Genomic DNA, 69429 nt, shown 5'->3' with positions numbered 1-69429 from the left:
GGGATCTCAGCTGCAGCGTTCGACTACACTATATCTAACTTTGTGGACAATCTCTACGGCTATCCTGAGGGTAAGGGTCTCTGTGTACCTATTAATGTACCGCTTCTCAGAAAGTATTGTGTTACAATATGAGTCAACATGAGTCTTCTTGGGTAAGTCTCATCAGAGCTTTCCACACCTGTATTGCGCAACAGTTCCCCGTTATTCTTTCTATTAGGTGCTGAGGATCATGACTAGATAGCAATTTTCAAGTCTTGCCACAAATTTAAGTCAAAACTGTAACTTGGCCACTCAGGAACATTCACTGTCTTCTTGGTAAGCAACTCCAGTGTAGATTTGGCCTTGTTTTGTAGGCTATTGTTCTGCTCAAAGGTGAATTCCTCTCCCAGTCTCTGATGTAAAGCAGACTGAACTAGGTTTTTCTCTGGAATCTTGTCTGTTCTTAGCTTCATCCCGTTTATCTTCATCCTGAAAAACTCCCCAGTCTTTCCCGATGTCAAGCATACCCATAACATGATGCTGCGCCACCATGCTTGAAAATAAGGAGGCAGTTAGTCAGTGTTGTATTGTTGGATTTGCACCAAAGTTCAAGGACGTGTAGACTTTCTAGAGGCACTGTATATAACCACTAGAGAGGAACAGTGTTTCCTAAAGCCAAGTTATGTGGTTTACTGTTTGGTAAAATCTTCTATTCAAACTTCAATTTACTAACATTTGCCCTTTTCTCCGACTCCTCCCTTACTTGTCCCTCTCTTCCCTCTTTTTTCCCTCTTTTCCCTCTCTTCCCTCTATTTTCCCTCTCTTGTCCCTCTCTTCCCTCTCTTTTCCCTTAACATTCTCTCTCTCAATTTATCTTCCTCTCTCTCGCTTCCTTTTGCTTATTATCTGCCTACGTCTCTTTCTGTCTCTCTTCAACTCTCACTCTGTCCATGTCTAATATCTCTCTCTCGTCTCACACCTCCCCCCCCCCGCCCTTCCTCCTATCTTCCCTCTCCTCCCATCTAGGTAAGGACATCCTAAGGGAGACCATTAAGTTCATGTACACCGACTGGGCCGACCGTGACAACGGAGACATGAGGAGAAAAACCCTCCTCGCCTTATTCACGGACCACCAGTGGGTGGCGCCGGCGGTGGCCACGGCCAAACTGCACGCCGAGTTCCAGTCTCCCGTTTACTTCTACACCTTCTACCACCACTGTCAGACGGAGACGCGGCCGGAGTGGGCGGACGCAGCCCACGGGGATGAGATCCCCTACGTGTTCGGGGTGCCCATGATCGGAGCCACCGACCTCTTCCCCTGCAACTTCTCTAAGAATGATGTCATGCTCAGTGCTGTAGTCATGACATATTGGACTAACTTCGCTAAGACGGGGTAGGTGGCTGATGGGTAGGTGGTAGCTGAGTAGGTGGTAGGTGGGTAGGTGGTAGGTGGGTAAATGGTAGTTGTGTAGGTGATAGGTGGTTGATGGGTAGGTGGTTGATGAGTAGGTGGGTAGGTGGTTGAGTGGTAGGTGGGTAAGTGGAAGGTGGGAAAGTGGGTAGGTGGTTGGTGGGAAAGTGGGTAGGTGGTTGGTGGGAAAGTGGGTAGGTGGTTGGTGGGAAAGTGGGTAGGTGGTTGGTAGGTCGGTGGTTGGTGGGAAAGTGAGTAGGTGGTTGGTGGGTAGGTGGTTGGTGGGAAAGTGGGTAGGTGGTTGGTGGGTAGGTGGTAGGTGGGTAAATGGTAGTTGTGTAGGTGATAGGTGGTTGATGGGTAGGTGGTTGATGAGTAGGTGGGTAGGTGGTTGAGTGGTAGGTGGGTAAGTGGAAGGTGGGAAAGTGGGTAGGAGGTTGGTGGGTAGGTGGTTGGTGGGAAAGTGGGTAGGTGGTTGGTGGGAAAGTGGGTAGGTGGTTGATGGGAAAGTGGGTAGGTGGTTGGTGGGTCGGTGGTTGGTTGGTGGGAAAGTGGGTAGGTGGTTGGTGGGTAGGTGGTTGGTGGGAAAGTGGGTATGTGGTTGGTGGAAAAGTGGGTAGGTGGTTGGTGGGAAAGTGGATAGGTGGGTAGGTGGTTGGTGGGACGGTGGTTGGTGGGACAGTGGGTAGGTGGTTGGTGGGTAGGTGGTTAGTGTGGACGGTGGGTAGGTGGTTGGTGGGAAAGTGGGTAGGTGGTTGGTGGGAAAGTGGGTAGGTGGTTGGTGGGAAAGTGGGTAGGTGGTTGGTGGGTCGGTGGTTGGTGGGAAAGTGGGTAGGTGGTTGGTGGGTAGGTGGTTGGTGGGAAAGTGGGTAGGTGGTTGGTGGGACGGTGGGTAGGTGGTTGGTGGGAAAGTGGTTGGTGGGAAAGTTGGTAGGTGGTTGGTGGGAAAGTGGGTAGGTGGTTGGTGGGAAAGTGGGTAGGTGGTTGGTGGGTAGGTGGTTGGTGGGAAAGTGGGTAGGTGGGTAGGTGGTTGGTGGGACGGTGGGTAGGTGGTTAGTGGGACGGTGGGTAGGTGGTTGGTGGAAAAGTGGGTAGGTGGTTGGTGGAAAAGTGGGTAGGTGGTTGGTGGGAAAGTGGGTAGGTGGTTGGTGGGTCGGTGGCTGGTGGGAAAGTGGGTAGGTGGTTGGTGGGTAGGTGGTTGGTGGGAAAGTGGGTAGGTGGTTGGTGGGACGGTTGGTGGGAAAGTGGGTAGGTGGGTGGTGGGAAAGTGGGTAGGTGGTTGGTGGGAAAGTGGGTAGGTGGTTGGTGGGTAGGTGGTTGGTGGGAAAGTGGGTAGGTGGTTGGTGGGAAAGTGGGTAGGTGGTTGGTGGGACGGTGGTTGGTGGGACGGTGGGTAGGTGGTTGGTGGGTAGGTGGTTAGTGGGACGGTGGGTAGGTGGTTGGTGGGAAAGTGGGTAGGTGGTTGGTGGGAAAGTGGGTAGGTGGGAAAGTGGGTAGTTGGTTGGTGGGATGGTGGGTAGGTGGTTGGTGGGAAGGTGGGTAGGTGGGTTGGTGGGACAGTGGTATGTGGGTAGGTGGTTGGTGGGACAGTGGTATGTGGGTAGGTGGTTGGTGGGAAGGTGGGATGGTGGATAGGTGGTAGAGGGATAGGTTATTGGTTGGTGAGAAGGTGGGTAGGTGGTTGGTTTGTAAGTGGTTTGTGATAGGTGGTTTGTGTGATGGTGGTTGGTGGGAAAGTGGGTAGGTGGTTGGTGGGTAGGTGGTTGGTGGGTAGGTGGTTGGTGGGAAGGTGGGTAGGTGGTTGGTGGGAAAGTGGTTGGTGGGAAAGTTGGTAGGTGGTTGGTGGGAAAGTATGTAGGTGGTTGGTGGGAAAGTGGGTAGGTGGTTGGTGGGTAGGTGGTTGGTGGGTAGGTGGTTGGTGGGAAAGTGGGTAGGTGGTTGGTGGGAAAGTGGGTAGGTGGGTAGGTGGTTGGTGGGACGGTGGTTGGTGGGACGGTGGGTAGGTGGTTGGTGGTTAGTGGGACGGTGGGTAGGTGGTTGGTGGGAAAGTGGGTAGGTGGTTGGTGGGAAAGTGGGTAGGTAGTTGGTGGGAAAGTGGGTAGTTGGTTGGTGGGACGGTGGGTAGGTGGTTGGTGGGATGGTGGGTAGGTGGTTGGTGGGACGGTGGGTAGGTGGGTTGGTGGGACAGTGGTATGTGGGTAGGTGGTTGGTGGGACAGTGGTATGTGGGTAGGTGGTTGGTGGGACAGTGGTATGTGGGTAGGTGGTTGGTGGGAAGGTGGGATGGTGGATAGGTGGTAGAGGGATAGGTTATTGGTTGGTGAGAAGGTGGGTAGGTGGTTGGTTTGTAAGTGGTTTGTGATAGGTGGTTTGTGTGATGGTGGTTGGTGGTTGGTGGGAATGTGGGACAGTGGTTGGTGGGACAGTGGTTGGTGGGACAGTGGTTGGTGGTAGGTGGTAGAGGGATAGGTTGTTGGTTGTTGAGAAGGTGGGTAGGTGGTTGGTTGGTAAGTGGTTTGTGTGACGTGGGAAGGTGGGTATGTGGGACAGTGGTTGGTGGGACAGTGGTAGGTGGGTAGGTGGTTGGTGGGACAGTGGTAGGTGGTGGGACGGTGGTTGGTGGGGCAGTGGTTGGTGGGTAGGTGGTTGGTGGGTAGGTAGGTAGGTGGTTGGTTGGTAAGTGGTTTGTGGGATGGTGGTTGATGGGAAGCTGGGTAGATGGGAAGGTGGTTGGTGAAACGGTGGTTGGTGGGCAGGTGGTTGGTAGGACTGCGGTAGGTGGGACAGTTAGGTGGTTGGTTGGTAAGTGGTTTGTGGGACGGTGGTTGGTGAAACGGTGGTAGGTGGTGGGTAGATGGTTGGTAGGACAGCGGTAGTGGGTTGGTAGGACAGCAGTAGGTGGGACAGTGGTAGGTGGTTGGTGGTTGGTGGGTAGGTAGTTAGGTGGTTGGTGAGACAGTGGTATGTGGGAGGGTGGGTTGGTGGGACGGTGGATAGGTGGTAGAGCGATAGGCTGTTGGTTGGTGAGAATGTGGGTAGGTGGTTGGTTGGTAAGTGGTTTGTGGGACGGTGGTTTGTGGGTTGGTGGTAAGGTGGGTAGGTGGTTGGTTGGTAAGTGGTGTGTGGGACGGTGGTTGATGGAAAGCTGGGTAGATGGAAGGTGGTTGGTGGGAAGGTGGTTGGTGAAACGGTGGTATGTGGTTGGTGGTTGGTGGGTAGATGGTTGGTAGGACAGCAGTAGGTGGGACAGTGGTAGGTGGGTAGGTGGTGGGTAGGTAGGTAGGTAGGTAGGTAGGTAGGTAGGTAGGTAGGTAGGTAGGTAGGTAGGTGGTTGGTGGGAAGGTGGGTTGGTGGGACGGTGGATAGGTGGATAGGTGGTAGAGGGATTGGTTGTTGGTTGGTGAGAAGGTGGGTAGGTGGTTGGTTGGTAAGTGGTTTGTGGGACGGTGGTTTGTGGGGCGGTGGTTGGTGGGAAGGTGGGTAAGTGGGACAGTGGTAGGTGGTTGGTGGGACAGTGGTAGGTGGTTGGTTGGTACGTGGTTTGTGGGTTGGTGGGTAGGTGGTTGGAATGCAGGTAGGTGGTTGGTTGGTAAGTCGTTTGTGGGACGGTGGTTGATGGGAAGCTGGGTAGATGGAAGGTGGTTGGTGGAACGGTGGTAGGTGGGTAGGTGGTTGGTAGGACAGCGGTTGGTGGTTGGTGAGTAGGTGGTTGGTAAGTGGTTGGTTGGTTTGGTGGTATGTGGTTGCTGGGTCCGTGGTTGCTGGATAGGTGGTTGCTGGATAGGTGGTTTTTGGATAGGTGGTTGGTGGGAAGGTGGTTGGTGGATGGGTGGGTAGAGTAGGCGGAAGGTGGTTGGTTGGTTGGTTGGTAGTCGGTGGAATGGTGGTTGGTGGGTAGGTGGTAGGTGGAAGGTGGTTGGTTGGTAGGTAGGTAGTTGGTGATAGGTGGTTGGTAGATGATTGTTTGGTGGTAGGTAGGTAGGTAGGTAGGTAGGTAGGTAGGTAGGTAGGTAGGTAGGTAGGTAGGTAGGTAGGTAGGTAGGTAGGTAGGTGATTGGTGGTAGGTTGGTTGGTGGGTAGGTAGGTAGGTGATAGGGGGTAGGTGGTAGAAGATTGAGGATGGTGTTTTGTTTGTTCTCCCTCCTCTTGAGGACTATTTAATTTAGGGCTCTATTCAGCCCTTAGTGCTGAAGATCCGCTTTATAGCGCGAATGACAATTAATGGCACTGTTCCTGCGGTCGCTGTAGCTGCGTTCAGGGTAAACACTGTTTGTCGGTTCAATCGGAAATTACCTTACCATTTTTATGCAGATCTTCCGTGATACAGTACTTTGGCTATCCAGACCCCCATGTCTATGATTTGCAGCCCTAACAAGAGTATCATACTGTATGTAAAAAGCTAAATTAAATGTCTTCTGATTTTGAATGTATAAATAGTTTTAATGTTGGTTTGTATCAAATTCTTCAGGTTGTTTAACAGTGAAGTATACACTGAGTGTACCAAACATTAAGAACACCCCCCTGAGTGTACCAAACATTAAGAGCACCCCCCTGAGTGCACCAAACATTAAGAGCACCCCCCTGAGTGTACCAAACATTAAGAGCACCCCCCTGAGTGTACCAAACATTAAGAGAACCCCCTGAGTGTACCAAACATTAAGAGCACCCCCCTGAGTGTACCAAACATTAAGAGCACCCCCCTGAGTGTACCAAACATTAAGAGAACCCCCTGAGTGTACCAAACATTAAGAGCACCCCCCTGAGTATACAAAACATTAAGAACTTTGGAATATCTAAAGTTGATTGAAATCACCTGAGTGAGATTCATCCTATTTCTCCTCCAGGGACCCCAATCTGCCAGTGCCTCAGGACACCAAGTTCATCCACACCAAGCCCAACCGCTTTGAGGAGGTCATCTGGACCAAGTTCAACTCCAAGGACAAGCAGTACCTCCACATCGGCCTGAAGCCCCGCGTCAGGGACAACTACCGAGCCAACAAGGTGGCCTTCTGGCTGGAGCTGGTCCCTCATTTACACTCCCTCCATGAAGTCCTGAACCCCACCACCACCAGGCTACCTCCAGGCAGCACCCGCCCACCCGGGGGCCCCTGGAAGCCCAAACCCCGCACCACGGGCCACCCCTACCCCACCTTCCCCGACCCCGTGGAGCCCTACGGATCAGAGCGGCCCAGACTGGACCTCTTCCCCGGTGACACGCGGGATTATTCCACAGAGCTGTCGGTGACCGTGGCAGTGGGGGCGTCGCTGCTCTTCCTCAACATCCTGGCGTTTGCTGCGCTCTACTACAAGCGGGACAAGCGTCAGGAGATGCGGCGCCACCGGCTGTCTCCGCAGCGCCACGGAGGGCCTGCCAACGACCTGGCGCACAGCCAGGAGGAAGAGATCATGTCCCTGCAGATGAAGCACTCGGAGCACGACTCGCACCACGACATGGAGCCCCTCCGGCCCCACGACATCCTGCGGCCCTCCTGTCCGCCCGACTACACCCTGGCCCTGCGGAGGGCCCCGGACGACGTGCCCCTCATGACCCCCAACACCATCACCATGATCCCCAGCACCATCACCGGCATGCAGCCCCTCCACCCCTTCAACACCTACCCCAGCACCGGCCACAACAACACCCTGCCCCACCCCCACTCCACCACACGTGTATAGTAGAGCAACAGCTCCCCCTGGGGGACCGGAGGACCAACTACACACTCTGGTTTATCACTATTGGATCGCTATGGATATCTCTCTCTCTCTTACTCTCTGTTTTTCCAACCGTCAGCCTGCTGCCCTGATGCTGTGTCTTTCCTACAGCACAACCTTGCTGGGGTTAAGTGGAAGTGCAGCTGAACTGCAGGGGAAGCAGGTGTTATTGAGGGTGTTGAGATATTTTGAGAGGGTCTCATATTCTCTGATCCTGACAGCCCCCAAACCTGCCCACAGGATGATCCTCTGCCTCTTACTGTGCATTTCATTTTGTTGTTTTTTTCATCCCATGTTTTCTCGGTTTCTGTGCTGTAATAGTGTTGGGGCCAGAGGAGGCTGGTGGGTGGAGCTATAGGAGGACAGGGTCATTGTAATGGCTGGAATGGAATGAATGGAACAGAGTCAAATATGTGGTTTCCATATGCTTGATGTGTTTGACACCGTTACATTTATTCTACTCCGGTCTTTACAATAAGCCCGTCCTCCTATAGCTCCTCCCAGCAACCTCCACTGGTTGGGGATCGTTTTTTGGAGTGTGAGGTAAAGCGTTTGGTTCCTTTTCCTTCTGATATATTGGAAAGCCTCTATCTCTCTACTCATCTCATCTGCTTACTTGAGTCTCTTCTCTTTTCCACATCCCTCTCTTTCCCTCCTCTGTAGTTCTAAAACAACCTTTTTTATACAAGGCGAACAGTACATACAGTAAGTATATATCATGAAAATATTGGTATTCTGATATCGTCTTTCTACCAGCATTCTTGGTGCCAAGTACTGTGTTGTTTTCCCATAGGAGGGGAACTGAGAGAGAATCAAGAGTGTTGAGCTGTATCAAGATAGCCTACTTACTGTGTGTTCATGAAAAGTGCCAAACTGGCCTATCTTGTGCTTTTTTCGTTATCTTTTTTCAACGTTTGTTTGTTTGATTGATTGTTGCTTTCGGTTCTTATTTTTTGTGGAAAGATTTTTAAATATATAGATATATAGATATATAGACATATATATATAGATATATAGACACACACATATATATATATATATATATATATATGTGTGTACAAAGAAGAAAATATCGAAATGGTTTTCTCAGTGGGGATCTATGCATGAATTATTTTTAAAAACAATGATGGGGAAAGGACACTTGGATAGTCAATATTCACACATCTCCTGTTTTAAACTATTTCTATCTCCCATATGCTTTTTCTTCAGATTTTCTTTTCTGCAAGAAAAAAAACCTGGTGGCACGTCATAAAACCCATGCAGCTTCTTTCATTCATGAACATTATCCTTTACAACAACGAAAAACCTGACTGGACCAAACATGAATAAAAACAATTCTTATACACATTGATTATACAACACATTGCTTATGTTGATCACCTCCCACCCGTATTGCTTATTGTCTCCTATTGCACAACAGACTGCATGCTACCCCAAACAAATCAACTACCCTAGTAAATCAATTCAACCTTTATGTACACAACACATTTCATAAAAGTGTGTGCAATCCATTACATTAAGAACACTAAACAGAAAAAAAACAAGACTACATTTCGATCACATAAAGACCCCTTTCTCTGTCTCGCATCCTCCTCCTGCTCTGCTATCATCCAGCAAGGGCCCCTGGGGCCCCTCTTACGTAATGTGAGTTATTGGTGCCACTGCAGCAGCTCTGTATTTTTCTCGTAATAACCAGGCCATCCACTGAGCCTTGGGCCCCTGTCTCTCCGTGACTCATTATGGCAGGCGTAGAAGCCATAGACTGCCACTGAAATGGCATCCAGTTCCCTATGTAGTGCACTACCGTGGGCCAGTCAGGCCAAAAGTAGTGCACCATGTAGGGAATAGGATGCCATTTTGGACACAAACCTAGAGGTATTGGTGTCCATTATGCTCTGGCCAAAAAGGGAATAAATAGGGTGTAGGGAATAGGGTGCCCTAGCGGTATTGAGGCTGCAGGTAGACCTATCATTTATCAAGGTGAACCTGCCAGGGTTCTCAGAGGTCCTGGGTGGGAAGATACATATGGCCAAGTCTCGGGTCCTCGTAGAACGTCACTTTTTCCTAATGATGTTACAACGAAGGAGAAAAAAGGGACAGTCCCTCCATCTCCCTCTTTCTTTTACACACTCTCCCCTTCTCTCCGACCCGTCTCCGCCTTCGATTTCTGGCCCGTACAAACGCTGTTTGATGAACGCCTGTGTGCGCGCGCGAGTACATGTCAGCTCAGCTTCCCAGGGCCAGGGGTAACTAGAGGGCAGAGAGAATGATGGAGGAAGATGGAATGTGTGTGAGGAAAGAGAGGGGCAGGCATCTCGTATCAGAGGCGCCTCCCCGTGGTGCGAGACCCCCGTAACAACTGCTTACACACACACTCCTCCATTCTTCCTCTCACTCTACTTTCCCCATCCCTTTCTCCTTTCCTCCACCAGTAAACACCCATCTGATTCAGGACTGCTGCACATGCAATTTCAACTAACTCTCTTTGTGGAAAGTTGAGAGCAGAAATCGCCGGCGTTTCAACTTGTAACTTCACTGTGTGCCGGCGTTGAACCCTGCATCTCCTAACCCATCCCCCCTGACACATGTCCCTGCTGACTCTGTTGCCCTCACGTCCGATTCGCACCACTGCTGTACATTGAACTCTAAGCACACGGAGGAAAGACTGGTGGTCTATCAGACAGGCCAGGGTCTGGGATAACAGAGCTGGGAAGAGGACTGGGAGTAAGAGGTCCTTAGACCAAGAGACAACAAAGTGATCAGCTGTTTTTACTCTTTTTTTTTAACAGGGAGGTGCACATAAAAGTTAAGGGAAAGCCTGTTGACAACACCTCCGTCCGTAATGCTATGACATGGCCAGCAGAGGGGGCTGATGGGTGAATAGGATTAATCCAACTGAACTGAACTGTAGCGCTGTGTGTGAACCCACAGTGCGCTGTAGTATCCTCGGTTAGAAACCACTAGCGACAGTGTTGTCTCTGCTTGTGTTTAGCTTTAGACGTTTCTTTGGTACCTATTTCATTACTGCTTGAAGGTGGGGGGGATGTGTGAGAGAACACAGGTTGGTGTTGTCAGATACTCTGTGTTGGCCAACTGAGTGAGACAGTGTGTGGTGGGGAAACACGGGAGATGATCCACTGTACAATATACTGTAACAAGGACCAGACTGGGGTTGTGTGTGTGGAATCAGAGGGAGTCAGTAGATTTATATGCTGGAACTTTTCTCTCCATTACAGAGATGGACTTACTATAAAATGTGCTATTGGACTAGAATATGAAACCTGGGAGAGAGCCCCAAAGCCTCCAAGTCATCATCACAGCCTTAAACAAAGGGGAAAGGGTGTGAGATGTGACCGGGACAGTGGACAGACGAGGGCACCGACATCTTATTTCAGGTGTGGGAATGATCAGATACATCTGTCCTATCAAGTCTTTGTGCCATTAGATCCTGAACTTTTTTATCCTGTGAATAAGAGGGCAACGGGAGGGTCGCAGAGGAAACTAGTACTACTACAAATACAACACAACAAAACGTCAACCAATCGAAGAGTGACAGATGCTGTTTTCTTTTTTTCCTGTTCTTTTCCTTGTCTATTTTATACGCTTACACACTAGAGGGCGCCATGGTGACACAATCGCCATAACAACCTACCGTTCCTCTGAACATTCTGAATGTGGACGAATTCAGCGTTTTGCGACAGAGAGAGACGTCAAAAAAAGAGGAGCAAAACTGTACATTTTTAAGTGTAAGAACAAACAGTCAAAAATCTTTGTAAATATTACGTTTCTTGTTTTTTCGAGTGAATGAATGAAATGACTTTGTGACGACAACAGAGACAACAGGTGCAAGTTGAAAAGGGGTCTCCAGCTAGTATATTTAACCGTACGCCATTTAAATGTATTCGCCACGGAACTTTTCCGAGAGATTCAGGAAAGTGGGATTCTCGTTCTGTTAGCTCTTTCCGTGCATGTAACTAACAAAGTTGTTCAGAAGTGGATAGACAATGGACATTCAGAACAAAGTCATCAAGTGTTGTCTACGTAGCATCTTGACTACTCAACCTGTGTAAGCACTAAGCGAACACCGTAGCAGGGAGACTGACCCATTCTCATTCTCTGCTGTTGGTTATAGGGTCTCTCCCACGTTCAAATGGGCCCTGCATAACTGCAGGCTTGTATTAGCTGTGTACCACACCAGCCATACTGGATGACGATACAGCACACCTTAAAGGTGGAATCGGTAACTTCCACACCCATGTGGCAACGACAAACATGGCCAAGAAGCAAAAAATAAAATAAAATAGAATTCACCTTTAAAAACATCCTTGTGGCTTTTGGAATGTGTATATTCCCAACCCTGTTGACTCTCCTATCGTTGTGTAGCCCCGGAACCACAGGGAGACCGAGAAACGATGGCTTTTTGTAACCTAAGTTGCCTCTGACCTAGCCTATTCCCAGATCGGTTTGTGCCGTCTTGCCAGCTCCTACGGTCATTGTCGCGACTAGGAGTTGACAAGACGGAACAAACAGATCTGGGACCAGGCTACGTCTTAGCCTTATCGGAAATCACGTACTGCGGGTGGGACACATGTCCCCCTGAATACACTGTGTTACGTACAATATGTGTCCTGTTGATGTAGGTTGTGCTATCTGTATACAGTGACCTCATCATAAGCTATCGGTACCGCTAAACTTGCCTTCCAAGTGGAAAGGTGAGGTGGGAATTGAGCTGCTTAGTGGGCAGATGGTTGAACTGCATGACAAGGCATGTACATAGGTATAGACCAGGAAGTGTGAGTGTGTACATGTGAGAGTATGTGTTAGGATAGCTCATTTGGTGTGTAAGCATAGGTGTGTACTCCATTTTGTTGTAGCATTAGTTAGGACTAATGCAAAGGGAGTTGATATCTATAGTGTTAGTTTAGTAGAACTTTAAAACGATTGACACGACCCCCCAAAAAATCCATATTGGATTTTAATGTATTATCTCCTGCACATAAAGAAAGTCATACTTTTTGGTGCAAACCCAATTTTGTTAAGTGTTCAATGATTAACACCATCTGTTGTTATAAAGCAGCTAACACTGTTTTATAGATTTGCCAGAGTGATGCTCTGTTAAACACCTGGTCTGAACTAAAGAGGTAGACCGTAACAATGTTTCATGAAGGTGGTTTTCCTGCCTTGCTCGTGACTACATGTCATGGTTGACCTTCAAAACAGAGAAAGGTTTGTCTATGTTATGGTCTAGGCACCTGAGAGTCCAGTTGTACTGAAGCACATGACAAATAACCCTGGGAAACATTCTGAGCTGGGTGTCAGTTTGGCCTGCATAGTCAAATTTGCACCTGTTGTCTTGTTTTTATTTTCTTTGTTGAATTCAGAAACCCAAGACTTGAGATGAAGAAAACATGTTAATAATGGATTTTAAAAACATATTATAATTAAAAAATGAAAGTAAAACTATATAAATAAGGTGATGATATTTGTTTACTTTAGAAGTTATGATACACTGTATGCTGGGATTCTGATGTGGGGAACATTAAAGACATTCATAGCCAGACTGTCGACTATGCCTCTTCATTGGCCAACTGCACCCCGTTCAACTCCATTTAGAACACAGATTTTTCCATTACAAACAATGTGATTATTGGAATACATCAGTGGAATACCAATACCTTGCCAATATGTTGCATCAAGAAACTGTTTTTAATACTGCTTTGAGGTAATAAGACTAGTAAATATTCAGCTAATATTCATAAGTACGGTTTTCTTACAGAGAAGCAAACTTGAGTAAGTTTCTTTTAATTTCTAACTTTTGTTGTGTTTATGTACATTACAATGAGAGGGAACATTGCCCCTATTGAAAAATGATGCTTTTCGACACTTGACTGAATTACATCAGTATCAGTCATTGGGTATTAAAAACAATACGTGGTTTGATCCAATGTAACAAAAAAACATTCAAATGAAATGTTAACCCTACTCACCACATGAGAGCCAAAACAAAATAAAAACAAATGTGTCAAGAAAACATTTATTTTAAAAATATGACCATTTGCATTCAACAAAACGTATAAGGCATGAATAAAATGCAGTAACTTTTAAACTTTGTTTATTTACAGAATTTGAATTATTAAACATTGAAAGCATTAAAAAATGTATTTAGCATCAGACCCTAGTACCCTAAGTAGACTGATTCATGCTCAGTTCAAGGAATAAGTATTCTGTAAATTGCTTTTAGCAATGCAAATAACACCCACAATGCTGTTTGGCCAGTAGCTAAGGTCAAGTGCAAGTACCATTCCACGGAGTGCCTATTCTGCTTATAGTCTTGGGGCAGATTTCAAGGGCCCATATCTTGACTGTGAGGTCGCAGAGGAAACTAGTAGTTGTCAAAGTTGAATCCTGACAGCAGTTCCTTCAGGATAGAGTACTGGAAAAATTACAGAGAGCTGAATTGAAAGGCATTCTGTCCTGTCAGCATTTCATCAACAATTTCTGGACCCAGAGAGTTGGAGACAGGTTTCTACTGCAGGTCTGAGACAAGGTTGGTGAACTCTGCAGCTTTCTTCCGGCACTGATCTTGTCCATTGAGTCTGCCAAGTACATTATGTACAGTATGTGCATTTTTGATACTCACTCCCATTAATAAAGTAAAATCTTTATTATGATTATAGTATTACCATATTAATTGGATTGTACAACCCAGAATGAAGGGTTTGAAATGATGAAGTGTCCGTTTTTTTTCTGTGTTGATTTCCATTGGTTTAATAGGAGTATAGGATATGTTGATATAGAAGCTAAAATCTAAATGCTTACATTAAAATGTAAGGATTATTATCACACACGTGAGGATGGAGGATGAGTGTTACGGATACAAGTATCCTGTGGGTGTATCCTGTGTGTGTGTTTCTTTTCTCTCCTTCTCCCCTCACAGGTGAAAATCATCACTCCCCAATCAATCAACAATCAATCATCAATCAGAAGACACCCCTCCTCCTGTTTCCTACCCAATCACAGTTCCTTTCCCTTGGTTTAAAAACCCTGTTAGTTGTTTGCTCTAAAGCTCAATCTCTCTGTTAATGCCATGTCTGTAGGTCTCTGTGGTTCACTCTCTCGTTGTGGATTAACCTCGCTTTTGTTAGAGCACCTCCATAGCACTTTGTCATCACCTGTGAGTATTGTTTTGGTTATGGTGTTTGTATTTGATTGCTGGTGGGAAAAGGGGAAACCAAGACAAGTCGCCCATGGGCATACACTACCCGTAGGTAAACTTTGTTAAATACACTTGTTAGAACTGGGCGGACCACCCACTGTATTTTTGGTTAGTTAGCTGTTAAAGTAGGCTAGTCTAGCTTAGGTTTTTTTTTAATACTTATTGTTTCTTTCCTTGGGTCCAGCTCAGCCCCTTTTCCTGCTCCCCCCATTACCGTGTGTTTTCAAATAAACCTTGAGTTTGACGGTAGATTTCAGTTGTCCTGGTTATTTCGTTCTCACTTTTACTTTGTCACAATTATAATTTGCATGAGTTATTTTACGGGTCTCATTACCATCCCCCTAGACTGTCGGGCCAAAAGGGATTTGCAACATAAGGATGCAATTTTAATGTTTGTGCTTTTATTATAACTTTCTTTTCTATTCATGTGCTGACTGTACAAATCCTCACTATCAGTCACTGGAATTTGACAGTACGCCCAGGCCTCGTGAGGTATTTGTCTGTCACATGTTATGAACCAGTATTGGTCGGTCACATGAATGAAACAAAATGGTAAGGATTCATGAATTATGCTAAATCATGCAAATATAACTTGTCTGTGTATAGCTGTATATAAGACAACTGCTGGGACTGCCCCATCAGAGCTCCTGACAGATGTTAACTATGGTGCATTAAGTTTGTTGGAACCTCTACAGCACTCGTACAATAAACAATGCTTCATTTAAGATTGACTTTGAGTGTCCCTGTGTAAGAATTCCACGACAGCCTTTCAAATAATATCCAGTCAATTGAATTTACCACAGGTGGACTCCGATAAAGTTGTAGAAACATCTCAAGGATGATCAACGGAAACGGATGCACCTGAGCTCAAGTCTCGAGTCTCATAGCAAAGGGTCTGAATATTTATGTAAATAAGGTATTTCTGTTTTTAATTTAATAAAATGTAAACCTGTTTTTGCTTTGTCATTATGCGGTATTGTGTAGATTGATGAGGGAAAACAATTTGATCAATTTTAGAATGAGGCTGTAATGTAACAATGTGGAGAAACTCAAGGGGCCTGAACTTTCCGAATGCACTGTAACTGTCATCCAGCTGTGCCAGCCCTGACGGCTTCAGCCCTTCCGTGTCGATTTACAACGAAGTTGCAGTTCTGTTTCTTTTTGAAGACGTCTTTGACACCTGCCACTACTGACTACAAACTGCCCTCCAAACATTGTGTTCAGTAGAGTGGACTTTCCCGTGCTCTGAACACCTAGAACGGTTACCACCAGGATCTTGCTCTTCAGTTGCACCAAGACATTGAGCTGATGCAGCACATCGCTCACCCATCTCAGAGGTATGTTCGATGCGTCTCCATCCACCAGCTCCAGAGGAAACCCATCCAGAAGCAACTCATTATACACAGTGCCTTCAGAAAGTACCTCTTGACTCTTTCCGTATTTTGTGTTAAAGCTTGATTTCTATATGGATAAAACAAAAGATCACCCATCTACACAATAACCCATAATGACAAAGTGAAAACATGTTTAGACATTTTTCAAATGTAATGAAATACAGAAATATCAAAATGACATAAGTATTCAATACATGTTAGGATCACCTTTGGCAGCGGTGAGTCTTTCTGGATTAGTCTCTAAGAGCTTTGCAAACCTGGAATGTACAATATTTTCACATTCTTTCAAAAATGATTCATGCTCTGTCAAGTTTGGTTGATCATTGCTAGAAAGCAAGTCAAAAAAACTAACTAGGCCACTCAGGAACATTGCATTTCATATTAGTAAGCAACAACAGTGTATATTTGGCCTTGTGTTTTAGGTTATTGTCATGCTGAAAGATGAATTTGTCTGTTGGAAAGTAGACAACCAGGTTTTCCTCTGGGATTCTGCCAGTGCTTAGCTCTATTAAATTCATTTTTATCATAAAATAACTCCCTAGTCCTTGCCAATGACAAGCATAGCCATAACATGATGCAGCTACCACCATGCTTGAAAATATGAAGTGGTGCTCAATGATGTCTTGTTGGATTTGCCCCAAACATAACGCTTTGTATTCCGGACATAAAGTTAATTTCTTTGCCACACTTTTTTTGCAGTTTTACTTTAGTGCCTTATTGCAAACATGATGCATGTTTTGGAATAATTATATTCTGTACAGGCTTCTGTCTTTTCACTCTGTCCTTTGGGTTAGTATTGTGGAGTAACTACAATGTTGATCCAGCCTCAGTTATCTCCTATCACAGCCATTAAACTCTAACTGTTTTAAGGTCACCATTGGCCTCATGGTGAAATCCCAGAGCGGTTTCCTTCCTCTCCAGCAACTGAGTTAGGAAGGACACCTTTATCTTTATAGTGACTGGGTGTATTGATACACCATCCAAAGTGTAATTAATAACTTCACCATGCTCAAAGGGATATTCAATGTCTGCTTTTTTATTTTTTACCCATCTACCAATAGGTGCCCTTCTTTGAGAGGCATTGGAAAACCTCCCTGGTCTTTGTGGTTGAATCTGTGTTTTAAATTCACTGCTTGACTGAGGGTCCTTACAGATAATTGTATGTGTGGGGTACAGAGATGAGGTAGTTTTTCAAAAGTACTTATTGTGTCTTGTTAAGCAAATATTTACCAGTGAACTTATTTAAGCTTGATGGTCAGGAGCCGCCAGAGTCGCCCTTCAGTCAGGAGCCGCCAGAGTCTCCCGCCCGCCCGTCAGGCACCGCCGGAGTCTCCCGTAGGTTTTGCGGCCGGAGTCCGCACCTTTGGGGGGGGATACTGTCACGCACTGACCTTAGTTCCTTTTTTATGTCTCTATTTTAGTTTGGTCAGGGTGTGAGTTGGGATGGGCATTCTGTTTGTTCTGTGTGTTATAGTTCTATGTGTTTGGCCTGGTATGGTTCCCAATCAGAGGCAGCTGTCAATCATTGTCTCTGATTGAGAACCATACTTAGGTAGCCTGTTCCCACCTGGTGTTTGTGGGTAGTTGTTTTGTGTGTCTTCACCTTCCAGAACTGTTTCGTTCACTCTCTCTTTGTTGTTTTTTGGTTATTGCAGTGTTCAGTTAATTTTAATAAATAAACATGGACACTTACCACGCTGCGTTTTGGTCTGATCCTTCCTACTCCTCATCATCCGAGGAGGACAACGATCTTTACAGTTGCTCCAACCCCAGGTCCAGCAGAAAGCTCTCCAGGTGGGGGAAAAGAGAACTGTTTGAAATATCTTTAAATATGGACAGGTGAATTTAGTAAAACCTTTGTTACTAAAACTGTGAAGCACTGCCCATATTTCATAGATGACATATTAGAAGGTTGGTAAATGCCCTCCTGCTAGACTGAAACGTTAAACAACAATCACAGCTGACTTGCTTTAGGTCCTGTTCTTCAGCACTGTTGAAACACAGGTGGTGTACTTGACACCTGGACTCAGACTGGAGAATGTCACGGTGTTGGACTCTTGTCACCTTATGGGCTTCCTCTCCATCATGTGACATGCTGCAATGACACCAGCGACAACAATTTATCCCAATTTAGAGAATTGATTGACTGCTGGATTGGTCAATCTTAACCTTGTTGGATGGTGCAGACACTGAAAAGGACAAAAATAAAGTTTGAGCGCTCAATTCAACTAATAACGAAAACACAAGTCAAAAACATAATTCTCATTTTAAGAATACAGTTGAGTGTTCTTTGTTTGACAAACCTTAATGTGTACACAACTACTGCCAGCAGACAACGCCTTCATCTGATTACATGTGAAAACTAAAACGACTTTACTGTATAAATACTGCAGCGCAATATTTATTTAAGAACTGATTGGCAAACGTGTGTGTCTTGATATCGAATGGATTCAAAGGTAAAGTTCCCAATAACCTTTTAAAAGCACTTATTTGTACACGTAGACATGCTGACCTCCACACTCCGATTCCCATCTTCAGTGACCATTGAGATACTGAAACTGTACTTCGTCCCCGGGAAACAGACCTTCCACATCAGCGCTGTTGGACCCTTGGATGGAACGGATCTCTCTCTGGGTGTTGCAGGAGTAGGTCAACTCGTACCTCCGTGCTGGGTCAGAAGGGCGCCAGCTCAGAGAAAGAGTCACTGCCAACATAATGAACTGTTATCTCTCCGTGGGAGGAGAGCTCTGTGGAAGAAAACCAGATCTTTACAAATGGTTATGACTGCTATGTTTAAACAATGGTCTAGGAAGATCAAGACTCTTATTAGGCATGGCAAAGTTCATGTTATAGCCTAAGGCATGTTATACTGCAAGATCCCCACTGTTTTTATGTTGCGAGTTAAAATACTAGGTTTTTAGACAATCTAAATTATTGACAGTTACAATGCAATGACATATAAAAACAAAAATAGATACATTCAGGGTTTTCAACTGCCTGTAAGACAATTTGATGTTATGACTTTTTTAAATTACATACCTTTAATCTGTTGCCAATAAATCAAGACATGTACACTATATATACACAAAAGTATGTGGAGACCCCTACAAATTATTGGATTTGGCAATTTCTTTTTTTCTTTTTTTTTTTTTTTTCACCCCTTTTTCTCCCCAATTTCGTGGTATAGAATTTTTTAGTAGCTACTATCTTGTCTCATCGCTACAACTCCCGTATTGGCTCAGGAGAGACGAAGGTTGAAAGTCATGCATCCTCCGATACACAACCAAGCCGCACTGCTTCTTAACACAGCGCACATCCAACCCGGAAGCCAGCCGCACCAATGTGTCAGAGGAAACACTGTGCACCTGGCAACCTTGGTTAGCGTGCACTGCGCCCGGCCCGCCACAGGAGTTGCTGGTGCGCGATGAGACAAGGACATCCCTACCGGCCAACCCCTCCCTAACCCGAACGACGCTAGGCCAATTGTGCGTGGCCCCACGGACCTCCCGGTCGTGGCCAGTTGCGACAGAGCCTGGGCGCGAACCCAGAGACTCTGGTGGCACAGCTGGCACTGCAGTACAGCGCCCAGCTGGTGCACGATATCTAAAGAAGTTTTTAGGTTTTTCTCACCTGAGGTAGAGTATCTCATGATAAGCTGTAGACCACACTATTTACCTAGAGAGTTTGTCTGTATTTTAGTAGCTGTCTACATACCACCACAGACCAATGCTGGCACTAAAACCGCACTCAGTGAGCTGTATACCGCCCATAAGCAAACAGCAAAACGCTCATCCAGAGGCGGCACTCCTAGTGGCCTGGGACTTTAATACAGGGAAACTTAAATCAGTTTTACCTAATTTCTATCAGTATGTTAAATGTGCAACCAGAGGGGGGGGATCTAGACCACCTTTACTCCACACACAGAGAAGTGTACAAAGTTCTCCCTCACCCTCCATTTGGCAAATCTGACCATAATTCTATCCTCCTGATTCCTGCTTACAAGCAAAAATTAAGGCAGGAAGCACCAGTGACTCGGTCTATAAAAAGTGGTCAGATGAAGCAGATGCTAAGCTACAGGACTGTGTTGCTAGCACAGACTGAAATATGTTCCGGGTTTCTTCCAATGGCATTGAGGAGTACACCACATCAGTCACTGGCTACATCAATAAGTGCATCGATGATGTCATCCCCACAGTGACCGTACGTACATACCCCAACCAGAAGCCTTGGATTACAGGCAACATCCATACTGAGCTAAAGGGTAGAGCTTTCAAGGAGCGGGACTCTAACCCGGACTCTGAGAAAAAATCCCACTATCCCCACCAACGAACCACCAAACAGGCAAAGCGTCAATATAGGACTAAAATTGAATCCTACTACACCAGCTCTGACGCTCATTGGATGTGGTAGGACTTGCAAACTATTACGGGCTACAAAGGGAAGCACAGCCGCAAGTTGTCCAGTGACATGAGCCTACCAGACGAGCTAAATTACTTCTATGCGCGCTTTGAGGCAAGCAATAATGAAGCATGCATGAGAGCACCAGCTGTTCTGGACGACTGTGTGATCACGCTGTCCGTTGCCGATGTGAGTGAGACCTTTAAACAGATCAATGTTCACATTGCCACAGGGCCAGACAGATTACCAGGATGTGTACTGACAAACTGGCAAGTGTCTTCACTGACATTTTCAATGTGTCCCTGACCGAATCTGTAATACCATATGTTTCAAGCAGACCACCATAGTCCCTGTGCCCAAGAACACCAAGGTAACCTGCCTAAATGACTACCAACCCGTAGCACTCACATCTGTAGCCATGAAGTGCTTTGAAAGGCTGGTCATGGCTCACATCAACACCATTATCCCAGAGACCATAGATCCACTCCAATTTGCATACCGGCCCAACAGATCCACAGATGACGCAATCTCTATTGCACACCACACTGCCCTTTCACGCCTGGCCAAAAGGAACACCTACGTGAGAATGCTATTCATTGTCTACAGCTCAGCGTTCAACACCATAGTGCCCTCATCACTAAACTATGGACCCTAGGACTAAACATCTTCCTCTGCAACTGGATCCTGGACTTACTGATGGGCCGCCCCCAGGTGGTAAGGGTAGGTAACAACACATCTGCCATGCTGATCCTCAACACTGGGGCCCCTCAGGGGTGCTTGCTCAGTCCCCTCCTGTACTCACTGTTCACCCATGACTACATGGCCAAGCACAACTCCAGCATCATCATTAAGTTTGCAGTGGTAGGCCTGATCACCGACAACGATGAGACAGCATTTAGGGAGGAGGTTAGAGACCTGGCAGTGTGCTTCCAGGATAACAACCTCTCCCTCAAAGTGATCAAGACAAAGGAGATGATTGTGGACTACAGGAAAAGGAGGGCTGTGCACGCCCCCATTCTCATCGACGGGGATGTAGTGGAGCAGGTTGAGAGCTTCAAGTTGCTTGGTGTCCACATCACCAACTAACTATCATGGTCCAAACACACCAAGACAGTTGTAAAGAGGGCACAACAACGTCAATCCCCCTCAGGAGACTGAAAAGATTTGGTATGGGTCATCAGATCCTCAAAAAGTTCTACAGCTGCACCATCGAGAGCATCCTGACTGGTTGCATCACCGCCTGGTATGGCAACTGCTCAGCCTCCGACTGCAAGGCACTACAGAGGGTAGTGCGTATGGCCCAGTACATCACTGGGCCAAGCTTCCTGCCATCCAGGAGATCTATACCAGGCGGTGTCGAAGGAAAGCCCCAAAAAATTGACAAAGACTCCAGACACCCTAGTCATAGACTGTTCTCTCTGCTACCGCACGGCAAAGCAGTACCAGAGCGCCAAGTCTAGGTCCAAAAGGCTTTTTCCCAGAAGCCATAAGACTACTGAACAGCTAATCAAATGGCTACCAGGACTACTTGCGTAGGACCCCTCCCTCCCCTATTTTTATGCTGCTGCTACTCTCTGTTTATTATCTATGCATAGTCACTTTACCTGTACCTACATATACATGTTACCTCAACTAACCTGTGCCCTCGCACATTGACTCTGTACCTGTACCCCGCTATATAGCCTTGTTACTGTTATTTTATTTTTGCTCTTTAATTATTTGTTATTTTTTTATTTTATTTTTTTTATTTCTTTTTTTTTACTTCAGTTTCTTTTAATAATACTTTCTTAAAACCCTTTTTTAAACTGCATTGTTGGTTTAAGGGCTTGTAAGTAAGCATTTCACGGTAAGGTATTCGGCGCATGTAACAAATACAGTTTGATTTGATTTTGAATCTATGCCATTGAAAACTTTTTCCAGTCTCCTCCTCCTCGGCTGCCTCTCCCTCAACTAGGCTATTATTCCCTTACTTTCCCATTTCAAGGAAATGAAACGGAAAGTTAAGCATAGATGGCCTGAACCAAATTACGATATAAAAAAAAGATTTCGCGTTAATTACATCCTAATAAAACGTAGGCTAATACAGTAAAGGTCTAAAAATGTTTCAGATATGATGGCATGAATGTTGTCATGCACGATAAAACAGGTTGTCGTTCATGCACATGGTTCATCCCACTCGAACGTTTGATTATCCGTCATTGAGCTGCGGAGTGATCAGGAGGTGAGTCGTGTATCATCAAACTTTGCTAATCAAACTCTTTAATGGTCTAAATCACATGGTAACGTTTTTAAAATCTTTATTACAAAAATGGAATGTTATACAACACGTAGGCCTAAGAAATTGTACATGTAATATCACAGTAACTGTAGCTGATTATGAACTAAGCTACTTGTAGGCTAATATACTTTTTGTGAATGCAAATATGTGATATGTTTTTTCAACATTCTCATGATCCGATTATGCGGCATTCATAATTTGTTTGTATTAATTATATGGGGTGCCTAAATCACTACAACATTTCACTTTACTGCTATGCACATTATTGATGTTTTTCTGTGGCAGACATTTTCGGAAAATGAAGTGTATTCGATGTCACACGCTTTGTGAGGAGGGACAGCGGTTTTGCTTGACATGTAAAGCAATCGTCGAGGAAGAGGGAGGTAGGTAGCCTCGGGACTGAAGTCATATTTCGGCTGTATTTTTCTCAGTTATTCTTAAAAATACACTACAAAATATAACACGCTATTAATAAAAACAAAACAATCTATTGACATTCACAAGTACATTGAATACGTTTACAAATAAAAATAGAATGTATCTATCAATGGTGAACCCTGCATGACTGACGAGGGGCATTGTATTGAAGCCACTGCACGGTCATTTTGTTATTCCTCCCCAATGAAAAAAATATTTTGGAAGCTTAGAGAAATGCATTTATTAACGTCTACATTCGTTTTGTATATTCTGTTACAGACACCGTAATTTATTATTTTAAATTATGTGAACTAAACATAAACATACCTTAAAGTATAGATTTTCTGAAGTACTTAATGTTAAGTCCCCAATTCAACAAAGAAATACTAAAATACCATTAATTCCTATGGAAGACTGTTCGTTCTGGGGAGTACCAATATGGCGACTGGTAGTTTCAAAGCTGCTAATTGGCCAATACATATCATTAGCAAACCAGGGTTTATATATACATCATTGGCAACAAACAAATCCTTGCAAAGTGTATAGGCCCTGTCCACAGTTGCCCAGGGATTTTTATGTTTGGTAACTGATAAACTACACTGAGTGTACAAACATTAGAAGCACCTTATAGGACCACCAAGTAGCCTAGTGGTTAGAGCGTTGGGCCAGTAACCGAAAGGTTGCTGGATAGAATCCCTGAGCTGAGGTGCAGGCAAATGATTATTACCCCCCATTCTTAGTTTTTGATCTAGGATCAACCTATTCTAACCCTGTGTGGGGAGGGGGGGGGAACTAATCTGACCTGGATCAGTGTCAAGTGATGGTCTTCTGTAGCTTAGTTCAGAGTTCCCAAACTTTTTCACTCAGGCCCCCCTTCCAGCATTGGGGAACATCCTGCGCCCCCCCCCCTCCCCCCTACACGCTGTGCGAGTGCCACGTCTATTTCTACGTGTACTAGCACTGTTCACGACACAAACTGTTAACACCCCTCTTGTTGGCAGAGAAAGGATTTTGCCGTTTTAAAGCTCATTTCCTGTTCTTATACACAGTTTGTCATGGATTGCAGACATTATTTTTGCCGTATTAAAGCTAATTCCTACAATTCTACACATTTTACCATTTGTTATGTGTGTTCATGTGATATTTGAGGGACTCAAACATTAGAACAAAATATATGGGCTAAACAACCTAGCTAAAGTGTGCCCCCCCCCCGGCAGCCAGGACCACTAAGTCGCTTTGGATAAATGCCATAATTATCAATATTACAGGTAGTGCTTTATCTCTTTGGTGAGACATAATGGAAAATAATGCATCTGATAATGCTTCACCAACTTTTTGATGTGCTGCAACATGTATTTGATTGGCATTGTAACACTCTATTACCCCAAACGTATTTCAGAGCCATGCAGTCTAAAAGATGTGACCTTTGACCGGGTTCGGAGTGGAGCGACTGAAGACACCCTGCCAATGGATAGCTCCTCAGATGAAGAGGTAGGGTGTGCTGTTGCTCTTTCACACGGAGGTTTTTGCAGATAGAAATGTGTTGCTGGCTTGCCTCTGAAGCTAAGCAGGGTTGGTCCTGTTCGGTCCCTGGATAGGAGACCAGCTGCTGCTGGAAGTGTTTTTGTGGGGTCAGTGGGAGGCACTCTTTCCTCTGGTCAAAATAATATCCCAATGCCCCAGGGAAGTGATTGGGGACATTGCCAAAATAATGGGTAACTGGGCATTTTTCTAAATGAATACCCGAAGCATGATGGGATGTTATTTGCGTAATTAACTCAGGAACCACACCTGCTTTTAATAAATTTTGGCCGCGTTTAAACAAACAGGCAGCCCAATTATGATGGGGTTTTTAAGTGTCTTTTGCTCAATCAGATCTTCTCACACCAAATCTTCTTCAGAGTTGATCTGATTGGTCAAATGACCAATTAGGAGGAAAAAGATCAGAATTGGGCTGCCTGTGTAAATGCATCCTTTGTATCCCTAATTTCCTTTATTTTGTCAGTTACCTGTATATATGAATAGTTTATTTCCAAAATGCATATCCATTTTCAGAAATATTGGTAAATTAACTTTTATTGTTTAAGGAACGGTGTGTTTTTTTCACCATCTAATCATGGCATGGGTTTGTTCAATGACAGCCATAAATGTACACTCTTTTATCAAGTACTTTGCGGTAAATTTTTATTCCATTTTTTTTTCATTCAATTGACTGTAGACATTTTTCTTTTGAATTGAAGGACTTTCAAGATGCAAGTGATCTATTCCTTGACTTCTATCTTGGGAAAGATGAGGACACATCTCAGAGAGTACAAGCTGACAGTCTGGAGACAGAGCCATCTCAACAGATGGATGCTGCTGTAGCAGGTACTTCAATAATATTACAGGAATTATACCGTATCTGAATTTTTGACAACCGTATGTATACTTTATAATTGAATAAAATCCTTACTAGTTGTTTTCCATTCACAAACACTGCATGTATGCTTATTTGCATTGAACATTTAAGGAACGTTACTTTATTCACTGTGAATGGCGATCAGCACTGTTTAAAAATAGTCTTTCACTCGTTTTTCACTATTTATCACTATTTCACTACTGTTATTATTTGACTAATATTATTGTCATTATTATAGCATAACAACAGTAGGGATGATGCAGTATAATAGCGTATATTTATAAATGTTTCATGCCTTCATTCAAAAAAAATTGCTCTCTTCCACAGAGCTCTCCTCCCACGGAGAGATAACAGTTCATTATGTTGGCAGTGACTCTGTTTCTCTGAGCTGGCGCCCTTCTGACCCAGCACGGCGGTACGAGTTGACCTACTCCTGCAACACCCAGAGAGAGATCCGTTCCTTCCAAGGGTCCAACAGCGCTGATGTGGAAGGCCTTTTTCCAGGGACGGAGTACACATTCAGCGTCACATCGGTCACAGAAGATGGGAATCTGAGCCCGGTGATCACAATGTCCATGTATACAAGTAAGTGCAATGATTCAAACATTTCCCCTTGCATTACAGGAAGAATTGTTTGACTTGTTTTCATTCTTCAAGTTGTAATTGAATTGGGCCCTTTTTGTCCTTTTTGTAGAACCTCTGCCACCTGAAAAAGTAAAGATTGACCAAGTCAGCAGTGAATCAGTGTCTCTGGGTTGGGACAAACCGATTGGTGTCACTGAGGCATGTCTCGTGACCTGTTCCTGTGATGGGGAGGAAGTCCAGAAGATAACAACGGAGTCCAACACCCTGACGTTCTCCAGTCTGAGTCCAGGTGTCAAGTACTCCTTTCACGTCTCTACGGTGCTGAAGAACGGGACCCAAAGCAAGTCGGTGGTGACATATGGCCGCACAAGTAAGTGTGTTGAAACGTGTGACGGGAGGATGTTTTATAAATCGGTTGATTGACAACCAAGGAGGTCAGATCTGAAACCGTTATTTTCTTTCCCGACACAGAAACCCACCTGGAGAGTTTGCTGCTGGACCTGGGGTTGGAGCAACACTACACAGAGAAGCTGGACCTTAGCACCGTGCTGCAGATTGATGAGAAGACTGTCACCGATGAACCTGCTCAGACTCTCTCAGCCCTGCCATGGATTTTCCTAAAGAGGTTGATGATGGTGAATGTGACTGCTAGGAGTGTGAAATGTACCTCATTAGAAGGCGAGGCAAGTTGTGATGCTTCATTTTGCAACATAGATCTAGATCTGGAGAGTCTGGTTGATAACCTGGACTCTAGTAATGTTGTAAACCCCTTGGACATTGTGACTGCTCTCTTTCTGTGTTCCAATGGTTTTCTCCAGCAAGAGATGGTTTTGAAAATGTCAATGTGTCAGTTTTCAGTGCCCCTGCTTCTCCCCAATTGTGACACAGAAGAGTGTACGCTAATGCTCTGGGCCATGAGAGACATTGTCAAGAAGTTCAGACCTCATTCATTGGCAGATTCCAGAGGATTTGTTGAAGACAGGATTGTTCTCTCTGACCTCCCTATGATCTCTTTTGTCAGATTGGGCGAGTGCTCTCTGTCCAAGTCTCAGATTCTAAACAAGCTGCTGAGTAATCCTCAACAGTATCACGACACGTTTGTCCACCACGACATGGAATGTGGCGATAGCCCAAGGAGAATATCCAACGGATTGGTTGAGATAAACTGGTACCTCCCAAGCGGGAAAAAAAACATTGATATTTTTGGTGAAGCTATTGCTGTATCCAATCTTAGAGGGGACATCAGTTCTTTTGAAACACAATATTCCTTTCTTTGCCAGACCTCTGCAGCTGTCTTTGTGTTCTTTGACAACCTGGACACCAAGTACAAGCTACTGACCAGCCAACACACCAAGGCTCAGCTGTTTCTAGTGGGTAACACACAGAGCAAGAGCTTCAGCATTGATGCTTTGAAGAGAACAGCAGCAGAGTTGAACTTGAAAAAAAGCAGCATCATTCTGAAGACCAAACAGATGAATGATGCAGACTTTGTGAAGAACCTGCGAAACACAGTTGGTGAGTTGATTAAGAATTCAAAGTCCAGAATGCCATTGGAGCAGATGGCTGAAGTGGCGCATGAGCTTGGAATACTGGTTGATGAGGACTACAAAGATTGTCAGAGTGCCAAGCTAAATGCTGACGCAATCACGTCAAAGATTTATGACACACCACAGTATAAGGAAAGTCAGCTTCCCTTGCAAGGACAGATTTGGAAGGAGCTGGCACGTCTGGAGAAGGAGGAATGCAGACTGCGGAAAGCTGGGAACCAGAACCTAGAGATGTACAAAAGTGAACTCCAAACAGACAAGAGACAACTTAGGGAACAGCAAAGGAGATATGACATTTCAGAGGCAATGACCTGCTTCATAAATGCAATATCAAGCGCAGGGCTAGAAAGGACCTATTTCTTGAAATGGATGAGAATGAACCTGGACAATATGGCTCGAAAAAACCTTTCTGGCCTTAGAGAGCTGTACAAAGAAAAGTCTCAGAATTCATCTGAAAACAAAGATGAAATTGCAGACCTTGACAGACAGATTTCAAACAGTTCTTTGGGAACTGAGCATTTCCTACGTGAAATGGGTCAACTGTATGAATCTGCAGTCTTACTGGAAGAAGCTGAAGAGTCTAGGCAACAACTGAAGCACCTGCCCAGACTATGTGCTGAGTTGCTTCTGGATGGGTTTCCTCTGGAGCTGGTGGATGGAGACGCATCGAACATACCTCTGAGATGGGTGAGTGATGTGCTGCATCAACTCAATGTCTTGGTGCAACCAAAGAGCAAGATCCTGGTGGTAACCGTTCTAGGTGTTCAGAGCACGGGAAAGTCCACTCTACTGAACACAATGTTTGGAGTGCAGTTCGCAGTCAGTAGCGGCAGATGCACAAGAGGGGCCTTTATGCTGCTCATCAAAGTCAAAGACGACTTCAAAAAAGAGCTGAACTGCGACTTCTTAGTGATCATCGACACAGAAGGGCTGAAGTCGCCAGAACTGGCACAGCATGATGACAGCTACGAGCATGACAACGAGCTAGCCACACTTGTTGTCGGCCTGAGTGATGTCACTATAATCAATATTGCCATGGAGAACTCGACCGAGATGAAGGACATCCTGCAGATCGTGGTCCACGCTTTTCTCCGGATGAAAGAGGTGGGAAAGAAACCCAAGTGTCAGTTTGTCCACCAGAACGTGGCAGATGTCTCGGCACATGATAAGAACATGAGAGACCGGAAAATGCTGCTGGAGCAGTTAAACGAGATGACCCAGGCAGCAGCCAGAATGGAAAACAAGGAGGAGAACAAGAGCTTCACTGATGTGATGGAGTACAACCCAGAGACTGGTAACTGGTACATTCCTGGACTTTGGCACGGAAACCCCCCAATGGCACCCGTCAACGCCGGTTACAGCGAGTCTGTATACGAGTTCAAAAAGAACATGATCGAGGTCTTCCAGAACTGTGAAGCCTCTGGGAACAGCATCATGGACTTTCTGGAGTGGACAAAAAGCCTGTGGAATGCTGTGAAGTATGAAAACTTCATATTCAGCTTCAGAAACAGCCTGGTGGCTGATGCCTACATGAAGCTGTGTGTTGAGTTCAGTAAGTGGGAATGGTCATTCAGAAAGCGCATGCACACATGGATGACAAATGCTGAAACAAGGATTTCCAACTTCGGAACAATAGCAATGAAATATCAAACAGAAGACGTGAGGGATTTTCTCCATCATTTGAAAAGTGAAGCCTCAATAGAACTTGTCCAATGGGAGAAGAACCTTCTTGACAACCTGACCAAGTACTATGAACAGGCAGATGGACATGTCTACTTGGTGGAGAGATACAGAGAGGATTTCGCAAACAGCATCAAAAGTCTAAAAAGGGAGATAGAAAACTCTGTTTTGAGTAAACTGGTCGCTGATGTTGAGATGCAACAAGGAATGAACAAGCTTGCCACAATCAAGAAGAACTACACCGCGGTGATGGAGGAAAAGGTGCTGAAGTTGGTTGAGAACTGCAGAAAGGACAAACGTCAGAGGCCAGATCAGGAGCTTGACAGAGAATTTGAAAAGGTGTGGGAGGAAACTGTGCAGGAGCTCTCTTTTACAGGGTTGAAGAAAATAGACATTGTGAGCCATGTTTTAAGCCAGCTCCGGTCTAACATGATGCAGAAGGCAGTGAATGAAAAGTTGAACAATGTGAAACTTGAAGATCATGGAACAAAACCCTTCATAGTCTCTCCAGGGGGGTTCTTAAAGAAGTTAGTGAATAGCATTTACATGAATGAGAACACAAGAAAAACCCAGGCCATGGCAGACAACCTCATAGACAAATGCAATGAATTTGTGAGAGAGACTGTTCAAAATAAGACAAACTACCATGACACATACATTCAAGAGATCCTGCACATGATTGAAGAGAAGTTGGAAGCCAACAAAAATCTTGGGACAAGCAATAAATTTGAACTCTCCATTAAATTGTACGTTTGTGGGTTTGCATCCAGGGCTTTCCAAGCAATGCATGAACAGTTCATATGTGCAAACAATCCTCATTGGTGCCTTGAACAGTTCAAAGGTAAATACCTGGCAGATTTCAAAGACTTGTTCAGTGGACAAGATCAGTGTCAGAAGAAAGCTGCAGAGTTCACCAACCTGTGTCTCAGACCTGCAGTAGAAGCCTGTGTCACCAATTCTCTGGGTCTAGAAATTGTTGACGTAATGCTGACGGGGCAGAATGCCTTTCAATTCAGCTCTCGGACATTTTTCCAGTACTCTATCCTGAAGCAACTGCTGTCAGCATTCAACTTTGACAACTATGTGGGCTACATTTGTCACTATGAAGCTTTTGTCAAGAATTGGATTTTGAATGAAATCTTGAAACACTTTTCACAAGGGAACAAAATGTTTGAATTGGAGAAGTATCAACTCAATGGGGTTATCAAAGTAATCAATGAGGCAATCTCAAAGGCACAGACTAATGAGAACGACAACATAAAGGAATTCCTTCAGGACATATGCAGAGAACTTGGAGAGAAGCTGGTCATTCCCCAAGATGCGTTGGAAGCCACTATGATCCTCAACAATTCCAAACAGGAACAGTTTTCCCACTGGCTCAAAACATCTGTGGTGGAGATGGAACAGTCTCTGACAGAAGAATTTCAAAAGGCAGAGGATGTGAAACATAAATTGAAAAGACAGAAAATCAAGCCACAGAACGAGCTGTTCACAAGAGTGTTTGGCTGCGGGAAGCAGTGTCCATTCTGCGGGGCACCATGTGAGGCGGGAGGGGAGGCCCACAATGAGCACTGTGCCTCAATACACAGACCACAGGGACTTGGTCAGTGCAGGTTTAATGACTCAATGAAACTCTGCACTGACATCTGCTCCTCTGCAGTGTTTAGTGAGGGTTCTTTCAAATGCTACGAGACAAATGAAGAATTTCAGCCTTTAAAAAAGTACAGAGAAATTTTTCCCAACTGGCATATCCCGGCAGATCCCAGCATGCAGGCCTCAGACTACTGGAAATATGTGATGGCAAAATTCAACAAGGAATTTGCCATACAGTATGTCTCACACCCTGGAGATATCCCCCCTTCCTGGAAACGGATCACAAAGGAACAGGCAGAAAACAGCCTTAGAGAGTCTTTTAGCATTCATTGAGAGCCTCTTCATCATCTTGAAGAAGAGTGGCATCTTGAAGAGTAATGAAGTGTCAGGCCATAGTCAAACAAAATTGTTAGATTTAATAGTAAACAAAGAACATTAATTAATAATACAAGACATCAGCTTCATCACTAAGCAGAAGAGTCTGCTGGCTGGAATGATAAACTGTCATACACTTTGCCTCATTTACTTTGCTGTCCCAGAAATAATCATTTATTTTAGCATATAATCAAAGTTTAGCAACCATTGACACTTAATGATGTGTTGATAGTTCTTTTAAATGTATATTTTGAGAATCTGCATGGGAATTAATGGTCATAATTCAAGAGATGTTTTCTTGTCACATTTAGTTTTTATTTGTGCTAGCATTCACGACATGTGTTGGTTCTTATGTGGTGAATGGGTTCATTTTGCTGTAACACTGGGTAAAGTCAAGCATTGTTCTGGCATTCTTTACTTACATTTATTCAGGAAAGTGTTGAAACCATTGAATTAGAAAATTACATTATTCTGAGACTAATACTTCTGAACTCTTCACTCTCCAAAGACACTTTGATATGAAATATTCTATTGTGTGTTTTTCTCCCATGTGAAATATCAGTAGCTATTTGTATTAGCTTAATATTTGTATTAGACTGCGTATAATACTTATAACCAGAAGAAGTACACACACACACCACACACACACACACACACAAGCATCCTGAAGCTTCTTACTGTATAAGTATTTCACACCAATTGTATTCCATAATAATTAATCACTTTCTTGTATATTATCAATGGCAAATTATCTTAACAGTAAGCCTTTGAGGTGCAGTCAACACTCTGGATATGAATGTCTTTAAACAAAGTAGGCTACACCAACTGAGGTAAATGCTTCTATGTAAACTTTTGTATGAAAGGGAAAATGGCTTGCTTTGAACACCCCCCAAAAAGCAGCATTCATTTTCAAGTGAGGATATACTGTAGCGTTAGATTTCCCTTCACTGGAACTAAGGGGCCTAGCCCGAACCATGAAAAACAGTCTCATACCATTATTCCTCCTCCACCAAACTTTACAGTTGGCACTATGCATTGCAGCTTTATACCACTCCAGCCGATGCTTGGCATTGTGCATGGTGATCTTAGGCTTGTGTGCTGTTGCATGGCCATGAAAACAGTTATTGTGCTGACGTTGCTTCCAGTGGCAGTTTGGAACTCGGTAGTGAGTGTTGCAACCGGGACAATTCTTACACGTTACACGCTTCAGCACTCGGCGGTCCCATTCTGTGACCTTGTGTGGCCTACCACTTTGCGGCTGAGCCGTTGTTACTCCTAGATGAACTGACTTGTTGGAAAGGTGGTATGCTATGACTGTGCCAAGTTGAAAGTCACTGAGCTCTTCATTAAGGCCATTCTACTGCCAATGTTGCATGGCTGTGTGCTCGACTTTATACACCTGTCAGCAACAGGTGTGGCTGAAATAGCCGATTCCACTAATTTGAAGGAGTGTCCATATACTTTTGTGTATGTATAATGTATACAAAACAATACACTAAAATCCCCCAAATAAAAATAAAATATAAATATTAGAACGAGCAATGTCAGCCATAAATATATATTTATTTGATGGTGTGTATAGACATTATATGAATAGAAAAGGTGTGTACAGCAGTAGTTATATAGGATAGACCATGACTAGAAGACAGTTTATACACTGAGTGTACAAAACATTAGGAACACCTTCCTAATATTGAGATGCAACCTGTTTTGCCCTCAAAACAGCCTGAAGTCATCAGGGCATGGACTGATGTTGAAGATGTTGAAAGCATTCAACAGGGATGCTGGCCTGTCTCTGCTGGCCTGACTCTTGATACACACGGGAAACTGTTGTTGAGCAATTAAAAATCCAGTAGTGCGCCTGGTACCTACTACCGTACCTTATTTTAAAGGCCCATTCCATGTCTCAATTGTCTCAAGGCTTACAAAATCTTTCTTTAACATGTCTCCTCCCCTTCATCTATGCTGATTAAAGTGGATTTAACAAGTGACATGAATAAGGGATCATAGCTTTCACCTGGTCAGTCTGTCATGGAAAGCATAGCCGTGGGAAGTAGGGGTGATGAGGGTGCTGCAGCACCCCCTGAACATTTTAATAATTAAAAGAAAATATGAATAACATATATTTTTAAAATATGTTTTCACAAAAGTAGTGCACTGGACCTTTACTTGTGTTAGCGGCTCGATATCGACGTCTGTAGAGCGGCAAATAGTTTTTTCAGCATCTCTGCTTTGGCAAAAAACGTAGTTGCATCATTAAGAACAGGTTCTTGCAGGAGCTGTCGTAAAGGCAAAGGGTGGTTACTTTGAAGATTATCAAATATAAAATATATGTTGATTTGTTTACACTTTTGTTTTGGTTACTACATGATCCCATATGTGTTATTTCATAGTTTTGATGTCTTCACTATTATTCTACAATATAGTAAAAAGAAAAACCCTTGAATGAGTAGGTGTCCAAACTTTTGACTGGTACTGTAAATTGCTTAAAATTAGACAGTAGGGTGACTCCCCTAGCGGCCAATGACGAACGCCCTAACCACTTCCAATAAGGGATATTTCTAGGGAATGTGCTTATTGGGCCAGTATAGTTAGGCCCTGTCCAGAAGAAATCCTAACCCCTCCTCCCTAGGAACATGTGTAGATCTGAAACAACTTGATACATGTTTTGTGCTTCACATTTAAATCTATGGTCACATTTGTGTTTATTTATTGTTCCTTTGCATTGGGGTTAGAATACCTTTACTGAAATGCCAGTTCCCAAAGTTTAGCCATTGTGATGCATTTATACTGCTGTTGGCCAGTAGGGGTCAGTGAGACGTGTTCGCTTCGCACTGGGAATATATGCGATCCTGCACCAGTGTTCTCATAATTGAGAGAACCGTGCTTCCACACCTGCATTGCTTCCTGTTTGGGGTTTTAGGCTGGGTTTCTGTACGGCACTTTGTGACATCGACTGATGTAAGAAGGGCTTTATAAATATATTTGATTGATTGATTGAACCTTTGAAAGAGAAGCCATGTTCTCCTGTTTCATGATTTAGCCAGTGTTTCAGGTCAGTAAAGTGCAACAATACACTGAATACCACTATATAGTTTTGTAACATTCCTGTTGAAGTGAATGTAATGTTTTGAACAACATAGTAATTTAAGCAATCCTTTGATCTAGAAAAAACACATTAACTCCTGAACATTTTTATTTTTGAAAAAGACTCCTGACAATATCCCAAGGGTTTAGAGAATTGAATGCTGTAACTGTGATGTTTAAGAACTTTTGTAATTGTTGTACTGTAAAATGTTAGAAAAGCGGTTAATTTGGCTAGCTCTGGTTAGCTTTTTCCTAGCTCCGGTTAGCTTTCGGCTAGCTCTGGTTAGCTGTTTGTTAGCTCCGGTCAATTGGTTGCTAGCTTAACAACAATGCAGCACGCGACTGAAGAGAGAAGAGACAACCAACTTGCTAGTTACAGCATCAGCGCACGCTCTGGAAAGAGAGTGGAAAGGCAGGTCACCAGTTATAGCAGCGCGTCCCCTGGACTATAACTAAGAGGTAGGTGAGAAGCCTGATGAGGGTGAAAAGGTGATGAAGCGTACTTCATGAGTTGTAACCAAAAAACAACTGGCATTTGGAAAGTTTGAGGTGTGTGAACAAGTATTGTTAGCATTATTAAGTATCTTGCTAGCTGGATCAAATGATCCGTTAGCCAGAAAAATGTTGAGCCACATTAGCCAATTTAACTGATCAAATAATGTACTTTATGGTGTGAAAATTAGCTGGCTAATAAAGTCAGACAGCTAAAGTTAGCTAGTTAACATGAAAAAGAAAGGTGTTATTGTATTTTCATGTTTTCTTTTAAATCCACAAGTATAATCCCTCCACAACCTCAGAGGCTCTAGATAATTTTTCTAACCTCTGGATTTAAACCAAATTATGATAAGTATACTATATAAATTCTACTTTTTATTACCGTGTAGTTTAACAATAAAATGCTCTGACCGGGATGTAAACATGCTCAGTATACATATCCCGAAAGAAAGAAATTCTCAGTCCAATAAATTCTCGAAAGTTAGCAAAAATGGATAAGATCTTGCTACCATGGAAAGGAAATACCTGTCTATTTGTGGGGGGAAATCACCCCGATTAACTCTTTACTCATATCACAGTTTACCAATTTGCTTATGGTTTTGCCTAAACCTAGCGACCTGCTTTTTAAATTATATGAGCAAAAAATATTTGATTTGGAATGGCAAGCCAGGCAAAATTAAAAGGGACTATTTATATAATGAATATGAATTCGGAAGGCAGAAATTATTAAATATTAAAGCATTAGACCTCTCACTAAAGGCATCAGTCATACAAAAGTTATACTTAAATCCGAAATGGTTATCTAGTAAATTACTAAGAATGTCTCACCCCATGTTCAAGAATGGCCTTTTCACTTTATTCAGATTACAACCTCTCACTTTCAGTTATTTGAAAACCAAATAACCTCCAAAATATTGTTACTTTTTAAACAAGCCATAGAAAGTTGGTTGCAATTTCAGTTTAATCCACCTGGGGGAAAAAACAGAACAAATAATACCACAAATATTGTGGTTAAACTTAAATATACTAATGTAACAGTATCTCTTTAGACCGTCCCCTCAACCACGAAGCATCGTTACCCATCGCTCCACAAAAGCCGCGGCCCTTGCAGAGCAAGGGGAACTACTACTTCAATGTCTCAGAGCAAGTGACGTCACCGATTGAAACGCTATTTAGCGCGCACCGCTAACGAAGATAGCCGTTTCACATCCGTTACACTCACCCCCCTTTTGACCTCCTCCTTTTCCCGCAGCAACCAGTGATCCGGGTCAACAGCATCAATGTAACAGTATAACTTTAGACCGTCCCCTCGCCCATACCCGGGCGAGAACCAGGGACCCTCTGCACACATCAACCACTGACACCCACGAAGCATCTTTACCCATCGGGAACTACTACTTCAATGTCTCAGAGCAAGTGACGTCACCGATTGAAAAGCTATTTAGCGCGCACCGCTAACTAAGCTAGTCGTTTCACATCCGTTACACTAACATTAAAAAAACGTTATTTTTTGATAAATTGTTTAAAAAAGGTATTCTCTTTGTAAATTATATCATAAATAGGACTGGTGGAGATGTCACACATGCAGCTAACACAGACATATGGAAATGTCTGCTCTACCAAAAATTACAACCAACTAATTGCAGCATTACCACAAAAATGGAAAAGGCAAGTGGAAGGGGGAAAAATGAAGGAACTTGTCTGTCGGCCCAGCATTAAAGACCAACATTGCTTACAGAAAATTGTGATAAATAAAAAATATATATACCAGTTTCATTTAAGGACCAAAACAATGACAGCTGTGCCATATCTGTTGCAAAATAGTTGGGAAGTGATTTTCGATGTACCGATTCCATGGCACATGGTTTATGAATTGACACGCAAAACGACGCCTTATTCAAAACTTAAAATGTTTCTATTTAAATTATTATACAAAATTCTTGCAACAAATAGAATGTTATATATATGGGGGATACAATCTTCCCAGTTCTGCAGATTTTGCTGCGAGGAGGCAGAGTCATTAGATCATTTATTTTGTTATTGTCCATATGAAGCTCGTTTTTGGTCACAGGTCCAGGAATGGCTGAATAATTGCAACATTTACCTAGAGCTAATGCTGCAGATAGCACTACTGGGTGATTTGAAAAGTCATAGTCAATCGATCAATAATATAATAATTATTTTAGAAAAAATGTTTCATTTACAATCTGTTAACTATGAGAATAGAAAGGTTCAGTACTTTTGTGAAGCATCACAGCACAGTTGAAAACTCCACTATGGGCAAGACCAAAGAGCTGTCAAAGGACACCAGAAACAAAATTGTAGACCTGCAACAGGCTGGGAAGACTGAATCTGCAATAGGTGAGCAGCTTGGTTTGAAGAAATCAACTGTGGGAGCAATTATTAGGAAATGGAAGACATACAAGACCACTGATAATCTCCCTCGATCTGGTGGGATCCACGCAAGATCTCACACCGCGGGGTCAAAATGATCACAAGAACGGTGAGCAAAAATCCCAGAACCACGCGGGGGGACCTAGTAAATGACCTGTAGAGAGCTGGGACCAAAGTAACAAAGCCTACCATCAGTAACACACTACTCAGCCAGGGACTCAAATCCTGCAGTGCCAGACGTGTCCCCCTGCTTAAGCCAGTACATGTCCAGGCCCATCTGAAGTTAGCTAGAGAGCATTTGGATGATCCAGAAGAAGATTGGGAGAATGTCATATGGTCAGATGAAACCAAAATGTAACTTTTTGGTAAAAAACTCAACTTGTTGTATTTGGAGGACAATGATTGCTGAGTTGCATCCAAAGAACACCATACCTACTGTGAAGCATGGGGGTGGAAACATCATGCTTTGGCTGGGTCTTTCAGCATGACAATGATCCCAAACACATCGCCCGAGCAACGAAGGAGTGGCTTCGTAAGAAGCATTTCAAGGTCCTGGAGTGGCCTAGCCAGTCTCCAGATCTCAACCCCATAGAAAATCTTTGGAGGGAGTTGAAAGTCCGTGTTGCCCAGCAACAGCCCCAAAACATCACTGCTCTAGAGGAGATCTGCATGGAGGAATGGACCAAAATACCAGCAACAGTGTGTGAAAACCTTGTGAAGACTTACAGAAAACGTTTGACCTCTGTCATTGCCAACAAAGGGTATATAACAAAGTACTGAGAAACTTTTGTTATTTACCAAATACTTATTTTCCACCATAATTTGAAAATAAATTCATTTAAAAATCCTACAATGAGATTTCTGGATTTTTTTTTCTCATTTTGTCTGTCATAGTTGAAGTGTACGTACCTATGATGAAAATTACAGGCCTCTCATCTTTTTAAGTGGGAGAACTTGCACAATTGGTGGCTGACTAAATACTTTTTTGCCCCACTGTATATACCCCAAAAATGTATGGGGGGATTAGAAATGATGCAGACAATTACACTGATAGAAGTGACAATCTATCCTCAATATTAAAGCTGATCCACCCCCTAGGATTTTTTTTATATCATCAGATGAGTTAACGTTTGTACCCTAATCAATTTGCTATAATATTAACTGGTATACGACTCCTTGCCGTTCTTCAAGATATAACGTGTTAGTTGTTTACTGGACCCTGGATATCTGTGTGAAATGCTAACAAACTAATGTTTTCCCTCTACAGTATGTGGTTATGAGAGAATTAGGTGAAAGTGAGTTGAAGCTGGATGCCACTATAGAGGTGAAAGGAACACCACACACATTCCCTCTTTCAATACAGTGGATAAAATGGGGTATGCCAGGTGTGCTCTGACTGAAATCAATTATGTCAACAAAGGGTATCATGCTGGCACATTGTATAACAATGTCCACAGGCAGAAAGTGTACAATGTAATAATGTGCAGTGTAGCCCAACGATATTGATTTTGTTGTTGAACTTGACAGTATGTGTGTCAGTGAGGGGGGATATTACATGTTTTACTCAGTGAACGTTATTTTTGCACACATGTAGCCTTGTGCACTTGATCGATGTCTACTATAGTGGCCACTATAATAGAGCAAAAATAGAATGCCTGTTCCTTTCATTCTATTTTTAAGATATTTTTTTCCCCAAGTGCAATGTTTAGATGTTAAAATTCTTCAGGATCGGTGGGTCCCCCACGGGACGGTTGAGCTAACGTAGGCTAATGCGATTAGCATGAGGTTGTAAGTAACAAGAAAGTTTCCCAGGACATAGACATATCTGATATTGGCAGAAAGTTTAAATTCTTGTTCATCTAACTGCACTGTAGCTATTACAGTGCAATAATACCATGCTATTGATTGAGGAGAGTGCACAGTTATGAACTTAAAGTGATTAATAAACCAATTAGGCACATTTGGGCAGTCGTGATACATTTTTAACAGATATGCAATAGTTCATTGGATCAGTCTAAAACTTTGCATATACAGCAGCAGTGCTGTTTCCTCCAGCATCTTCACAAGGTCTTTTGCTGCTGTTCTGGGATTAATTTGCACTTTTCGCACCAAAGTACGTTCATCTCAAGGAGACAGAACGCGTCTCCTTCCTGAGCAGTGTGACGGCTGCGTGGTCCCATGGTGTTTATACTTGCATACTTTTGTTTGTACAGATGAACGTGGTATCTTCAGGCGTTTGGAAATTGCTCTCAATGATGAACCAGACTTCTGGAGGTCTACAATTGTTTTTCTGTGGTCTTGGCTGATTTACTTTGATTTTCTCATGATGTCAAGCAAAGAGGCACTGAGTTTGAAGGTAGGCCTTGAAATACATCCACAGGTACACCTCCAATTGACTCAAATTATGTCAATTAGCCTATCAGAAGCTTCTAAACCATGACATCATTTTCGGGAATTTTCCAAGCTGTTTAAAGGCACAGTCAACTTAGTGTATGTAAACTTCTGACCGACTGGAATTGTGATACATTGAATTTTAAGTGAAATAATCTGTCTGTAAATAATTGTTGGAAAAATGACTTGTGTCATGCACAAAGTAGATGCCGTAACTGACTTGCCAAAACTAGTTTAACAAGAAATATGTGGAGTGGTTGGAAAACGAGTTTTAATGACACCAACCTAAGTGTATGTGAACTTCAGACTTCAACTGTAGACAGGTGTGTGCCTTTTCAAATCATGTCAAATCAATTGAATTTACCGCAGGTGGACTCCAAGTTGTAGAAACATCTCAAGAATGATCAATGGAAACAGGATGCAGCTGAGCAATTTTGAGTCTCATAGTAAAGGGTCTCAGTACTTATGTAAATAAGGTATTTCTGTTTTTTATTTAATACATTTGCAAACATTTCAAAAAACCTGTTTTTGCTTTGTCATTATGGGGTATTGTGTGTAGATTGCTGAGATGTTTTTATTTAATACATTTTAGAATAAGGCTGTAACGTAACATTTAGAAAAAGTCGAAAGGTCTGAATACTTTCCTAAGGCACTGTATGTCAGTGTGTCATATGCATGTTGAAAACACTATCTTTAATCTAGCCGATTGGTTAGTGTTGGGCCAGTAACGAAAGGTTGCTGGATCGAATCCCAGAGCTGACAAGGTAAAAATCTGTCGTTCTGCCCCTGAACAAGATAGTCAACCCACTGTTCCCCGGTAGGCCGCCATTTTAAATAAGAATTTGTTCTTAACTGACTTGCCTAGTTAAATACAGGTTACATTTTATATTTTTTTAAAGATCAAGCGATTAGAAATGGTATGCATTAAGGTTAGATAGGCAGACTAAGGTTTACAGTGCATTACAGGGCATATATTTTAATCACGGCTCACTGAGGGCAGGGTGATCATTATCCTTCTGCTTCACCAAGAAGGTCAAAGGGTCTCCTAGGGGCTGGCCCATCCGGATGTGAGCCAGCAGTTCCTGAGTCATGTTCAGGGCGTTGCGGGAGGTATAGAGGTAAGAGAGGTCAGAGTTCATCCCGGAAGGGGCGTACTCCCCACATGTCTGGCCCCGAAGCCCTGGGGCGCAGTCGACCTTGTAGGAGTAGAACAGGCTGCCGTGACTCATGGGACACATATTGTCGTGAATCCCAGCTTTGACGGGCTGGACTTTGCATTCCCCCAGGAGTTCGTTCGACCAATTGTCTTCATCGTATACAGTGAACTTGAGTTCGCTGGCCAGGGAGAGTTTGACTGTCCCAAATTTGAAGACCTCCTTCCACATGGGGTTGTCGTTGTTATGGATCACCCTGGTCTGCTTGAAGTCTTTTCCCATGAGCACCTTGACGAAGCAAACCAAATCAAACTTTATTGAAAGCTACAGTATGTGATTAGAAAAACGACAAAACGAGGTCCCCGTCACTTGTTTTAGTATGCAGCTCGGGTATGGGGCTAGGGAGATGTAACCCTTGTCAAATCCTAGAATGTAGCTTTAAAGTGCACTTGAAAACAAACTTCATAGTCAATTAAAATTCTAAAATAAAAGAGATGAATAATACCTTGACAAAGCCGTCGGTCTGGGAGGTGGTGTCTCCCCAGAGGTCCCTGGCTTTCTTCACGGTGACGGTAAGGTGAGCCAAGCCCTTCTCCTGCGGGCAGCATTGGCTGGTCATCTCCTTACTGGTCTGGCACACACACTGACAGGAGTCATGGGCACTGGACCTGGAGCTTCCCTTGCACTTCCCAGAGCAGTGCTTGAACAGGGCGTGTTTCAGGATGTAGTCCTCCACGGCCTTCTTCAGCCCCGCCCTCTTGCTGGCTTTTTTCACCAATAGGTGGAGAGGATGGAGAGAGTAGTTGATGATATCAGGTATGGTTTTCAGGCTACTTGCCCAATCAGCGAAGGCCTTGGAGTTTTCACCAATCTTGGAGAAGAGCAGGTCGGGCGTTCCGTCCGTCTGTCCCCCCACCACCTCGGTAAACCTGTATGTTTGTTGTTTATCGTCAGTCATGTTTTGTCTTACATGAGGACATTATTGGAAATGTGTTTTTTATAAGTCTTGTATAATGCCCAATAATCCCACCAAAAATCGATAACATTTCTGAAATCAATCAAACCTCTCATCGAAGGTACTGCTGAAGGTGTCACTGGTGTTATGTTTTTTGAGGTCACTCTTGCAGAACTTTGTCTCTGCATTGGCTTCGGCTGTTCCGCAGTTGGTGGCGACAGAGGCCTCGGCCTCCAGGCAGTCCTTAACCTCGTTCTCGTTGTAACCATTGACGGCCGCCTAGGTTTGGGTTTATTAAAACATCTTGGTACATATGCAGACTCTTAAATAAAATGTGATGTCATACAATAAAATTAAAAACAACTATATATAATCTGCCTAAATACATGAACGCATCTTCAATAAATTGTACACCACAAATAGGCATACCACTATCAATAATGAGAATGTCATTTGCAGAATTTAAGAAGTCTTACCTTGCACACGCGCAGTGAGGTGACGCCCTTCACCCGCCCCCCCAGTTTAACCTTCCGGATATAGTGGGTACCGAAGGTCGCGAGGAAACGATTGTAGTCAGCCTTGGTCTGGTCGGTGTAGAGGGGGGGCAGGATGCCCAGGGAGCGAGAGAACTCGGGGTGCAGGGGAGGGTCCTCTATCAGGCGGCAACTGAGGAAGAAACCCAAGATAGAGAATAGACTACTTTGTTATCTTTCCGTAAATGGCTTTGTCATTTTGTGGCCTTTTTGAGGGGTGCATCAAAGTCCCTGCCTACAAAGTAGACCTATCTATGGGGATAGAAGTTTGACTATTTTCAAGAAGTCTTATTCAATAACAATGTGGCTACAAATTGTCAACAAAACACATTATGTTGTTACAATTGAAACAGGATATTCTATCGCAAAATAACTAGTCTTTAACACCCCCAGACAGTGTGTGCACAACTATTATAATCTAGTGTATACCTTACTATAGCCTATGGAGGGCAGTGTTGGCTATATAAAGGAAGGTGAACTTTCTAATACAAATGAAGTTATTATATTCATAGAAGTAATAGGTAACCTGTAATAGGAGCAGTGTATATCCTGTTTGATGAAGCTGTACTTGTCCTCCTTGGACTGGCTCATCACCGTCTTGGCAGCTCTGGAGTGGGTACCCCCCACCATGGCCGACCCATTAGCGTTGGGAATATTAACGTCCAGACCAATCTGCCAACTGCCGTCCACCTATATATACACATTGGTGGTGGATTAGTAGTATTATACATTTGATTAATATTTCTATATATTATTAGTCTTATTATAAAATGCTTAATATATCAATTATTATTTTCAGTAGTAGTAGCTGTAGTAGTAGTTATAATTATAGTAGTAGTTGTTATAGTAGTAGATGTAGTATTAGTTGTAGTTGTATTAGAAGTAGTAGCCATATTAGTAGTAGTTGTAGTAGTAGTATTACATCTGTCTGGCTGCTGCTCACAAACGACTCGCTGGAGTCGAAGACGATGCTGGACAACTTCATGTGACACTGATGCAAGGGACGCCAGTCCACCACAGCTGCGGGCAGCCTCTGAGTCTGGCCCTCCATGAAAGGGTTAACACAGAGGGTACAGGCTCCATCTGGAGTCTTCCAGTTGTCCACATCAACAACATAGGCCTGCTTGCGCTCCATGGTGACAATGTTGAAACCCTCGCCCGCCAGGTTGGTACCAGGAGCTGACATGGCAGCCTTGCACCTTGCTGGCCGGCCCGTGGTGCACGAGGGCTGAACGGGGGTCAGCCACCATCCCCACAGCCATAGCAGGGTCACCAGAGTAGTCTGTATGCCTGGAGAGGACGAGGAGGTAGATATTCAATTCAATAGAGTGTTCTTTAATATTGAACCAAAATCTAAAGTTGTCAGACATTTTCAGACTTCAAAAGTAGTCTAGTGTTAAGATATTGTGGTGCTATTTTGACTGAAACACATAAGAGTGTTACTGTATGTGCCAGAGATTTGTATCGCGAAAGCTCAGTTAATTCAAGAGTCCATATGCCTCCGTGAGAGACCGGCGTTCGCTACCGGAGTCGACTTCTTCAACTGCACATCTCTTATCTGTCTCCCTACTCACTTCATCTCTGTAATATTCTCCATTAAACAATACAAGGCGTAGGGTGATTGGACTGCTGTTCCCCTAAAAATGTTAGGAAAGGGAAAAAACAACAAAAGAAAAGAAAGTATTGTTTTCTTTTGGAATGTCTATAGAGCGGGGACCCCCACCCAGGCCAACCGCTGACCCAGGGACCCCCACAAGGCCAACCGCTGACCCAAGGACCCCCACCATGGTATTATCAGCTGAATAGCAAGGAGAAGTAATCAACATTTAAAAATGAATAGATTTGATTTCTTAGTATTATTTTGACCTACTCACATTATAATTGGAAGTGTAAAATACATAGTCTACTAGCTAAAAAGGTAACTCCAAACACATTTTCACTAATATCAGCTGGTTAAATAAAGGTTAGCCATGTGTTTGGTAAAAATGATTCAATCTGTATTGCTGAAGTGCTACAGGTTGTGTGATAGAAATGTAAAGGTAATTTCCCATTGAGCCGATATATGTAGCATTTACCGTGAATGCAGTCTCCGCTAACGCGGCACCATTGCCTTTGCACTTGCAGCGACTAGTATTAACGGGTGCTTTTTCATAGCCTATGTCAGATATTTTGACTATCATTTCTCTGTAATTAGCTCCAATTAGTGCAATTTGCTCAATATTAGGGTTTGAGAAATAAAGTTGACATGATTAGAAAGAATATATTATCATAGTTTCTACTGTATGTATGTAATTCAAAATGTGTATTGTTGTTGCTAGCGATATTCATTAAAAAATAAACATTTTAGAAAAAAATGTGCGGACCCCCTGCAGTATCTCCACGGAACCCCGGTTGAATACCCCTGATATAGAGTAACCTCTTACCTGACATATCAATCACAATCTCTTGGTAATGATGAGTTTGATGAAAATCAACTCCTAGAACAATGGAGCGTCCTGACCTGTCTGTCTGTCTGTGTGATGACTGACTAACTGACTGAATGAATCACTATGTGGGATGTATTTTTGTTGTTGTTGCGGTCAAGGCTTTGTTTATATAGACGGGGCCTGTAGTTTTCTTTGGCTATACAGAGTATACCACCACAAGCTGTTGCAATGTGTGTTGGTGTGAAAGTGGATGTTTACTTACGAGAAACACTTCGCAGACAGATGGATGAATGTCTCATGGCACTAGAAAACAAGATTAGGCCCAGAAGTTTCATTCCACTTAACACTAGACTACTTTTGAAATCCTCTCACCCATGTGCTCCTGCTCTCCATGATTAGCCAACCACGCATCCAATCAAATCAGTCCTATGCATAGCCACTTTGCATACAGAGCCATTTCCTTGCTTTGGCAGTCAACCTCCCTCTGTGCTGTGTGGACTGCATCTGGTACTGAACCCTACAGTAGTCTACTCCTGGATGTATAAACAGCCTTCCCTATTCCTCCTAGTAGTGCCACCACCCTCTCCGCTGTAGGGTCTGTACCCAGGCTAAGATGCGTCCATTGCGGGTCTACCTGCTGGCCCTCCTCCTGTTGGCAGGGATCTGGCTGTCTGGTGCCAGTGTATCCGACAGCTTTAGAGACTGCAGACAGTTTTTCTACATGAGGGCAGCACCAACAGGCATCGACGGGACCAGGGACAGCCTCAAGAGGATCTGCCAGCGCTACGGGGACAAGGCGCGCTACGCCACCCTGTACGACGGCAGCCGTCGCCTGCCCCTCTACTCAGCCTACACCTTTAAGAAGAACGACGGGAAGAAGAGGATGGACACGCCCTGGATGTACGAGCCACAGGTAGAGATCTGTTATCGTGTCACATCATCACAGCAGGTAGAGAGAGATCTTCAGCAGCAACGTACTGTGATACTCTCATGCAATACCGCAGTATTCTCCTGCAATAACAGTCCCATCTTAAATGACTTACCAGCCAATGCATTGGGGGTCCTGTCTTTGTCATGAGGGCTTGCTTTTTCTCCATCTAAACGAATGATTGTCACCTCTATAAATAATCACCCAATCACTCCACAGCTGGTGTCTGGGAATGAGGGTGGGAACATGAAGGTGCTGCCCCCTAGTGATGACCCGGAGCCTCTGATCCAGGAGAGCCAGGCGGTGCTGGAGGATTACTCAGACGCCGTGGAGTACTCCCGAGGCCTGCTCAACCCAGACCAGCACCAGGCTGACCCAGACGATAAGGCCTCCACCTACACCCTGACCAACGTGGTACCCCAGGTCAGCCATTTTGTTATCAAAAGTTTTTTTGAATGGTTTTGGGACATTATAAATCATGTTATAACTAAGCAAATGTTTTGTCAATCGGTCTGATATACCACGGCTGTCAACCAATCAGCATTCAGGGCTCGAACCACCCAGTTTATAATCGTATTTAGAATTTAATGTTATGTTAATGTTAGCTAATGTCCTGGTACCAGATCACAGACTTCCTGGAAGAGACCTGGAGCTCCTATTTGGATACCGTGCGCCGCCGCCTCAATAACTTCTGCCGCGGAAAGCAGTCCTACGTGGTAACCGGGGTGACAGTCTCCGGGGCAACCATACGTCGGGGGAACGAGGACCGCATGGGGATCCCCAAACACGTGTGGTTGGCTTACTGTTGCCCACGGTTCGACCGTAACTCTCCCTACGAGGTGCGTTTCATGTTCCCTAGCTATGGTGCCTATGCACTGAATGAACAGGAGGACCATGGAGTCATGGAGGTGCCTTTAAAGACACTGGAGAGCTTTCTGAAGAAACAAACGGACATGGATAGTAATCTGGCTATCTTCTACGAGGACTGTGTGTCAGAGAACACCTTCAAAAAGAAGAGGAAAAGATAGGCCTGTGTGTGTGTGTGTGTGTCTGTTTTAGTTTTTTTTTACTGTAATGGGGGTGTAAATTGACCAATTGAAGGAAGTTTTATTTTATTTACATTTTATACTCTTACAAAGTAACTGTCAATAATTGTCATGCACAATCAATCAACTGAACTGAAAATACAACAAAAAAACTCGTCGGTCTCAAACGTGTGAGAAACCACATCACGAAGCAACACTTTTCTTCACACCTCATAGAAACGCTCTGAACAAAATGTGCTGCATGGAACTTAAACCGACAGGACTACAGTATACTGCTTCAATGAAAGTACCATAGTAAGCTACAGCTGTAATGTTGTAACGTAATAAAAAAGATTCTGTTCAATGTCGTTTCACAGCTAATATTTGCATGGAATATGGGACATACGCGGTGCAGTGTAAAAACAATGGTAGAGGCATGGTGCATGAGTCGACTAGGACTCACTGCAGCTAACCACACGTCCATGGTAACCCAATGCTTGCACACAGATAGCGCTGGCTGAATGAGAGTCACTTCTTTGCATACTATCAGTGGGTTTATGGTTCTCACCAGTTCTATTCTACAGTTCTAAAACACTGTTCTCAGACCTACTGAAGAAATTATGACATCACCTACTCTGGAAGCCCTAACTTTATCTCACCTCCTACCCTCCATCCTTCCTTCCCTCCCTATTCCCTCCTCCCATTCTCCTTCTCTCGTCCATAGCCACACTAACCGTCCGGTGCAGGTACAGACAGACAGACAGGATAGTGCGGTGTGGATACACTATGTTGCTGTCCTGTGTGCTCCTGGCTCTGGCCCTGCTTCCTCTACCTCCCCCAGTAAACTCCAGCGTGGACTCCTCCTTCAGGGAATGCAGCCAGTTCCTGTACAGGGGCCTGGCCCCAAGGGGCCTCGAGTGGACTCGGGGCCTCCAGAAGGTTTGCCAGCATTACGGGGACAAGGCGCGCTACGCCACCCTGTACGACCCAGCAGGCAGGATCCCCCTCTTCTCCGCCTACACCTTTAAACGATCCAATGGTGAGAGCAGGGAAGGTCTGCCCTGGATGTACGAACCACAGGTAAGGGCCCAGACTTTTTTTGTTTGTTACTAACTATACTGATAGGTCTCTCTGGTGGAGATCAAGCATCTCCATGGTCTACACAGACAAAGTCATAGAGACACAATGGTCTGTTCTATTGAAGTCTGTGGTCAAATCAAACTGAAGAAGAGGAGTCGGTGAGTCGTTCAAAGAATAGACCGTCTGCTACAGTGGGGAGAATAGGGCTTTAAGGCGATACGTAGACAGTAGAGCACATTAAAACCTTCCCTCTAGTGCTCTGACCTGCTGGTTTACTAGTCTTGATAAGCATGACGCACAGCTTTCCCTGTGACAAAGTCTAGGTAGTAGATACACATTGTTACATAGTATTAACAAACAATATTCCTGTTCACATTTTCTATCTGAAATGATTTGTTGCACTCTACCCCTCTCTCGCTCTCCTCTTGGCTCATATACTGTGTACCTATTTTCTGTGTGTGTAATCACACGCTGACATTGCTCTAACCCTCTTCCATCTCCTCCAGCTGTCCAGTGGCTCTGGGACGGGTAACATGCAGCCCTTCCCCGGTTCTCCCTCCAGCCTCCTGGCCCTAGAGGAGAGCCAGGCCGTGCTGGCCGACTACTCCGACGCAGTCGTCTACGAGCGTGGCCAACTGAACCCCGACCAGCACCAGGCCAGTCCTGGGGACAAGGCCTCGACCTACACCCTGACCAACGTGGTTCCCCAGGCTAAGGAGTTCCTCCACCACCACTGGCTACCCTACCTGGAGGGCATCCGCAAACGCCTCAACAACTATTGTCGTGGAACGGCTTACATCATCAGTGGCGTCACCACCACTGGGAACACCATCCGGAGAGGTAACGTCAACCGGGTGGGGGTACCCAAACATCTGTGGACAGCCTACTGCTGTCCTGATTTTGATCTCAGTGTGCCGTATGAGCTCCGGTACAAGTTCCCTACTTATGCAGCCTACGGGCTTAATGACGTGGTAGATAACGAGGTCACGGAGACGTCGACGAAGAGCGTGGAGGCGTTGGTGAATAGAGAGATGGCTGTGGATCAGGACTTTCAGCTGTTCAATGGAAACTGTGTCCCTGAAGTGTGAACGATTATGAGAGTGAATGTCAAGAGACAATCTATAAAAGAGAGAGAAATCGAGAGAGATGTTCCTGCCACTGAAAATAAATGATATGGTGATATTTCTGAAATTACTAACCAATAAAGATGTCATTATACATTTATGTTTAATTAATTGTTTGTCTTCATTTAATCCATGACAATATTAATACCACAAAACACATCAAGAGAGTTTCCATTCGCCAATCATTTGATCCTATGCCCAATACACACATGTGCAGACAAATACACTTCAATGACCTTTACTAGCAAATGGGTCGTTGACAGACGCATTCAAAGTAATTCACTCATGTCCTTGAGGTACATGACCTTTGTTTCCGCTTTAAAGGGAAATACGAATTTGCTGCAAGGTCTCTTTGATTTCCCAACAAGTCACTGCCCGAGTCCCACATGTCGCCAACACAACGTTACATGGTCACGCAGCATAACAAGACCATCATCTATGAGTCCAGTAACCAGAGTCTGCTAGGATGAGATTGAACCTACCACATGCTGTATAACCACAAACACAGAGGAACTTGTCACCTCAGAGCGAGCTCAGCTGAGTGTGGTTTCTGTTCTAATTCTCTAGTACTCTTCAGAAAAAAACACTTGATAGGAACCACTCGTTCTGGAGTGACAGTTCTGTCATCAGTCACTAGAAGTTTCAATCCAGCGGAGTCCAGCCATACCACCAGGGCCACCAATAGCCTAGCCTGGTCCCAGGTCTCTTTGTGCTGTATTGCCAACTTCTATAGTTGTTGTCATGCCAAAGATGATAAGGATTGGCAATACGCCACAAAGACACCTGGAACCAGGCGAGCAATGATATCTTTATTTCAATAGAACTCAGGTTGTCAATGATAGGTGGCTAAAGTCAGCTGATAGAGAAGGTGTGCATGGCTTTGCATAATGAGCCCAGATTAGGGAGCGCTAATGCTGACACACAGATGTACCTCTCATTCAGAGCAGCCGGCACCAAGAACACAGGGCAGGTACAGAAACGCATACAAGTACTAAGAGGGACAGAAAGACCGAGGGGGAACCAAGAGAGACAGAAAGACAGACTAGCTAAGTCACCATGGCCCCACTCTGGGCACAGGCCTTCCTCCTGGTCACCATGGCGATGATGGGTGTCCAGGGAACGGTGGAGAAGGAGCTCTCTCCAGAGTGCAGGGAGTTCCTGTACATGGGGACGCCCCCCGTGGGCCTGGAGGACCACTCGCTCCAGAAGATCTGCCAGTGCTACAACAACAAGCCGCGCTACGTCACGCTGTACGACACGGCCAACCACGTCCCCATCTACTCCGCCTACACCTTCAAACGCTCCGACGGGGAGAAAAGGGTGGACGTGCCCTGGATGTACGAGCCACAGGTAACCTGGAGACATTTCAAGTCAATAGTTGCATCCCAAAAGGCTACCTATCCCCTATTTAGTCCACTACATAGGGAATAGGATGCCATTTGCGATGCAGGCACTGTAATGCCAGTCCAGTGGATTAATCCATATTGATTGGCTCTCACTAGTATATCATAAGGTATGTTTTGCCATCGCTTTTGAAAGAATGTAGCGCGAGCTTCACTCTTTATATCATTTAAATGTAATTCAAAAACACAAAACCAATACTCTATGGTCATCATGAAAATTACAGAATGCTGCACATCCTTTCATAGGCTAATGTTTGAATGATCATAAAGTCCTTTTTACAGCGAGCAAGCGTTTCAAAACGTAGCATATTCATTAATCTCATCCATATCTACAACACTATTTATCGCTCCTTCATGCTCTCTCATTGTTTGTTTGCTTGTCTCCCACCCAGCTGTCCACAGTTTCTGACACCAGGGAGATGCAGGCGTTCCCGCGCGGCTACATGCACAGGAACTTTGAGGATGCCCAGGCCATCCTGGACGACTACACCAATGCCGTCCTCTACGAGCGTGGCCACCTCAACCCTGACGAGCACCAAGCCGACCCAGACGACAAGGCCTCCACCTACACTCTGACCAACGTGGTGCCCCAGGTCCGCCATTTTGTTTTCAAGTTCTTCACTTAAAATTGTACTGTCACATTATGTATTGAACAAAAAAATAACAGTGGGGTAATGGACTGAGATACTTTACTAAATACTGAGATATATTTTTTTTTAATAACTAAAATTAAAATCCCAGTCAGAAATCATTTCATACCTAAGTAAAATACCAACACCAGCTTTAGCAACCAATAAACAGAGGCACCTATGTATGAAGTAACACTGCCTTTAAGGTCAGAGAGTTCAGCGCTGGCACCTGGAAAGAGCAGGAGCACGTGATCCGCAAGCGCCTCAACAACTACTGCCACGGCACCGCCTACGTTGTCACCGGAATCACCACCTCAGGGAACATGATCCGGCGCCATAACATTGACCGCGTGGCGGTCCCGATGTACCTATGGTCGGCCTACTGCTGTACCGACTACGACCACAACGCGCCGTACGATGAGCGCTACAAGTTTCCGGCATTCGCCCACTACGCCCTCAATGAGAAGGAGAACAACCAGGTAAATCTAGAATAACAATAGATGTATTTTATATAGTGCATTTCATTACAAAGAGAATCTCAAATACGCTGTAAAAACAAACAAAACTAATGTAGCAATCTGGCAGGTCTTGGGCGATGGCTTAGAGTCGTCTACTCTCATATACTGTTATATCACATACAATAACCCCGCAAGAGATGGGTCCCGAAGGGGGACTTGACACGTAAATAGAAATATGAATTTGTTTGTTAATTTATTCATTCATCACTTTTGTTCCGTTCATTCATCCAACAGGTCCTGGAACTGTCCATCAAGAAACTGGAGGAGTTCCTCCAGAGGTCCACCTTCGTGGACAAGAACTTCCAGATCTTTGTGGACGACTGTGTCCCGCCTGCCTTTGCTCTGCATTAGGTCCCCTGCTCTCTCAGTGGACTTGCCACCCCAAACCACAAGACCTTACATTTAATTTACACTTCCTGCAATGGAAACAAGTAGTCAACAATATAGCAGTCTTCTTCAATTGCTGTTATTGATAGATTGATTCATGTTTTTTTTCCCTCTCCAAATACTTTCTGCAAAGATCATGTAGGCCAAAATGATGTTTCCGTCTGTGTCTGCTCACATAAAGTTCACCCATCTTATGACATAGAGTTGATATATATTGTCATAAAATGGGTTCTATAACGTGGCATTAGCAAGATTCTTATTCAGAGCAACATTCAGTTTGTGCGAGGGGTGTCATGTGACCTGTGAAGAAAATAACATACCAGCTCAAATAAAGTACAACATGACAATAGAGGTTGTGGTTTAGTCCTATGGTTGGTTGTGCTCTACTCTAGAATATGAGATATGAGAATGTGGTTGACATCCCCTCAGGCAGATGTTTTAACACCTTCCACTCCCCTCCTGTGGTTTTCAACAGGAAATGTTTAAAACAACTGTTCAAACAGGTCTTACAACTAGCAAAAGTTGTTGCTACTTGTGTCACTGAAGTTCCTGGATGGAATGTTGTTTTTCTATACGTCCACAGGGAGGACGGCTCATAATAATGTCTGGGACAGAGCAAATGGAATGGCATCCAACACATGGAAACCATGCGTTTGATTTATTTGATACCATTCCACTAATTCCGCTCCAGCCATTACCACGAGCCCACCCTCCCCAATTAAGATGCCACCAACCTCCTGTGATCCACAATCTTATTTACTGGAAGCCTATCATAGTAACTCCAGTGACAATCCAGCCTGTGAAGTAAAATCCTCACGGCACAGCTAGGTTTCCAGACTTCACCTACTACGCCTTCAACGAGGTAAATCTAGTTATTTTACTATTATATTACATACAAAATATTACTTTTGTGAAAATGTGTCAAATAATCCTGTAAGGGATGGGTTGCTAACAACGAATTGACGCACAAATAAAAAATATAGTTCACTCACTCACTCGTTCATTCATCCATCTCTTCCTCTGTTTGTTCACTCATCCACCAGGTCCTGGAGTTGACCATTAAGAAGCTGGAGTTCTTCCAGAGACATTCTATCTGAAGGTTCCAGAACTTTATGCCCTGCCAAACACACCTCTGGTCTCACTGTGGGCCTTTGCCTCCCCAAAACTCCTTACATTTCATTTACACTTCCTGCAATGGAAACAAGTTAACTCTAGTAGTCTTCTTAAATTGCTGCTCTTAATTGACAAAACTCATGGTTGGATGTATGTTTTTTTCCTCCTCAAAGATTATGTAAATTATGCTGGATAATGTTCCTACAGTGTCTTCAGAAAGGATTCATAGACTTTGACTTATTTCCTAAACAAAGACTGCTAAATAATATGTATTAAATACTGCCAGAGTTAGATACATAACATGCAGTATGTTAAAATATAACTGAACTGAACATACCCATAAAATCCCAGTCTGTGCTTTTCAGAAAAAGCCAGGAATTTCAACGGGCACCAAAATACCCCCATTGTGAAAAGAAAGGAAAACAGTCATGTTATCAAACAACTGAGAGGCTAAACATGTCTTCCCCTCCGTAGCTTCGTATTTGCTTTAAATCCTGTCTGCTGGAGAAACTCACTGTTTGTCTATAGCTTCAAATGTGATTTACAGTGCTTTCAGAATGGATTCATAACCCCTTGACGTTTTACACATATTGTTGTGTTACAGCCTGAATTCCAAATGGATTACATCGCTTTTTTTTCTCACCCATCTACACGCAATACCCCATAATGACAAAGTGAAAACATGTTTTTAGAAATGTTAGCAAATGTATTCAAAATGAAATAGATACAGTGGGGCAAAAAAGTATTTAGTCAGCCACCAATTGTGCAAGATCTCCCACTTAAAAAGAAGAGAGAGGCCTGTAATTTTCATCATAGGTACACTTCAACTATTACAGACAAAATAAATTCCAGAAAATCACATTGTAGGATTTTTAATGAATTTATTTGAAAATTATGGTGGAAAATAGGTATTTGGTCACCGACAAACAAGCAAGATTTCTGGCTTGTTACAGACCTGTAACTTCTTCTTTAAGAGGCTCCTCTGTCCTCCACTCGTTACCTGTATTAATGGCACCTGTTTGAACTTGTTATCAGTATAAAAGACACCTGTCCACAACCTCAAACAGTCACACTCCAAACTCCACTATGGCCAAGACCAAAGAGCTGTCAAAGGACACCAGAAACAAAATTGTAGACCTGCACCAGGCTGGGAAGACATCACTAACACACTACGCCGCCAGGGACACAAATCCTGCAGTGCCAGATGTGTCCCCCTGCTTAAACCAGTACATGTCCAGGCCCGTCTGAAGTTTGCTAGAGAGCATTTGGATGATCCAGAAGAAGATTGGGAGAATGTCATATGGTCAGATGAAACCAAAATATAACTTTTTGGTAAAAACTCAACTTGTCGTGTTTGGAGGACAAAGAATGCTGAGTTGCATCCAAAGAACACCATGCCTACTGTGAAGCATGGGGGTGGAAACATCATGCTTTGGGGCTGTTTTTCTGCAACGGGACCAGGATAACTGATCCGTGTAAAGGAAAGAATGAATGGGGGCTATGTATCGTGAGATTTTGAGTGAAAACCTCCTTCCATCAGCAAGGGCATTGAAGATGAAACGTGGCTGGGTCTTTCAGCATAACAATGATCCCAAACACACTGCCCAGGCAACGAAGGAGTGGCTTCTTAAGAAGCATTTCAAGGTCCTGGAGTGGCCTAGCCAGTCTCCAGATCTCAACCCCATAGAAAATCTTTGGAGGGAGTTGAAAGTCCGTGTTGCCCAGCAACAGCCCCAAAACATCACTGTTCTAGAGGAGATCTGCATAGAGGAATGGGCCAAAATACCAGCAACAATGTGTGAAAACCTTGTGAAGACTTACAGAAAACGTTTGACCTCTGTCATTGCCAACAAAGGGTATATAACAAAGTATTGAGAAAGTTTTGTTATTGACCAAATACTTATTTTCCACCATAATTTGCAAATAAATTCATTAAAAATCCTAATGTGACTTTCTGGATTTTTTTTTCTAATTTTGTCTGTCATAGTTGAAGTGTACCTATGATGAAATTACAGGCCTCATCTTTTTAAAATGGGAGAACTTGCACAATTGGTGGCTGACTAAATACTTTTTTGCCCCACTGTATCTCATTTACATACGTTTTCACACCCCTGAGTCAATACTTTGTAGAAGCACCTATTGGCAGTGATTATGGCTGTGAGTCTTTCTGGGTAAGTCTCAGAGCTTTCCATGCCTGGAATTTGAAGCATTTGCCCATGATTCTTTTCAAAACTTTTCAAACTCAAATTAGTTGTTTATCATTGCTAGAACACCCTTTTCAGGTCTTTCCATAGATTTTCAAGTCAAAACTATTACTCTGCCACTCAGGAACATTTACTCTCTTCTTGGTAAGCAACTCCAGGGTAATGTAGATTTGGCCTTGTGTTTTAGGTTATTGTCCTGCTGAATGGTGTATTTATCTCCCAGTGTCTGGTGGAAAGCAGACAGAAGCAGGTTTTCCTCTAGGAGTTTGCCTGTGCTTAACTCCATTCAGTTTATTTTTTAACCTGAAAAACTCCCTTGTCAATTACAAGCATACCCATAACATGATGCAGCCATCACTACGCTTGAAAATATGGAGAGTGGTACACAGTAATGTGTTATATTCAGGATAAAAAGTCAATTACTTTGCCACATTTTTTCGGAGTATTACTTTAGTGCCTTGTTGCAAACAGAATGCATGTTTTGGAATATTGTTTTATTCCGTAGAGGCTTCCTTATTTCCACTCTGACAATTAGGTTATTATTGTGGAGTAACTACAATGTTGTTTATCTATCCTCAGTTTTCTCCCATCACAGCCATTAAACTCTGTAACTGTTTTAAAGTCACCATTGGCAATGTGAAATCCGAGTGTTTTTTTTCCTCTCCATCAACTGAGTTAGGAAGGACACTTGTATCTTTGTAGTGACTCGGTGTATTGATACACCATCCAAAGTGAAATTATTAACTTCACAATGCTCAAAGGGATATTTAATGTCTGCTTATTTTTTTACCCGTCTACCAATAGGTGCCCTTCTTTACGAGGCATTGGAAAACCTCCCTGGTCTTTGTGGTTGAATCTGTGTTCGAAATTCACTGCTTGACTGAGGCACCTTACAGATAATGGTATGTGTGGGGCGGCAGGTAGCCTAGTGGTTAGAGACATGGACGAGTAACAGGAAGGTTGCAAGATCGAATCCCTGAGCTGACAAGGTAAAAATCTGTCGTTCTGCCCCTGAACAAGGTAGTTAACCCACTGTTCCTAGGCTGTCATTGAAAATAAGATATTTTTTTAACTGACTTGCCAAGTTAAATAAAGGGTAAAAAAAATTTTTTTTTAAATAAACAGAGATGAGGTAGTCATTCAAAAATTGTTAAACACTATTACTGCACAGAGTGGGTCCATGTAACTTATTATGTGACAGTTAAGCAAATGTTTACTCCTGAACTTATTTAGGCTTGCCATAACTTATTGACTCAAGACATTTTAGCTTTTCATTTTTCTATTTAAAAATTTTGAAATGTCAAAAAACAAAACCACTGACAGTATGGGGTATTGCATGTAGGCCAGTGACACAAAATCTCAATTTAAACCATTTTAAATTCAGCCTGTAACACAAACAAATGTGGTAAAAGTCAAGGGGTCTGAATATTTTCTGAAGGCACTGTACGTCTGATTGAATAAAGTTCACCGAACAGTTGGATGACTCACTTCCTCCGACATACAACAGATGTACTATATATAAATGCGTGCTATGATATGACTAATACATTAGCAACGCTTTTTATTCAGAGCAATATTCAGCTGCTGTGCGGAAGGGGTGTCATGCGACCTCTGGGTGTTAAACAACTCCCACATTCAACAGAAACTGAGTGAAACAGCAACTATTCAGACAGGTTTCACCAATAATAATGAGTAGAAATAAAAACAAAGTCGTTGCTAATGATTTCACTGAAATTCCTGGATGTAATGTGGTTTTTCTGTACCTCCACATACTTCTTCACTGGAAACCCATCATACTAATTCCAGTGAAAATCAATGAATCCACAAGAAGTCTGAAGGGAAATTGCCACGGCACAGCTAGGCCTCCATTTTGTTTCAGAGCCTTCCTGAAGTTTCATTTCCAATCTACCTCTGCACAAAGCCTTATTCTGCTCACACCTCAGTCTTTACATGAGAGGATAAGCAGATAAGACTAGCCACAGAACTACACACACACACTTTGCATCTCTCCACTTCAGAGGATGAGAGGCAGTCTACAGTGGAGAGATCACAATCAGCTCCGACTACGTTCTGCACCGATGGACACAGGTGACCTTGGGTCCCTCTTTACAGAGCAAAGAGCATGAGATACATAACAAAAAACACAGCCTTTCAGGACCTAACAGAGCCTGTGTTTTCATATTACCAAGTATAAGACATCTATCCAATGCGTCATGCTTTAGCTGGGACTAGTCCTGGGTAATCTAAGAAAGCTGAACACTGATAACATTAACTGATGCTCTTCACTTTGCTACGGCCGGCTCACCACTTTGAATATATGGAAATAGACTTGACAATGGGAAGTCGAGATGGGCCGACCCACTGAGTATCTCTTCATGAGAGAGATGAGACTGTACAGAGAGTTATAGACTACCACGGGAAAGAGTGAAGGGAGAGACAGGAATCTCACGCACGAAGTAGCAACAGTATTGTGTGAAGGGCAGAGGGAGCGAGGGGAACACATGCCGACACAGAGGGAGGCAAACAAGACAACTAAACAAGATCAGTTCGAGAGAGAGACTGAGTAGCTAACATGGTCGCCGTGAAACACTTATCCATCTACTCTTCTCTGTCCCTGGCGGTCCTGCTGATACTGGGCTGTGTGCGAGAGTCCCAGGCCGGGGTGGTGGAGGACTTTAACCATGTGGAGCGCTGTAAGGACTCCCTGTACATGGGAACCCCACCTCGGGGCTACCTGCTTGGTAACTCCCTGAAGAAGCTCTGCCAGCGCTACGAGGACAAGCCCCGCTTCGTCACCCTCTACGACCCCCACAAACACATCCCTGTCTACTCGGCCTATACCTTCAAGAAGTCTGATGGCGAGAAGAGGGTAGACTTCCCCTGGATGTTCGAGCCACAGGTAGAATATTGTGTGTGTATGTAGTGTGTGTGTGTTGGATGTCACCTTTGAACATAAGCTAAAAATGTTTATATGCTCCAATATAGCGAGTCAGCATCCCCATTATGTAATTTCAAAACATGTTTTGATAAAGGTTCTCTCATGGATGCAGATGACTGACATCCATACACTAGTAGGTAAAGCTTGCCGAACTGTGAGGATAATATTGCTGCTCTAGGCAAAATTAGAAGCTTAATATTAGCTGCATCACGGGCTGTGTGAATAGGTGTTACAATAGGACATTGTTGTAATCTGTTCATGTAGGCAGCAGTATTGTGCATATGCAAATTAAATTAATCTTAATTTCTTCATCAAAATCCCCCCTCCACCCTCCATCCATCCGTAGTTGGCATCAGAGAAGGGCAGTAGCAACATGGAGCCGTTCCCCCAGTCCTCCTCCCACATGCACATGAACTTTGAGGACAGCCAGGCGGTGCTGGAGGACTATGCTGACGTGGTCCAGTACGAGAGAGGGCATCTCAACCCAGATGAGCACCAGGCTGATCCCCTGGACAAGGCCTCCACCTACACACTGACCAACGTGGTGCCCCAGGTAAGTTGGTTCAGTCTGCACATATAAAAGTTAGTTTGGTGTGTCTACCTTACACTGTTTCAGCGTAGGGGAGGGTGGAAGAAGAAGAATGGGAAATAACAGGAAGGATCTTTCTTTTTGCCCCAGATCCGTGAGTTCAATATCGGGCCCTGGGCCGAGTACGAGGACCTCATCCGCAAGCGCCTCAACAACTACTGCCGCGGCAAAGCCTACGTGATCACCGGGGTCACAACCTCTGGGAACATGATCCGCCGTGACAACCTGGACCGCGTGGCCATTCCTGAGTACATGTGGTCGGCCTACTGCTGCACCGACTACGACCAGAACGCGCCCTACTTCATGCGGTACAAGTTCCCGTCATTCGGGGCCTATGGGCTGAATGACCGCGTCAACAACCACCTGGTGGAGGTTCCGATGAAGAACCTGGAGAAGTTCCTCAGGGGAAGGATGGACGTGGACAAGAACTTCCAGATCTTCTACAACGACTGTGTGCCTGACTCATAGTGAGCAACCTTGTGATAGTGATTGCAATCATGCCAGCCTCAATGTCACCTCTACATTGTCGTCTACTTTCTGTATCGAGTAGATTCTGAAAATATGAATGTAGCCTGTGGGTGAGTTGTTGCTTACAAGCAATAAAGATGATCTTTCAAACCTTGTTCCGCCTCCATTGTCCATTCAATGTATAACAACTAATGTGAAGTGTAGGCCTAACCCCTAGTTCAAGAAACAGCTTTTTGTAAGAAAACTAAATCTCACTTTCATGCAGACACTGCTCCTAAAATGTGCAGTCAGACTCAGAGCCTTTTGAGATTACAGACATAGCAGCATTTGGGTGGTAAAACCCTTCTCCACGTAAAATAATCATGTCCTATTTAAAACCCAATGTCTGTTCTTTGATCAGAAGCTTCATTTGCATGTTGGCCTCTGGGTAACAAGAACAAGTCAGAGTGATTTGAATCAAGGAGAACTTGCCAGGCTTATATTCTCTACTGCAGAGACAGACTGCACTGAACGTCATAGAAGGATGTTGATTATCTGGTACGAGATTAAGTGACTCCAGAAGAATTCATGTTGGATAATTACTGTGGTCACATTTCGGAATTATATTCACCAGGCTTGTAGTCATCTTTTAAAGGTTTATTTGCTGCCACAGAACTAAGGTTGCAAAATTACCTGGAACTTAAAAGGAAAATATTGGTTTTCCAGAAATCCCGGTTGAGGGATTCCTGATTTCCTGCTTATTCCATCCTGATTCCGGGGACTAGGATTTTGGGAAAACCAGGGAAATTATTGAAAGTTCCAGGGGCCTCATTTATCAATATTACGTAGAAACTATTCTCAAATACTACTTACGAATAAAATTGACCATTTTCGTTGGCAAAGAAAAAGTGTGATTTATCAAACAATCCTACGAGCCTCATATGCACACCGGTAGGAGATAACCATTGATAAATACCAATTGTTCTCAGACTCAGTGATCGTGCACGACGTTGGCTATTTGCATTTTGAAATGCCCTAATTAACCATATGGTCAAAAACATCCTTTTAAAGCCTGTGGGGACTATACAACGTCATACTATGAAATACAACAGTGCACCCCATAAAAGCTACGAAAATAAAAAAATTCAGACTGAAATAGGGGTGCTAACAACGATCATATCCAAGTAAACTTGGAGTCCAGGGGAAGCTGGTGGGAGGAGCTATAAGAGGACAGGTTCATTGTAATGTCTGGAATGGAATAAGGTTTCCATTAGCTTGATACCATTCCCTCTATTCGATTCCAAGCATTACAATAAGCCTGTCCTATTATAGCTTCTCCCACCAGCCCCCTCTGGTGTAGTCCTCCCACCACGACTCGGGAAACCATGCCGTTTATTAGACTATACACCGATATTACATTTTTGGCCGATACCGATATCAGATATTTATAATTGTAGCGGCCTTTTAAGCAGTTAAATAGTTAGACCACTGCGTCCATGTGTGTGTGTTAAGGCACTGCATTTCAGTGCAAGAGGCGTCACTACAGTCCCTAGTTTGAATCCAGGCTGTATCACATCCGACCGTGATTGGGAGTCCCATAGGGCGGCACACAATTGGCCCAGCGTCGTCCAGGTTTGGCTGGTGTAGGCCGTCATTGTAAATAAGAATTTATTCTTAACTGACTTTCTTAGTTAAATAAAGGTTACACACACACACAAAAAGTTATTTAGTTGGCATTTACACATGTACACATTTACACATGTAAAACATAATCAAAACATATTTCTTTCACTTACTTGCTGTGCTGTTTCGTTAATTTATTCTGTCGTTTCATTCTCAAACAGGATTTCTATGGAACACCTTTTGGGTCTTTGCGTGTCAAAATAGATACTATTTGACGTGTCAAATAACCTTGTTGACCAATCAGGACCTGAATATGACTGCACACCACAATTTAATTTTTACGTCGTTATTACACATTGATTACACTATCACGCGCATTTCATTTGTCACAACAATTCATCAATATATTTGCTATGATGCTGGTAAAGTTGTCTCGCGCACCTACAATGCTGGTCATGAAAAAAAGATAGCTAGCTAGCTCATGGATGCAAACAATGTTCTTCCGCAAAAGCATAGCTAAATGACAATCTGTTTCAGTAGCTATGGTTAGCTAGCTAACTATATAGCTAGGTGTCATCATCTAAAATAACCCTAATTTATAAAACAGCTCTTATTTGATAATTGTGAAGCTAGCCACAATAAGGATTAGCCACAATAGTGGACTTTGCGGTTAGCCTTGAAAATAAAAGTATGCCATAATTCTACTATTTGTACTCATTTGCATCACTGTCAATGACATACTTTTATTTTGAAGGCAAACCGCAAATTCCAATCCTTTTTGTGGCTAGCTTCACAAACCCGGTGTGGTCGAGCCATACCAACCATATGATGTAACGATTATTGTGTTGTGAAGGAGAGGCAGACCAAAATGCAGCGTGGTATTCTTGAGACATGTTTAATAAAGAAAAAAACAAACAATACAAAAACAACAAAACATAACATGAAAATCTATACAGCCTATCTGGTGTCAATAAACACAGAGACAGGAACAATCACCCACAAACACACAGTGAAACCCAGGCTACCAAAATATGGTTCCCAATCAGAGACAATGACTAACACCTGCCTCTGATTGAGAACCATATCAGGCCAGACATAGAAATAGACAAACAAGACATTCAACATAGAATGCCCACTCAGATCACACCCTGACCAACCAAAACATAGAAACATACAAAGTAAACTATGGTCAGGGTGTGACATATGAAGCTAGCTGGTTGCTAATAACGTTAGCTTTGGGCAACAAGGTTAAGTAGCTGGCTAGCTATTTATTTTCATGAACTGAAGTTCAATTTCAATAGGCGAACAACAATACTTACTCACAAGATAATTGCTAAGAATAATGAAAATGACTGCAGTTTCTACCGGTCATTATTTTCAGGATGGTTTTATTGGTGCTAGCTTGGTACCAAGCTAAAACTAGCTACCCCAGATTTTGCGGTCGAACAAATGATGCTTTATTACCAACGCGGTATTGTAAATACATTGTTTGTGGCCGGTGTTTGCTTGTTTGCAGACTTTTTTGTACAGCTTTGACTGTGCTACTGTATCTTTTTTTGACACGCAAAGACCCAAACGACGTTCCATAGTATGCATTTCATGTAGCTAATAGCAGTGACGCCATTACTGTGTAACTCCAGTAGGGCAAAATCTGAAAGATAGCCCACTTGGTAGTGTGTACCGGTGCCTTTCTACTGACTTTGAAAAACACCAAAAGAAAGATGCCCAGGGTCCCTGCTCATCTGCGTGAACATGCCTTAGGCAGGACTGGCAAAAAGTGCTCTTCACTGACGAGTCAGTCGCGGTTTTATCTCACCAGGGGTGATGGTCGGATTTGCGTTTATCGTCGAAGGAATGAGCGTTACACCGAGGCCTGTACTCTGGAGCAGGATTGATTTGGAAGTGGAGGGTCCATCATGGTCTGGGGCGGTGTGTCACAGCATCATCGGACTGAGCTTGTTGTCATTGCAGTCAATCTCAATGCTGTGCGTTATAGGGAAGACAGCCTCCTCCCTCATATGGTACCCTTCCTGCAGGCTCATCCTGACATGACCCTCCAAGATGACAATGCCACCAGCCATACTGCTCGTTCTGTGCTTGATTTCCTGCAAGACAGGAATGTCAGTGTTCTGCCATGGCCAGCGAAGAGCGCAGATCTCAATCACATTGAGCAAGTCTGGGACCTGTTGGATTGGTGGGTGAGGGCTAGGGCCATTCCCCCAGAAATGTCTGGGAAGGTGCCTTGTTGGAAGAGTGGGGTAGAGGTTCGACTGATTTATGATTTTTCGATACCGATTATTGGAGGACTAAAAAAGCAGATACCGATTAATCAGCCGATTTATATATATTTGTAATAATAACAATTACACACTTATTTTAACTTAATATAATACATCTATTTAGTCTCAAATAAATAATGAAACATGCACAATTTGGTTTAAATAATGCAAAAACACAGTGTTTGAGAAGAAAGTAAAAGTGCAATATGTTCCATGTAAAAAAGCTTACGTTTAACTTCCTTGCTCAGAACATATGAAAGCTGGTGGTTCAATATTCCCAGTTAAGAAGTTTTAGGTTGTAGTTATTATAGGAATTATGACGTGTCGACTATTTCTCTCTATGCATTTGTATTTCATATACCTTTGACTACTGGATGTTCTTATAGGAACTTTAGTATTGCCAGACTAATCTTGGGAGTTGATAGGCTTGAAGTCATAAACAGCGCTGTGCTTCAAACATTGCTAAGAGCTGCTGGAAAACGCAGTAAAGTGCTGTTTGAATGAATGCTTACGAGCCTGCTGCTGCCTACCACCGCTCAGTCAGACTGCAATATCAAATATCAAATCATAGACTTAAATATAATAATATAATAAACACAGAAATATGAGCCTTTGGTCATTAATATGGTCAAATCCGGAAACTCATTTCGAAAACAAAACGTTTATTCTTTTAGTGAAATACGAAACTTCCATATTTTATTGAACGGGCGGTCCAAACCATTGCATATACCCCGACTCTGCTTGCACTGAACGCAAGAGAAGTGACAATTTCCATAGTTAATATTGCCTGCTAACATGAATTTCTTTTAACTAAATATGCAGGTTATAAAAAACAGATTTTAAGTAAGGCATTGGTGTTTATGGTTAGCTACATTCGGGCAACGACTGTTCTTTTTTCGCTAATGCGCTTTTGTTAAATCATCACCCGTTTGGCGAAGTAGGCTGTGATTCGATGATAAATTAACAGGCACAGCATCGATTATATGCAACGCAGGACAAGCTAGTTAACCTAGTAATATCATCAACCATGTGTAGTTAAGTAGTGATTATGTAAAGATTGATTGTTTTTATAAGATAAGTTTAATGCTAGTTAGCATTACCTTGGCTCCTTACTGCACTCGCGTAACAGGTAGCCATACAGTTTCCTCGTGGAATGCAATGTAATCGGCCATAATCGGCATCCAAAAATGCAGATTACCGATTATTATGAAAACTTGAAAATCGGCCCTTATTAAATCAGCCATGCTGATTAATCGGTCGAACCCTTGAGTGGGGTAACATCTCACAGCAAGAACTGGCAAATCTGGTGTAGTCCATGAGGAGATTATGCACTGCATTACATTTGTCTCAGGTTGGGCACTGGATTTATTCATGTTTACTAATCTTCCAGTTATCACAACGGCTATTTCATTTGTTTTATCACTTGTCTCGCTTGTACCAACGGTTTGAGTTTTTTAGTGGCAACACCAGATCATTGAACGGTAAGTGTACGTTATATACAGTTGAAGTTGGAAGTTTACATACACTTAGGTAGGAGTCATTAAATCTCATTTCTAAACCACTCCACAAATTTTTTGGCAAGTTGGTTAGGACATCTATTTTGTGCATGACACAGGTAAGTTTTCCAACAATTGTTTACAGACAGATTATTTCACTTATAACTCACTGTATCACAATTCCAGTGGGTCAGAAGTTTACATACACTCTGTTGACTGTGCCTTTAAACAGCTTGGAAAATTCCAGAAAATTATGTCATGGCTTTAAAAGCTTCTGAAAGGCTAATTGACATCATTTGAGTCAATTGGAGGTGTACCTGTAAATGTATTTCAAGGCCTAATGAACATACTTTGGTGCGAAAAGTGCAAATCAATCACAGAACAATAGCAAAAGACCTTGTGAAGATGTTGGAGGAAACAGGTACAAAAGTATCTATATCCACAGTAAAACAAGTCCTATATCGACATAACCTGAAAGGCTGCTCAGCAAGGAAGAAGCCACTGCTCCCAAACTGCCATAAAAAAAGACTACAGTTTGCAACTGCACATGGGGACAAAGATGTACTTTTTGGAGAAATGTCCTCTGGTCTGATGAAACAAAAATAGAACTGTTTAGCCATAATGACCATCGTTATGTTTGGAGGAAAAGGGGAGGCTTACAAGCCGAAGAACACGATCCCAACCGTGAAACACGGGGGTGGCAGCATCATGTTGTGGGGATGGGTCTGGTGCAGGGAGGGACTGGTGCACTTCACAAAATAGATGGCATCATGACGTAGGAAAATGATGTGGATATATTGAAGCAACATTTCAAGACATCAGTCAGGAAGTCAAAGCTTGGTCGCAAATGGGTCTTCCAAATGGACAATGACCCCAAGCATACTTCCAAAGTTGTGGCAAAATGGCTTAAGGACAACAAAGTCAAGGTATTGAAGTGGCCATCACAAAGCCCTGACCTCAATCCTGTAGAAAATTTGTGGGCAGAACTGAAAAAGCGTGTGCGAGCAAGGAGGCCTACAAATCTGACTCAGTTACACCAGCTCTGTCCAGAGGAATGGGCCAAAATTCACCCAACTTATTATGGGAAGCTTGTGGAAGGCTACCCAAAACATTTCACCCAAGTTAAACAATTTAAAGGCAATGCTACCAAATACGAATTGAGTGTATGTAAACTTCTCACCCACTGGGAATGTGTTGAAAGAAATAAAAGCTGAAATAAATCACTCTTCACTATTATTCTGACATTTCACATTCTTAAAATAAAGTGGTGATCCTAAACAACCTAAGATAGGGAATTTTTACTAGGATGACGTGTCAGGAATTGTGAAAAACTGAGTTTAAATGAATTTGGCTTAGGTGTATGTAAACTTCCGACTACAACTGTATATCATGCATCCCTAGTTGATGCTCCTTTCCAAAAACTATTGAGAATCTTATTCTGGTGACATGATGATAGATGCTTGACTGACGTTTGACAAATTCAATATTCTCTTATCCATAATAATCTCATGTAGACTAGACAACCCTCACAGTCTACCTGAACTGTATCTGTGAGCTGTGAGTACATGCCAAGACCAGAGTAGGCACATTTGCTACTTAACGTAACACAACAGTTTGTGACAGAAGTATCGGTAGAGTTGAGCACACTCTGAAGGAAACATTCATATTGATTAATCACACTTGGGTTTACGCACAGATTTGCACGTACGCATGATTAATAAATGAGGCCCCAGGAATTTTGCAACCCTACACAGAACTAGAGTGATTTTGTTTCTATGGTAATGTCCTCACAACATATGAAGTCTGCATTTCTCCACAAGAGGGCAATAGTGTTATACTCATACACTACCAGTCCCTACTGCAGTACAGGACAGTAGAAATATATTTAACATATCTTTATTTGTGGATCATAACAGATGTTCTCTTTCAAATATGTATTATTTTAAAAATATTTTCTCAGATAATTACAACAGACATTTAATAAAGCGATTACCCAATTAAGTCCTTACAATAATTCTACCTGGCTGCAATTAGTGGAAAAAAAATATCAGAATTGGGCTGCCTGAGTTTAAGAAACCTCTTCTTTTCCCACTGATCTGTCCTTATCCGTTTAATTTCCGGGAAGTCTGAGGCAGACACAAGTTATAGAAAGAGCTATGATCCAGTGACCCTACTTTTTTCCACGACACCCACCCCAGCCCCTGCACCGATGTCATCTCCAGTCTGGGCCCATAGTAGTGAGGGTCCATCACCAGCAGGTAGCTCCCCTGGCCTCCATGCCGAGTGCACACACCCAGGATCCCCTTGGAGGAGTTGTCCCGGTCGCCTCCCATCATGACAGGAGACCCCTGGCTCTGGAAGTGCTGGTGGAGCTCCTCGACAGCTCTCTCTAGTTCTACCCCTCCACCCCGCACGTGGACAACCTTACAGGGGACGTCGTAGTAGTAGTCGAGGACCAGGGCCGCCTCAAACGTCCCTATCCACTCGCGAGAGCCAGCGAACATGGCAAGCTTGTCCCCCATTGCGACCAGGGCGTGCTGGATTTCAGGGAGGCTGGGTGGGGGTCTGCATTTGCCCTTAGGTGGTGGTGGGGCCCAGCTCTGGCACAGCCAAGAGGCCATGGTCTGTAAGGTGCGGTAGCCACAGCCCCAGCCCCTGTCGTCCTGACCATCACACCCATAGTGGAAGTAGAGACACTCCCCAGATATTAGGGAGCATTTGACAACATCTGGTGCTGGGCTAGGAAGTCCAATGTGTGCATTATTCAGCAGAGTCCCTGTCCAATCTGCATTACGCTCTGTGCCTTTGTGTTTTTCTCCCACCACTGCCTTTTCACCCCAGTCAATCCGCTCAGAAATGTTTTCCTCGAGATTAGCCATGTGTCTTCAAACCTTGAGACTCCCTTGTCAATGTGGCAATTCTGCTGTCATTCCATGATGCACGTCATTTTCTTCTTACATGTAAAACTTAAAAATCCAGGTAGAAGTGCAATTTTGTTTCATTTACCTTGAATATTATTCGATGTACAGGGAAAAACATACGTGGAGTTGTTTACAGTCTGGTCAGAACTGCGACCCAGTTCTTCGCTGAAATAGTTCCCTCTATCCGCAAAAGTTGACGAATGAGTTCCTATCTGGGCTTGGTGGGAAACATTTTCTGAAGCCGCGTTGGCGCATGTTATTGGTCACTATTTTATGGATTACACATTCTCAATATTTTAAACATAGATTGTCCCCCTTCTTTTGCATCATGCGCACAGTCGGGCACCTGTAAATGATTGATTGCCAGTTGGCTGTCAGTGATCCTGCCTGGATGATCAGTCTAGTCTGTGATTTTGTAATATAGCCTACCACATAAACTGTCAAATTCCGTATGATATTACGCATTGCAGTAATTAACACTTCTCAGTCTTTCACAGTCGACCAGATGTTTTTGTTACTAAAAATGACATTGTTCTTTGGTGGTGATCTCCCTACCTTGTGCGCGTGTGGAGAAGATAATGACTGACGATGACCTCAAAAAAATAAATATATATATATATATATTTATATATTCCAACGGTCGTCTCGAGATTCCTCTCTCTGCCAATACATTTTGTTGTTGGGTCAGCTTTTCTTTGAAACAGAATGTCTCAATTTTGTCTCCCAAGTCCTCTAAAATCAGAAATACATTGGGATATATACGGGCTAAAAGTAAAATTATTTGACATGAAGGTGCCAAAGGCAAAATTAGGATACAGTGAATAGATAATTCTTCGAAAAGGCATTGTTTTCGCAACCTCACATTCTTCTGTGGTATATTTGCGATCGCACAATGTGCATCCTGCCATCTACGATGCGTGATGGAAACAGAAAATAACGGAAATACCAAAAATAAATCAAACAACTCTTCAGTTAAAAATAAATAAAACATCTGATCCCTACACAGGCTTAAGGGGAACCTGGGGGGTGGGTCTTCCCTTACCATTACCCCTTGCAAGTCTTCAGATGTAAAATCCCTGAGTCCCAAAAACGTTTCTGCCGCAGCCACAATAATGTCCAGTTTCTTCGATTTCTCCGAGACTTGCTGTACAGTTTATAACTGTGGCAAAGAACGCAACAAAATCCACCTTTTTAATGCACATGGTATATTTGTCTTGCAGCAAACATTTACTACTGGCTGTGGTATATCCACTACCATATCTTCACTGGCATCACCTGTTATCTCAATTATTTTAATGGCCTCCGCATAGGAGATTCGATTGACCACGCTAACCTCAATTTCATTCACCCTTCAGGGCACTCCAGGAACTAAGGATCACGATCCCCACCACAATTGGAACACTTGACCCTCACATTTGACCTGTGCACCTGTGTCATTAGATGGCGTCGACATCTGAATTGGTCTGGCCTGGGTTTCGCGAAAAGTATCCTAGCACTAAAAGAATCTTAATTCTATTGAAACTAAATGGACGAAAGAGGATTTTAGTGCTATGATGCTTTTGGAAAACCCAGCCCAGGACTGTGGCAGTGAGTCCAGAGTAAGTAGCCTAGTGTAGCAATGAAAAAACAAAAATAACACATTAAATAGTGTCAGCTTTTATATGAGAAAGTTTGGTCTGTCTCACTATTCTTTTGGCTGTCTTTAATGGTCAATGACAAATACGTTTCTGTCTGTATGTAGGCAATTTAAGTGACAATGCATTCTTTAAATTGTCAAAACATATGAAGTTATGGGATGTTGTAGGCCCATAGCCAATGATTCTTAACCCCCTACAGGTAAATGGGGTATGGCTGATGTACTCCAACAAACTGGTGTTCTCTATTGGCATGTGTTCTCTCCCCACCCTCAGTGGCAGCCTGATAGTCAGAAGAGTTAAAACCGTTATACCCATCGAGTGCCACTATAAGAAGTGAGTCCTGAGTGGCATGATGGTAGTGAATTATATATTTTGGGGTACATTCTATTTGAGAAAATGGCACACATAGCAAACCACAGAAAACAAACATGACTTTTACAGTCCACTTTGTAGCCCACTGTCAGATGGTCATTAAGGAGACAAAGATTTATCATATTTCATAGCTTTTGTTTCTTAAGAAACAAAGTGAGTGTGGAGCCACTGATTCAACATGGCTGCCTATGACCTCCACCATCAGTGCCATGGGGCTGCTACACTTCTCTCTACGCATCATGAATGGTGAAACTTACTAAGTGCTAGGATATGAGCTCACAACCAATGACACAATAGCA

At 43.5% G+C, this 69429-nt stretch overlaps 8 protein-coding genes across 9 annotated transcripts in view; 6 read left to right on the top strand and 2 right to left on the bottom strand.

Annotated features, from left to right (window-relative positions):
• Window positions 1-12661, top strand: part of nlgn2a (neuroligin 2a) — a 225710-nt gene extending 213049 nt beyond the window's left edge. The window contains exons 7-9 of the mRNA XM_064940422.1: window positions 1-70; window positions 1006-1372; window positions 6234-12661. The exon at window positions 1-70 is cut by the window's left edge and continues 84 nt beyond it. Coding sequence (XP_064796494.1) covers window positions 1-70; window positions 1006-1372; window positions 6234-7065 — 1269 coding nt within the window. The 3' untranslated portion in view covers window positions 7066-12661. The remainder of the gene's footprint in view (window positions 71-1005; window positions 1373-6233) is intronic.
• A 9426-nt stretch (window positions 12662-22087) lies between these two features.
• On the top strand, window positions 22088-31531 carry si:dkey-85k7.12 (interferon-induced very large GTPase 1). Its single transcript, XM_064940421.1, has 7 exons — window positions 22088-22330; window positions 22673-22770; window positions 24204-24295; window positions 25045-25171; window positions 25530-25787; window positions 25897-26157; window positions 26259-31531. The coding sequence occupies exons 1-7, from the start codon at window positions 22266-22268 to the stop codon at window positions 30938-30940; spliced, it is 5583 nt and encodes a 1860-aa protein (XP_064796493.1). The 5' UTR covers window positions 22088-22265; the 3' UTR covers window positions 30941-31531.
• Window positions 31532-39821: 8290 nt separating this feature from the next.
• LOC135516263 (perforin-1-like) lies at window positions 39822-44751 on the bottom strand. Of its 2 annotated transcripts, none has more exons than XM_064940419.1 (7): window positions 44680-44751; window positions 42914-43281; window positions 42518-42681; window positions 41935-42124; window positions 41568-41737; window positions 41009-41432; window positions 39822-40791 (listed from the first exon to the last, which is right to left on the bottom strand). In XM_064940419.1, the coding sequence occupies exons 1-7, from the start codon at window positions 44714-44716 to the stop codon at window positions 40330-40332; spliced, it is 1815 nt and encodes a 604-aa protein (XP_064796491.1). In that variant the 5' UTR covers window positions 44717-44751; the 3' UTR covers window positions 39822-40329. The 2 variants fall into 2 exon arrangements, with proteins under 2 accessions (XP_064796491.1, XP_064796492.1); XM_064940420.1 differs by lacking the exon at window positions 44680-44751 and adding an exon at window positions 44415-44558.
• A 164-nt stretch (window positions 44752-44915) lies between these two features.
• LOC135516261 (endonuclease domain-containing 1 protein-like) lies at window positions 44916-46789 on the top strand. The gene is made up of 3 exons (XM_064940416.1): window positions 44916-45330; window positions 45565-45768; window positions 45969-46789. The coding sequence occupies exons 1-3, from the start codon at window positions 45031-45033 to the stop codon at window positions 46371-46373; spliced, it is 909 nt and encodes a 302-aa protein (XP_064796488.1). The 5' UTR covers window positions 44916-45030; the 3' UTR covers window positions 46374-46789.
• Window positions 46790-47090: 301 nt separating this feature from the next.
• LOC135516262 (endonuclease domain-containing 1 protein-like) lies at window positions 47091-48675 on the top strand. The gene is made up of 2 exons (XM_064940418.1): window positions 47091-47450; window positions 47957-48675. Exons 1-2 carry the CDS (start codon window positions 47157-47159, stop codon window positions 48536-48538), a joined length of 876 nt encoding a protein of 291 aa, XP_064796490.1. The 5' UTR covers window positions 47091-47156; the 3' UTR covers window positions 48539-48675.
• Window positions 48676-49409: 734 nt separating this feature from the next.
• On the top strand, window positions 49410-53344 carry LOC135515363 (endonuclease domain-containing 1 protein-like). The gene is made up of 5 exons (XM_064939038.1): window positions 49410-49924; window positions 50370-50570; window positions 50813-51085; window positions 51359-52373; window positions 52555-53344. The coding sequence occupies exons 1-4, from the start codon at window positions 49631-49633 to the stop codon at window positions 51473-51475; spliced, it is 885 nt and encodes a 294-aa protein (XP_064795110.1). The 5' UTR covers window positions 49410-49630; the 3' UTR covers window positions 51476-52373; window positions 52555-53344.
• Window positions 53345-55590: 2246 nt separating this feature from the next.
• Window positions 55591-58978, top strand: LOC135516260 (endonuclease domain-containing 1 protein-like). Its single transcript, XM_064940415.1, has 3 exons — window positions 55591-57727; window positions 58113-58319; window positions 58446-58978. The coding sequence occupies exons 1-3, from the start codon at window positions 57401-57403 to the stop codon at window positions 58821-58823; spliced, it is 912 nt and encodes a 303-aa protein (XP_064796487.1). The 5' UTR covers window positions 55591-57400; the 3' UTR covers window positions 58824-58978.
• Window positions 58979-61296: 2318 nt separating this feature from the next.
• On the bottom strand, window positions 61297-67338 carry ufsp1 (UFM1-specific peptidase 1 (non-functional)). The gene has a single exon (XM_064940414.1). It carries the CDS (start codon window positions 67077-67079, stop codon window positions 66303-66305), a length of 777 nt encoding a protein of 258 aa, XP_064796486.1. The 5' UTR covers window positions 67080-67338; the 3' UTR covers window positions 61297-66302.
• Between the last annotated feature and the right edge of the window lie 2091 nt (window positions 67339-69429).

The sequence above is a fragment of the Oncorhynchus masou genome, chromosome 27 (assembly GCF_036934945.1).
Source record: "Oncorhynchus masou masou isolate Uvic2021 chromosome 27, UVic_Omas_1.1, whole genome shotgun sequence".
Lineage (NCBI taxonomy): Eukaryota > Metazoa > Chordata > Actinopteri > Salmoniformes > Salmonidae > Oncorhynchus > Oncorhynchus masou.
Note: the sequence above shows the minus strand (reverse complement) of the source record. Positions and strands in the feature narration are given on the sequence as shown.

Bases quoted from the DNA above. Each gene is read 5' to 3' on its own strand.
- LOC135516263 (XM_064940419.1), bottom strand. From the start codon at position 44,716: ATGAGACATTCATCCATCTGTCTGCGAAGTGTTTCTC. The intron at 42,125-42,517 runs GTTACCTATTAC...TTTCTTCCTCAG, and splicing joins ATACACTGCTCCTATTACAG to TTGCCGCCTGATAGAGGACC. The intron at 40,792-41,008 runs GTATTATTCATC...TGCTTCGTCAAG, and splicing joins AGACCGACGGCTTTGTCAAG to GTGCTCATGGGAAAAGACTT.
- LOC135515363 (XM_064939038.1), top strand. From the start codon at position 49,631: ATGGCCCCACTCTGGGCACAGGCCTTCCTCCTGGTCACCATGGCGATG. The intron at 49,925-50,369 runs GTAACCTGGAGA...TCTCCCACCCAG, and splicing joins CCTGGATGTACGAGCCACAG to CTGTCCACAGTTTCTGACAC. The intron at 51,086-51,358 runs GTAAATCTAGAA...TTCATCCAACAG, and splicing joins ATGAGAAGGAGAACAACCAG to GTCCTGGAACTGTCCATCAA.
- LOC135516260 (XM_064940415.1), top strand. From the start codon at position 57,401: ATGGTCGCCGTGAAACACTTATCCATCTACTCTTCTCTGTCCCTGGCG. The intron at 57,728-58,112 runs GTAGAATATTGT...ATCCATCCGTAG, and splicing joins CCTGGATGTTCGAGCCACAG to TTGGCATCAGAGAAGGGCAG. The intron at 58,320-58,445 runs GTAAGTTGGTTC...TTTTTGCCCCAG, and splicing joins TGACCAACGTGGTGCCCCAG to ATCCGTGAGTTCAATATCGG.
- LOC135516262 (XM_064940418.1), top strand. From the start codon at position 47,157: ATGTTGCTGTCCTGTGTGCTCCTGGCTCTGGCCCTGCTTCCTCTACCT. The intron at 47,451-47,956 runs GTAAGGGCCCAG...CATCTCCTCCAG, and splicing joins CCTGGATGTACGAACCACAG to CTGTCCAGTGGCTCTGGGAC.
- ufsp1 (XM_064940414.1), bottom strand. From the start codon at position 67,079: ATGGCTAATCTCGAGGAAAACATTTCTGAGCGGATTGACTGGGGTGAA.
- si:dkey-85k7.12 (XM_064940421.1), top strand. From the start codon at position 22,266: ATGCACATGGTTCATCCCACTCGAACGTTTGATTATCCGTCATTGAGC. The intron at 24,296-25,044 runs GTAGGGTGTGCT...TTTGAATTGAAG, and splicing joins ATAGCTCCTCAGATGAAGAG to GACTTTCAAGATGCAAGTGA. The intron at 25,788-25,896 runs GTAAGTGCAATG...TCCTTTTTGTAG, and splicing joins CACAATGTCCATGTATACAA to AACCTCTGCCACCTGAAAAA.
- LOC135516261 (XM_064940416.1), top strand. From the start codon at position 45,031: ATGCGTCCATTGCGGGTCTACCTGCTGGCCCTCCTCCTGTTGGCAGGG. The intron at 45,331-45,564 runs GTAGAGATCTGT...ATCACTCCACAG, and splicing joins CCTGGATGTACGAGCCACAG to CTGGTGTCTGGGAATGAGGG. The intron at 45,769-45,968 runs GTCAGCCATTTT...TCCTGGTACCAG, and splicing joins TGACCAACGTGGTACCCCAG to ATCACAGACTTCCTGGAAGA.